Source organism: Phyllostomus discolor, chromosome 7 (genome assembly GCF_004126475.2).
Source record: "Phyllostomus discolor isolate MPI-MPIP mPhyDis1 chromosome 7, mPhyDis1.pri.v3, whole genome shotgun sequence".
Classification (NCBI taxonomy): domain Eukaryota; kingdom Metazoa; phylum Chordata; class Mammalia; order Chiroptera; family Phyllostomidae; genus Phyllostomus; species Phyllostomus discolor.
Window position 1 is genome coordinate 7,266,393 of NC_040909.2, and position 62,239 is coordinate 7,328,631.

General features: G+C 55.6%; 2 protein-coding genes across 3 annotated transcripts; one reads left to right on the top strand and one right to left on the bottom strand.

The window, feature by feature from the left end:
• The first annotated feature begins 3,575 nt into the window (after window positions 1–3,575).
• TMEM158 (transmembrane protein 158) lies at window positions 3,576–5,499 on the top strand. The gene has a single exon (XM_028518558.2). It carries the CDS (start codon window positions 3,970–3,972, stop codon window positions 4,840–4,842), a length of 873 nt encoding a protein of 290 aa, XP_028374359.1. The 5' UTR covers window positions 3,576–3,969; the 3' UTR covers window positions 4,843–5,499.
• A 10,602-nt stretch (window positions 5,500–16,101) lies between these two features.
• CDCP1 (CUB domain containing protein 1) lies at window positions 16,102–55,634 on the bottom strand. Of its 2 annotated transcripts, none has more exons than XM_036030434.1 (9): window positions 55,388–55,634; window positions 35,322–35,528; window positions 29,408–29,770; window positions 28,188–28,556; window positions 26,232–26,453; window positions 24,884–25,270; window positions 22,929–23,291; window positions 20,388–20,475; window positions 16,102–18,240 (listed from the first exon to the last, which is right to left on the bottom strand). In XM_036030434.1, the coding sequence occupies exons 1-9, from the start codon at window positions 55,467–55,469 to the stop codon at window positions 17,814–17,816; spliced, it is 2,508 nt and encodes an 835-aa protein (XP_035886327.1). In that variant the 5' UTR covers window positions 55,470–55,634; the 3' UTR covers window positions 16,102–17,813. The 2 variants fall into 2 exon arrangements, with proteins under 2 accessions (XP_035886327.1, XP_028374424.1); XM_028518623.2 differs by having other exon boundaries at window positions 16,102–18,243.
• Between the last annotated feature and the right edge of the window lie 6,605 nt (window positions 55,635–62,239).

Here is a 62,239-nt window from a genome sequence, read left to right on the forward strand (position 1 = left end):
AAAAAAAATTTTTTTAAACTCTTGCAATGTGTTTGCCCATTTCATGATGGGCGATTTACGAGCTCACCTGCCCACACCGTGCTGAGTGGTCAGCAGTTTTTGACTGGAAACTGCATGGTCCCCGTGCCCCACACTCACCCAATCTCGCTCGAGCGGCTTTTTTTTTTTGTCTCCCAAGATGATAAAAGTCCTCAAAGAGAAAGGTTTTGCCGATGCGGAAGAGATGAAACGAAAAACATCAGAAGCACTAAAAGGCACCAACATCGAGGAGTTCAAACACTGTTCTGAGCCGTGGAAAACACATCTTGGTAGGTGTGCTGCATCAGACAGAAGGGACTTTGAAGCTGACTGAAGTTTAAATGTGTGAGAATAAATACACATTTTTTTTACAAATAAATTCCGGGCTTGGGGGAATTTCCCCTCATATTTACTGAAGCCTACTATGTGCCATGGGCTGTTCTATTGAAAAAGCAGGTAAAGCCCTCCTTCTGGGAAGCAGACGTTCCGATGCAGGGAGAGACGCTGAAGAAGAAACACACACAGGGAATCAGCTGAAAGCAAGGACCCGGAAGACACAGAACAGTACACAACGGGTGGGGGGTGACGGGGTGGGAGGGGGTGGGTGCCGTGGCACAGGCGTGTGGGGAAAGGCCTCTCTGAGGAGTCAACACCCAGCACAGCTCTGACTGACAGGAGCCAGGGAGCCAGCAGAGGGGCCAGTGTCCTGGCCAGAGGAAACGGCCTGAGTGCGGCCCTCGAGCCCCGAGTTCGCCCGGTGTTCCAGGAACAGCCAGGGAGCTAGCTCTCCTGGAGCCCAGGGGGCAAGGGGAAGGGAAAGTGGTAGGGGATGGACCAGGAGCTACAACGTAGGAGCAGGTTGGCCACCACGTAAGCAGCGGGCCGGCTCAGTCAGTCAGCCCCTGCCCGTCGAGGACCTCATGCCCCCAGCCAGCGCTCCATGTCCCTGCTGGGCTGAGGGGAAGAGCACGAAGCAGTGATGGTTGTAAAAGACAGTGGCCCTTTAACTTCCTTGTCTTTTTTTCCCTCTCAAAAGTGAGCGCTGCAGATTTAAACATTACGAAATATGTGGAGACGGCTCATCATGTGGATGTAGACAAGTCAAGCTCTCAGGTAGCTGGGATGATCCACACTTCCTCCGGTTCCCCAGCCTTTGAATACTGCTGCTATAGTAGGTCTATAACACATGCATGTTTAAGAAGAAACTCAACCTAAAGCTTTGTTCCAAACAAAACAGCACTTTACCCTTTTAGCTGATGCACAGACCTTGGGACCCAACCTGAATGAGATGAGAGGCCCCTCCTTCTCCGAAAAGCACAGACTTTGCAGTCACTGGAGAGTGGACCGATGTTTTGGCTTTGTTGCTCGCTGCTGTGGGGGTTCAGGTTGGTTCCTCGCCCTCTCTGAACCTTGGTTTCCTCATCATAAAATGGGCACCACACCCATGGGACCTTTGCGAAGAGGAGAGGTGGTGCGTGGCAAACACCTGGCACGTGGCAAGCACAGAGCAAACGACGGCTCGTCAGAGCTGTTGGCTAATGGGCACATGGGTTCCATCGGCAAGTACGGAGCCTCTCCCTTGTGCTGGGTACTTCTTTCCCTCAGCTGGTAACACAGCAGGAAACAAGGCAGAAAATAACATAGTGGTTTTTTTTTTTTTATCTCCTTTCCCCAAATTCCAGTGGTCCAAAAGATAGCATCAATCTAGAAAACACAGGAGCTACGGAATGTCCCTTGGAAGGAGTGGGAGGTGTTGGGGTCCATGGCGCGTGCGAGTGTGTGTGTGTGGGGGGGAGTGGGCGGAAAGCAGGTTGCCCGGACGGACGGACGCAGGGCTACAGCCTCACCACTTTGCAGGGAACAGCGAGGCTCCCTGGGATCTGTGCCTTCTGCCTCTGCTGCCGCCCTCCCCGCTGCACAGACAAAGCCGGGGAGCCCCCTCCTCCAGCTGGAACCCTCGGAGTGGCTCACTGTGGTTACAGACGGTGACCTGACTCAGAACACACCCCTGGAAGACGGGGGCGTCTCTCGGCCCTCGGGATTAATTACTTCGAGTTCCCGGGCTGTTCAGCAGCCACACGGCTCAGACCAAAACAGTCCCGGCTGGGCAGGCGGCAGATTCTGTTCCTGACGCACAGTTTTTAATAAAAGCACGGAGTGTCACATTGTCCTCTCTGGTAGCACCACTTCCCAGCAGAAAAGTAATGAAGGTTTAAACAAAAGGGAAGTCTTATCCCCTCAGGGAAATTAACCGTTTCTGCAGAACCTAAGAGCTGTTCCAGACAGCCAGCGGGGGCTGGACGGACAGCCAGTGTACCACGGCCGCACCTCTGTGGACAGAGGGACAGACCATGGGCCGAATGCATTTACCACAGCAGTCCTGCCGGACAGGCACCACGGACCCCCCTTCGACAGGGACACCACCAAGGCCAAGTCAGAGTAACGACAGGCCGAGCTGGAAAGAGCCTAGGTAGGTTTGGCACCTATATTGGGTGCTTTCTTTTTTTTAAACATCTTCCTCAACCTGGTTTTTACTCATTATCAGAAACCATGGACTAAAGCTTCCGGAAATGTGACGGGCCGGGATACCTAGCAAGGTAGTTCTGTTCAGGAAACGTGGCTGGCTCGGAGGGAGGGCCATTTGGTGGACTGCCTGTTTCTGCCCCCTCCCCCCAGCCCCCGCCCCCCACCCCCAGACTCTGGGGCAGCTGGTGCCCTGGGGCACAACGACTCCAAACCACAGGCTCACACTTACAGTGGAATCAGGGAAATTTTTTTCCCAAGGGTAAGAAGCCAAATCCACCGGGAACATATTTTTAAAATATGAGTCTGGTTTGTGACATGTTATACCTGGCAGGCCTCCCCTCGCTTGCTGACCCAACAGGACTGAACTGTCCCCTAACGTGGATTCTATAGAAAAATCTTCCATGAGCACGTGCTTGCTCAACCTGCCGGGGGCGGGGCGGGGCGGGGGGGGGGGAGTTGTCCCTGAAGTGCCCCATCAGGAACGCCCCCCCCCCGCCCCCGCAGCCCCACTCCACCCCAAACTCCGGAGGATTCTTGGACTTTTCCTCAGGGTCTGCCTGCTGTGAGGGCAATACCAGGTGGGTCTATTGTGTTGGAGACATCAAAACCCAGCCAAACCCTCCAGATCTGAGGTCCTAAGAGACACCTTAAAAACGTAGAAAGAGCTAGTGGCCCGGGGTTCCGGTTCTGGCTCGCGTGGGGTGACCTAGGGAAGTCATTCCCTTTCTCTCGGCCTCAGTTTCCCCTTCCGTAAAGGGGGCGGGATCCAGGTGGGCACCAGGCGAGCACCAAGTAAGACGTCGCAGGCTCCCCGAGGCGTGACAAAGGAATTGTCTCTGGGCCCTCTCGCCTCCCTCCGAGCACGCGATTCTCCCCGAGCGCCTTCTCCGCTTGGAGACGAACTCGCGCGGTGTCTTCGAGCCGCCAGCGCACAGAATTCCGCGGCCCGGCCAACACCCCATCCAGACCCCCCGACGACAACCCTCCTCCGGCCTGGCCCTGGAACTGGCCTCAGAGTCCCTGCGCCGTGCCCTGTATCCCTCCCGTGGAACCCCGCCCTCCCCCAGCCCCCCAGCGGAGCGGGCGGAGGGCGGGGCGGGGCGGGGCGCGCGGGAGGCGGAGCCGAGCCAGGGAATCCTGCTCCAGGCGAGCGCCGGACCCCGCAGAGCCTCCGCGCCGTCCGAGGGCCCCCGCGCCGGGGGCGGCAGGGAACCCCAGAGCAGCCGAGCTGGGAAGGATCCCCGCGCCGAGCGAAACACTGCCGCCGCCTCCGCGCCGCCCCCGCGGGCTGGCAGGTGTCCGGCCACCCGCTCTCCGCTCGGCCGCCGGCTCCCGCGGTCCCGCCGTCAGCTCGCCCGCCCGTCTCCCGCGCGCCATGCAGCCGCCGCCGGCCCCGCGTCGCGCGTAAGGCGTCCGCCGCAGGCCATGCTGCCCCTGCTCGCCGCGCTGTTGGCCGCCGCCTGCCCGCTGCCGCCCGCCCGCGGCGGGGTCGCGGACGCGCCGGGCCTTATCGGGGCGCCCCCCAACGCCTCCGTCAACGCGTCGTCCGCGGGCGAGCCCGCCACCCCGCGGCTGCTGTCCTCCGCGGCTGCCGGGGCCCCCGAGCGCCCGGGCCCGGAGGAGGCGGCGACGCCGTGCAACATCAGCGTGCAGCGGCAGATGCTGAGCTCGCTGCTCGTGCGCTGGGGCCGCCCGCGGGGCTTCCAGTGCGACCTGCTGCTCTTCTCCACCAACGCGCACGGCCGCGCCTTCTTCGCCGCCGCCTTCCACCGCGTCGGGCCGCCGCTGCTCATCGAGCACCTGGGGCTGGCGGCCGGCGGCGCGCAGCAGGACCTGCGCCTCTGCGTGGGCTGCGGCTGGGTGCGCGGGCGTCCACCCGGCCGCCTCCGGCCCGCCGCCGCCGGGGCGCCCACCGCGCTGCCCGCTTACCCTGCGGCCGAGCCCGCGGGGCCGCTGTGGCTGCAGGGCGAGCCGCTGCACTTCTGCTGCCTGGACTTCAGCCTCGAGGAGCTGCAGGGGGAGCCGGGCTGGAGGCTGAACCGCAAGCCCATCGAGTCCACGCTGGTGGCCTGCTTCATGACCCTGGTCATCGTCGTGTGGAGCGTGGCCGCCCTCATCTGGCCGGTGCCCATCATCGCCGGCTTCCTGCCCAACGGCATGGAGCAGCGCCGAACCACAGCCAGCGCCGCCAGCGCCGCCCCCGCCGCCGTGCCCGCAGGGACCACCGCCGCCGCCGCCGCTGCTGCCGCCGCCGCCGCTGCCGCCGCCGCCGTGACCTCGGGGGCCGCGACCAAGTGACCCGCCCCGCGCCCCCCTGCGTCCGCCCGGTGTCCGCGCTCTCGGAGGCCTTTCCCGCCGGAGCTCGGCCCGTGTGCTTCGTGCTGTAGTGACCGTTAGTTCTTCGGGGGAGGGGGTCGCCAGAAAGGTTCCGGCGAGTTTGCAAAGCAAGGTGTGTGCGGTGCTCTGGCTCCGAAAAGATGCCACCGGCCCTGGCACTTGCCGAGGGGTGGGGTCCGCCGCTGGGAAGACGGAGAGCAGGGACTTGGGCCCTTTCCCCTCGATTGCATCCCCTGCCCTCCTCCCTCCCGCACCCACGTGCCCTATATTCATGGCAGAAAATGACCAAATCCTGTGTATTTGTTTTATATATTTAATAACTGTTTTAAATGAAAGTTTTAGTAAAAAAAAAATCAAATTGCTATTGCTGTAGTAAGGGAAGTTCTTTGTACCCAAACAGTATTTGAAGTTTGTTTGTTTTTTAAAAAAATTATTTGAAAGGGGGCGGGCATGGGAATGATTTCACACTGACATATTGTTACTGCTGAAAATGAACTTGATGAACCTTTTCCAAGTCGATCTATCTAGTGACGTGGCCTGGTGGGCGTTTCTTCTTGTACTTCTGTGTTTTGTTTTGGTTTGTTTTTTTGGCTTTTAATACAGACATTTTCCTCCAGAGTGGCGTATGTCGCTTTTTCTTTATTTGACTTAAGAAAAAGAAACAAGAATTGTAAGATGTTCCCCTGAAATGTGGAGGGAGGGATTTGCCAAAAAGTTGGAGAAGGGCTCGTTCCGACGCTCTTCCCCGTCTGGGGAAGGTGGGAGGTGGGGACAGGTTCTTTTCCCTGGTGGCAATTGCTTTGCCTGGCACCACACTCCGCCTCCCCCACCCCCCCGCCCTCTCAGCTCACTGCCATTTGTCATGGTGGCAAACAGGGATTTTTTTATGTGATTTATCTCTTTAGCCACTGACCCTGGCTCTGCAAAGCACCCAGTAAAGTACCAAAATGGAAAAATCAATACCTACTCTGAGCCGGGTGTCTCACGGAAATGACTCACTTTAAAAAGCATGTAGGTTCCCTTCTCGTTTGTGTAAACTGGAGCGCGTGAGCACATTTCAGCAGCAGGCCTTAACACCGGAGATATTATTTTGGCATTAAGATTTTTTTTTTTACCCTCACCCAAGGACATTTTTCTCATTGCTTTGAGAGAGAAGCACTAACTGGTTGCCTCCCACACGCACCCTGACTGGGGATCGCATGCACCTGGACCCAGGGGCCGAACCCAAAACCTAAGTAATGTGCCTGATGGGGAATCGAACCCACAGCCTCTCAGATACAGGATGACGCTCCAACCAACCGAGCCACAGGGGCCAGGGCAAGAGGAGTTTTTTAGAAGGTAGATTCTCGGGGACTAAACAGTTAATGGTCACAAGGCTTCCTTCGGTCCTGGTGTCCATGTCACAGTTACTGAGTAGTTCCCGATGTGCCCTGCTTTTCAGAAGAAAGCACCAGAAGTCCTTAAAGTGACTTAACACCAACATCGCCTCAACAGCTGCTCACCCTAGCTCCCTTTCCCCTGCTGCTGAGTGAGCCCCTTGTACTGCTCCAGAGCTGCAGTTCTCACCGTGTGGTCCCTGGAGCAGCAGCCTCAGCATCACCTGAGAGCTTCTCAGGGATGCAGAACGGGGCGGGGGGCGGGGAGGGCCACCCAGGACCTGCTGAACCAGAAGCTCTGGGGTGGAGCCCAGCAGTCTGTTTTCATAAACCCACGAATGGATTCTGACGCATTTCAAATCGGACAACCTTTCACATAGGTGGCCTCCTTTGATCTCGAGATACCGGTATTATCGCAAAGAAACACAAGGCTTTTTTTTTTTTTTCATGGGAATCTATCTGAAGGAGAGGCCGGGTCCTTGCCGGGCACCATCAGCGGCCCCTCTGGCTCTCTGGGGTCCAGGGCTATCTCGGACCGAGGTCAGCCTCCCAGGCACAGAAGAAGTTCAACCTGATGCAACTCCCCTACCCTTTGCAGTTCACTGTCAATCTTCTTCTGCCCCAGAGCACGGTGGGTCAGGAACTACCCTCGCCTCCTGCCCTGTGGTGATTAGCAGGAGAAAGTCAGTAACTGCTCAGTAACTTGGTCTCTGTTAACAGAATCATGGCATCCGTAAGCCTGGAAGACACAGTGAGTGTTTCTGGGACAACATGCACTCACTCACTCTCCCTGCTCTCTCCCCAGCTGGAAGCTGAGGTCAGAGAGTTTGAGCACCCTGCTCACAGCCACACCGCTGCATGAGGCGGCGCCGCTGAGACCAAACCTGGGTCTCCTGCCGCCCTGCCTGGCCTTCTTTCAGCACCGGGAACTGCCTTTCCTGGGAGAATCAGGAGCCAGCCACTCAGGGCCTGTTCCTCTGCTGGCCCACCCCTGTCATTGTCAGATTCCGTGAGCCACAAGCTCAAAGGGGCCAGGGAGCATTAATTTTAAATGAGGAACTCGGCGCTTAATACAACTTTATATACACATGCCCTCGTTGGGTGGGCCCTAACGAATGCTTTCTTAGGGTGGGTCTGAAATACCAGTGCCAAGTGCTGCTGCAATAGAGCTCCAGAAGGAAGGTTCTCAGAATTCTCAGAGAGGCTGTGGGGGGTGGGGTGCGTGTGTGCACGTCTGTAGAAATCTGACGGACTGGTTAGTTCTCCTTCACGCTGACTTTGGCTGCTTTCTGAGAGCTGGAGCTCCAGGCAGGGGACCACGACTGAGGATGGAGCCCGTGTCCTCTCGGTCACTTCAAGTTGGGGCCATCACCCGCAGCCTCCGCTGTGGGGTGGGCACCCCATCTCGCCGGTTCGGTTCGCAGGGTCTCCGCGGTGCAACCCTGCCAAGCATGCAGCTCGAGGAAGGGCAGTCGCTAACGACGATGTGGACGGCGGAAGAAGCGTGCCCACACCGCCTGCGTGCGCGCAGGGGCGGAACCCCCAGATCCCAGCCTGTTCTTAAAGCCTCCTGGAGACAGCTTGAGGTGCTAGTGGCACAGCTGAAAATGGAATTGTGCTGCTGTACTGACACGGTTTTTAAAACTTTGCTTCACTATGCAAGTGCTACATCATAGAAGATGAGAAACCACCCTTCATTAGGTCCATGAATTAATATCAGCAACAATCCCAGCACCCATAAGGGCCCATGGCTAATATTTAGCAAAAATGTTCACATGCACATACGATATGTATTTCGACCCAGCAGGCGCCTGCTTCTCAGGGCTCTGCGTTCCCCACACAGCGACTCCATGGTGGTCCCCTCCCTCCACAGAAGGTCACGGAGGGCCTCTCGGGGCAGGTGGTTTATGAGGGCTAACTCACGGGGATGTTGCTGATACGCAGCTCAGAGGTCGGCCGCACAGGATATTGAAATCCAGCGGAGGACCAAAGGCCTGATGGAGAAGAGGGGTGGGGGAAGGTGTGCTGTCGTCTTTCCCGTCCCCAGTTTATCGCCTCCAGACATATCGACGCCAGCCTGGATTTCCCGCCCATCTGGAGCAAGATCTCCGCTCTCCAGTTCAGGGCCCCAGATGTGGCTGATGAGGAGGAACAGAACGGAACTTCACGGGAGGAACCACGCGACTCGTCTCCTGGAGCCATCACCACAGCGCAGCCTTACGGCGTCGAGGTCTGTTGGACGTCTTCCGTGCAAAAATGAATTCTGAGATTCAAAAAGCAGGATGGGTATTGCATCTGGGAGGACATTACGATGCTGCCCGAAAAGCTGTCGCAGCCCCACAGGGCTGGGTAACGGCCAAGTTCAGACGCCTTGCTGCAGGGCTGAGCGCCGAGGACCCCGCCGCCCGGGGAGAGGAAGGAGAAGGGCAGTCAGCCGGCTGAGACAGGGCCCATCAAGGGGATCGAGGGCGCTCAGCACCCCTCACAGTGAATGGGCGGTGCTAAGGTTTTCTGTGGTGGGTCTTGTCCAGGACTGAGTTCCCTGGAAGCAGGGCCTGGCACGGAGGGACCCCCGCAAGGGGTTACTGCAGGTGTGTGGGGGGGGGCGAGCTGCTGAGCAGGAAGGACGCCTCAGCGTTGCCCCACCTGCAGGGAAAGGGCTGGCCTTTTGTCTTCCTATTGCAGTCACTGGGGAGACCTTGGTGTTGGGGGCCGCGCCGCCTCCCTGGCAGCTCCCCTTTCTCTGGGCCCAGTTCTCCAGAGAAGGAGCAGCTTGCTGCCCGCCCTCACAGCAGTAGCGGAGGAGGGTGGGGGACAGTGCACAGGCCCGCAAAGGGAGCCTGGGCAGGGTCCTGGTGCATTCACTGCAGGCCTCGCATTGCTCTTGAGACCCGTGCCCAGCGATGGCTGCTGGGGAGCGAAGTTCAGCCAGGCCACTTGAACTTGAAACTCCCTACCTGGCCTGCGTGCTGACCTCCGGGCTTTGGCCCGTCTCAGGTGAGGGCTGGCTGGCTGGCGTAGCCTCTGGGTGTCCCGCGCTTGTGCCGACCGAACTGCAGCTGGCTGTGCCACGCCAGCCCTCCCTGATAGAGCCAGGCATTTGTCTCTGTGCTCAAGGCCCCGGCTCCCCAACATTGCATTATTAGGAGGGAGGTCCCACAGTATTAGCATGAATGGTAGTATTGATATTGATATTATTTATAGTAACAGTATCTGTGCAGCTGCCGGCAGGCTGGTGATAACAGGGGACAGAACACCAGGGCACCTCCTTTGCCATTAATGAGCTGTCTGAGCGGGGGCAAAGCCCTCCCCCTCCACGCCTCAGCGGCCTCTGCTGCAGGACAAGGCTTCTGGGCAGGTGAGGCCGGGGCCCCTCCAGGCCCTCAGCTGACTTCCACTCCCCTCCCCGTCTGCCAGGTCCCTTGGGCCCAACCACAGAGAAACACCCCTCGAGGGTTTCTTCGCCTGGCAGACTGAAACCGGGGCCAGGGCCACTCATTTTCCTGGGCGGCTTCAGGGGGAAAATAGGACACAAATAAGAAAAGAGAGCTTTAAGGGTTTCTGCCCCTGGATTGTCTAAACTGGCTGTTGGTGTGGGTGTAATAATCTGCACACTCAGGAGCTTTGCATTCCTCTATTCAAATGGCCACTGCCATGTAATAATAAAGATATTTTAAGCCAATGAGGCAAATGAGAAATTGTTAAGCCCTGGCTGGCATAGCTCAGTGGATTGAGCGCGGGCTGCAAACCAAAGCATCGCAGGTTCGATTCCCAGTCAGGGCACATGCCTGGGCTGCAGGCCACAGCCCCCAGCAACCGAACATTGATGTTTCTCTCTCTCTCTCTCTCTCTCTCTCTCTTCCTCCCTTCCCTCTCTAAAAATAAATAAATAAAATCTTTTTAAAAAGAGAAGGAAATTGTTGACATTGTTGGCTTTGTCATGTGGCCTCAGGCATCGTACTTTAAGGCAGGGTCTACACGAAGTACGGACGAGGAGACAGGTCCCACGGCAAGCCGGGCACCTGGCCCTCCAAGTCCTCCCCCACAGCCGTCTCAGGAGGCAGGTCATGCCTTCTGAACCACAACCCCCACCACCGCCCCAAGGGTAGGCACCGGGTCTCTCTCAGGTGTGCCCGTGACCTTGAGCATCGGACGAGAGCCCGCCGGGTCAGCGAGCAGTGCAGGCCGACAGAGGCCGGGACGGGTGGACTGACACACACTGGCACGGCAGTCGTCACGACGACGCAGCACACTCACTCTCAGCTTCCTCCCCGGGAGTCTCCCTCAGCACCGCGAGGACGTCCTTCCCCTCGCCCCGTCATTCCAGGAATCCCCAGCACGATCTCGCGGCTCCCCAAATCCCTTCTAAACATAGATCCGTGACGAGCGTGCCTGTGGGTTCGGACGAGCCCAGGCTCATCATGACTCACATCCGCCGCCTCTGCGGGAGCCCCCGGCGCTCCCTGAGTTAGCCAGACGAGGTGGCGGAACCCCTGCAGGCTCACTCCAGCCCACCGGCTGCATTCAGAGGGAAGCCAAACACCCAGCCACGGTTGCTATTTCAGCTCCTGGAGTGATTATCTCCGCAAAATGCAGTGCGGGCCAGCCAGGTGGGGCAGAGGTGCGGATAATGGGGCCAGACTGCTCAGGTTCAAATCCTGGCCCCCCCACACACACTTTCTAGCTGCTTTCTAGGTCTCTCAGTTCCCTTATCCGAAAATAGGAATCATAACAGTACCTCCCCATGGCTATTGCTGTAAAGATTTTAAAAGAGAATGTACCAAAGAGTTCCGTTTCTCCCGACACCCTTCCAGGAACACAGATTCCAACCGGAGCCCTGGCTCTGCCCTATCCTACCATGGGTTACATGCTTAACCTCCGCTTTCCTGCCTGTAAAATGGGCAGAATGATGCCGGTCCCTGCAGGGCTGCTGGGAGGAGGAGCAAGAATGTCTGTGAAGTACCACCCCCATGCGGATGCTCAACGAGCGGCACCGGTAGTGTTTCTACCCTAAGGCAGCCATCCTGTCCCTTGGGCCAGCCGCCTCCCTCCGTGTTCCGGAAGCACTCCCTCAGGGCTACTCTGTGCCCTGTGGGCCACAGCGGGGCCCGGGTGCAGAGTGAAGATCAGACAGGCCCGGACCTTGCCTTCATGGAACACAGCCTATTCCAGCCACCTCCGAGGCCCAAAAGGTTCAATCCATGTTCATGGGTAGCTGATGGAAACCTGTGGGAGGTTTTCTTACTATTAGTCACTGTTCTCAGAAGCATCACCAGAGGGTGTCAGTGACCACCAGTGTCTTTGGTGGCCTGAGCAAGACAGGCCAGTGCTGTGAGAGTATCATATGGAAGTTGAGTGCTTTCTTTGTGTCTCTTTTAAAAATGAACAATTGGGTGGCCCTGGCTGTTGTGGCTCGGGAGACTGAGTGCCGGCCTGTGAACCAAAGGGTCGCTGGTTCGATTCCCAGTCAGGGCACGTGCCTGGCTTGCAGACCAGGTCCCCACTGCTGGGTGCATGAAAGGCAACCACACATGGATGTTTCTCAACCTCTCTTTCTCCCTCCCTTCCCCTCTCTGAAAATAAATAAATAAATAAAATCTTTTTTAAAAAGTGAACAATTGGGTGTAGATGTAAAGGAGAGGCGAACCTCCATCCACAGCCACATGAATAAATAAGACGTGGCAGAGTCTTAAAAAGGAGAGAAATTCCCACACACACTACAGCATGATGAGTCTCGAAGACACGATGCCGAGTGAAGTAAGCTAGTCACAAAAGGGCCAAGACTGTGTGATTCCACCTACGCGGGGCACGGAGAAGACTTAGCTTCAGAGAGACGGGAAGTAGAGGGCACCAGGGGCTGGGGGAGGGGCATTGGGGCTACTGCTTAACGGCTACAGGGTTTCTCTTTGGGGTAATGAAGACGTTTTGGAAACAGAGGTTGGTGATGCTGTCCAAACACTGTGAATGTAATTAAGGCCACTGAATCGTGCACTGAAAAGTCGTTAAAATGGCAACTTTTATGTTATACATACTTTACTACAAAAATGTGTTTTAAAAATAATAACGAGAAAGGAAATGCTTACCTGGCTCCAACGAAGAACTCAACTGGGGCCAGAAAAGATGGGTTTTGTCCCCTGCCCAGTAGAGTGACCCAGAAACAGCCCCAAACTGGAACTATGCTGCCCCGCCCCTTCTGTGACTGCCCCGCCCCCTCCATGTCTGCCCCGCCCACCCCACCCTCTCCCAGAGTGCTCTCCTGCTAGCACAGCGTGAACGAAGGTAGCTGGGGTTCTCTTTTCCTGGTCACCAGCACCGACACATGCGGCTGTGGCTTTTAGGAGGGAGAGCTGAGCAGACCCTCTCTTCCCGACCGTGATGCAGGCAATGGGACCCTGGGCTTCTGGCCCCTGGTGGACCGACCTGAAGTAGACCCCGCGGGCAGACAAGCTCCAGTGGTCCCTGGGGGCAGGACCGGAAATGAGCGAGAGAGGCGCGACCTTTCCCCACTTCCAACGTTCCCTTTTCTTCTCTCTCGGGTCTGGGTCTTGCGAGGAAAAATATAATTAAACATTTCCTTGCTCCCTCCTGCCACTGAGAACTCTTCCTTCTGGTACTCTCCCCAGACTCCCAAGGCATCTCGGGGTTTGGAGGCAGCCTCGGGGCTTGGATGTAGTTCATTGGGGTGCCCAGACCCAGGGCAGGACATAAAAGATGCAGCCTTGACATTTCACAGAAGGAAATAAATTTCTGCACAGTCATGGCTGGGCTCAGAGAGAGAGCACGGGCGTCTTCGTGCAGGCACAGGATGAAAACCCGTTGCAGCCCCTGCACAGGCGGGAGTACGAGCAGCAGCACCTGCCCCCTGGGAGACCAACCCAGACGTGATGGGACCCACGCCCACGACCAGGCTTGTCGCTCAAGGAGCACACGCTCTGTCACCCATGAAACGGGGGCCATCGAACACCTGCTGTACAGGGGTTGTCGCCTAGCCCTCCCCACAGCACACAGCCTGTCTGTACCCCCTTCCCGTTTATCAGCCACGTCACCCTGTGGTGCACAGGCAAGGGGTGGGTCTGATCGGAGCGCTGTTTATTGAGATGTTACTAGCGTCCGACTCCGTCCTGAGAACTTTTAAAGATGTGTACAAAAGACTGGTATTTCCCTGCCCAGAGCCGCTCTCCATGGACCATGTTGGTGCGTGTTGGCCCAACGTCCAAATGCCGTCATTTCTGAGTCTACCTGAGCCCACGATGCCCAGGCACCGAGTGAGCAGAAGTGCCGAGCAGTGAAGGCACCCCGGGGGGAATCGTTGGAGGAGTGTCCCGGCTCCAACACCCCGGGCCAGGTCACAAATAAGAGACCAAGCCTGGGCCCCCCGTGGGGGCACGTTGGCTGGATAAGTCACTTTCGCCGTCGCCTCCCCCTCAGGCCTCACATCCCCCTCCTGGAGTGGTGTCCCCTGAGATCGCCTCCCAAACAAACCACTTACCTCTGAATCTCTGAGGAGCGGCTCTGGGGGAACCCCGACTCGGAGAATGCATGATTTCATTTACTCTTTACCAAGAGCACAGGGAAGCAGGTGCTTCGAGCTCCCTTTCACAGATGAGAAACGGAGGCTTGGAGACACGTGGTGACGTGCCTGAGGTCCCACAGCCGTGAAGCTAGGGCTAGAATTCCAGCGTCTGGATCCAGGGCCCCAGCCACAGCAAGCCAGCAAGTGGGCCCGAGGCGGTGGCTTGTCAGGGAAGTCTGAGACTGCAGAGGGTAAATCTTCCCCTCTCCACCCCTCCTTAAGCCCCCTCCTCCACCATAGGCATGAACTGAGCAAGAGAGTGGGTGAGAGAGGAGGAAAGAGCTCTCCCGTCCCGCTGAGTGTCCACCACCAGGTGGCGCCCTTTCCAGGAGGCTTGAGATGAGCTCAGTAGATAACAAAGATAAAAGCAAGTTGTGTTCAAAGATCTGACCCAGCTACTCCCAAGAACCAAGGTGTCCACCTTCTGTCTTTATGCAGAGGGAAGAGTCTGAATTCAGGAATGTCTCAGAGCTCCCAGGACTTACGAGCTGCTTGAGTAACAGAACAATATCATCCTGTTAGGCAGAGACTCACAAGTACACATTTCTAAGTACTGAAAACTACTGTTCCCAAGTGCAGTGTTAGGCATTGTGAGGAACATTGGCATTTAGAGGGAGAGCTTGGTGGGCCTGGAGGGCTTCCCGGAGGAAGTGGATTTGCGATAGACTCTGAAGTGCTGGTAGGATTTTCACAGAGAGGGAGGGAGGGAGCGCAGCTTTTGAAGGGATGTTGTCCAGGGCCAGGGCATGAACACATAAGTGGTCAGGAGTGTCCTTGGTGACCCCTGAGGATTGAAGGAGTGTTGGGATGGACAGGGGTTCGGTGGAGGGAGAGGTCTGGGGAGGTCAGGAGGGCCAGGCGGTAAACGGGGGGTGCCATGCCTTGGCAGGAGACTGAGGACTTTGTTCAGAAGCCCAGATTTCAGAGCAAGGGAGTTGTGTAATGAGTGGTGTGAGGAGGGAGAGGCTGGGTCGCGGAGTGAAAGCAGTCAGGGCCAGTGACGGATGGGGATGAGCTGAAGGTGGGGTCCAGTATTGTGGGCCTGGGTGACCAGAGACATCAAAGCCTTTTGGAGATGAAAGCGAGACCTTTGAAGATTTGATCTTGTGCAGGCATTTGAAAACAAAGGGCCTAACTCAAGGTCACACAGCTAATTAGGGGCAGAGCCAGGAAATGAACTCACAGGAAAGAGGGAGAAGATTTGGGGCAAGAGATGAGAGGACGGGTTTATCTGGGGAGTAATCAGGCCGGGGTGCTCAGGGATGTGTCGGTGGGGAAACCCACCCAGCAGTGAAAATGTGCAGCTGGTGCCCGAGGAGGCGCCGGCTGGGACTGGCGGAGTTACCGTCACAGAACAAAGGACGGGGCTGGAGCCCCTGGGGCAGCGTGCTGAGTCCAAAGGCCCGAAGTCCAAAGGCAGAGGCTTGAGGTCCAAGAATAGGAACCAGAACAGGGGGCAGTCCAAGGTGGGATGTGAGTGGCCCAGAGGTGGACATGGTCAGTGTTCTCCATGGGCAGCGACACTGGGCTCTGACCTGCCCAGCCCCGCTGCACCACACAAAAGGTGCCTGCAAATTCTTTGACGCCCTCTCCCACTGAGATGTGGGGGCTTTGCTTCCTCCCCATAAACCTGGGCGGGCCCCGACTGATGCGCCCACACACAGACTGAAGACTGGCAGCCCCTGCCTCCCTGACTTTCCTGACTCGGGGCGCTCACTCTGGGACCCCAGACGCCATGTCGTGAGGAAGCCCCACAAAGCCCGAAGAGGAGCCCGAGTGACGAGGAAGCTCGGCTCCCACACCTGCTGTGCCCTGCTCGCATTAGCTTTGTGAGCAAAACAACGATCGTCCCGAAGTCACCGAGGTTTGGGGCGGTGGGCTAGGCAGCAACACCTGCTCTCCATGCCAGGTGCATGCTGGGAATCCACCTGCGGCTGCCCTCTCCCCCGCCCTCCCTTTACTTCTGTTCCGGTGGCTGGTGACCCGCACTGCCTTAGAGCTCAGTGGCGGTCAGTGTTGAGGGCGGCCCCAGGCCTCCGTGGGGGTCGGGTATTGGGAGAGGCCACCCAGAGGGGGCTGCTGTGCCCCCAACAGGAAGAGAGCAGGACAGGCTCTGGCCTCCGAGGGGCCCACTGGCAGCCCACAGCCCCATCGACACGCAGAAGGCAGCCCGTGCGGAGCCCACGGAGCGTCTGTCCCAGGGAGCCCCCGGGACATCTGGGGCCTCAGCAGAGCTGAGGACAAGTAGCCAAAGCACTTAAACAACCTGGCGCCCACTTTTTTGGTGTACATGTGTTTATTTTAAAAAGCATAGGAAATAAAATGGTACCTAAAAAAGTATCTACAACAAATAAATTATTTCCAGGGATGCACTGTAGATTCACACAAACCAGTCCGCTAACGGTGACCAAGGGTATGCCCCGGGGACCTAGGCTTTTCCCCCTCTTCTCGTCCTGGAGACCCGCCCCTCCCGTGGGCGGTGACCGTGGCATTGGAGGAGGGTCTTCTCTGAGCAGGGGTCCTCACGGCCGTGGCAGGTGGGCGCGAGGGCAGCCCCGGCAGCGGCAGCGGCAGACCCGGTGAGGGGGCTTCAACAAACACATCTGACTGGTTTCCTGGGACCCCGAAGTAGTTTATGTAAGTGGGGCCCGGGCTTTAAAGGGCCATGAGCGCGCCGGGCCGGCTCCTTCCGGGGGCTTGTCTCCAGGACACCCGAGGTCTCGGGGAGATGGCGAGGTGGCCTGTAGTTTGGGGCTCTCGGTGAAGAGACAATGGCCACCTGGCAACCCTGTCATTAAAGGTGATGTGTGTGATGACAGACAGCTACGCCAAAGACAGCCAGCCTCCCTCTGGGGCGGAAGGCAGAGCACACCGAGCCAGTGACCCTCAGAAGAGGCCAGGAGTCGGGGGCCCCTGGTCGGGGGGCCCAACCTTTGAGAACGGAAAGGTGCCACAGCCACCCTGAGGGTGTGATGAAAATAAAAACCAAAACCCAAACCGCAAACTCTTCCTTCTGGGAGGAGTTCGAGAGGCCTCAGAACACACGCCACGGAGGCGGCTGCAAAGCTCCTTCTCGGGAAGCCAGAGCAGCCCACGAACAAGTCCAGACAGTGCGTCTCCAGGGTGAGTGCACGGAGCTCGGTGCGGTGCGTTTATTTTCCAGAGGCTTTGCCATGGAAACACTGAACTTCGGACTGCACTGGCGAGCTATGACACAACCTGCCTCCTCCCGGGGGAGAGCAGGGCCTGCGGAGGCAAACAGACACCCACAGGAGCCGGGCAGGTAATTACAGTACCTGAGGGGTGTGGGCTGTGTGTAAGAGAACTTCCCGAAGCTCACACCTCGGGGCCTTGTGGCGGGGGCTGTCTTCTCGTTTGATAGGGTGACACAGGCCCCTGTGGGGGGTCAGGGAGAGGGGTGGGGACCCTAGGGAGCTGGCAGACCAGAGGCCCCAGCGGGAGGTGGCCCAACTTCTGACGCAGCCAGTTGCTGCTGGCTGACGGCAACCTGGCCAGGTCTTCTGATCTGCATGTAAACATTTTCTCATTTTAACTGTTAGGGATCTACTCTTTAAAAAGATTCTGTCGGCTAAAGAAAACACACAGGCTGGATGGTCTCGCAGTCTCTCCTCAGTGGCAGGAAGGCGCAGCAGGCACACGGATGGCCCCCCAGAGAGATCCAGATCCAAATCCAAACCAGGGCTCGTGGCACCCCGGCCTGGGTGACTGGCACCTCTCACTCCCTGCGGCCGGGTCTGCAGCCCACCCGAGTTTGCAGAGACGTGCACAGTGAGGGCCGCATCCAGACCGGCACTCACCACTTCCGGGGGCTCATCATCAGATCGAGTCCCCTTGGAAACGAGAAGCTGGGGAGTCTGGGAAAAGCTCCTGCTGCTCCTTCCACACGAGCCCTTTTCTTTAGGTTTTCTGACGGGCACCCGATAGGACCCAGCTTCATGCAAAGTCTTTGGGATGGGTCCAAGCTACTCCCCGGGCTGCTCCGCCTCGTGGGCGTGCAGCAAAGGAACGTCCGTGTTCCCGTCGCCTCCGCTGCACTTGGCGGGGTGGGAGAAGGTGTACGGCTCGCTCTCGGGCTCGGGGCTGAAGCCAGGGCACGGGTCCTCGGGGGCCAGCTTCAGAGTCGGGGCCCTGGAGCAGATGGGGGGCGGGGAGGGCGGGCAGTCCCCCACGGGGCCCTGGAAGGGCCGGTAGGTGTCCACCTCGGGCTGGACGAAGGACCCGTTGGAACCCTGCAGCAGGTGCCCGTACACCATGGTGTCCTCGATGACTGCGTACACGTGGGGGTCGATGTCCTTCGGGGCCTTCGGGAACTTGGGCTGCATCGGCATCTGCGTGTTGCCGTTCCCGTTGTAGACGCCCACGGCCAGGGCCTTGTTCCTCTTCTTCTTCCTGCTGAGAGGGAGGGAGCGCGCAGACGTCAGGAGGACAAAGAGCCCGGATGTGCACCAATGCCCAACTGCCCAACCCCACTGGACCTCCCATCCTTCGAGGCTCTGACCGCGTGTCCCCCACAAACCGCTCGGCATTCAAACCTGAAACTGCTGTCCTTGGTGAATATTTAAAGGGGACCAGCTTCGGTCTCCAGTTTTCAAGAGAGCGGTTTAGAGAAGACACTTTCAACGCTGCCTGCACTTGAATTTGCTTCAGTAGATGCACAGTACTCAACGGTGGGGACATCTGATGACCCCTCTTCCCTACTGGGAAGGGGTGCTGGCCGGCCCAGCCACGCCAGGCACGGGCACGCCTGGGCCAACCTTCTACCACGCTCAGTGCTTTCCCCACAGCTAGTGCTCCACCCCTGCCTTGGAGACCATCTGGATTCTCAACAATAACACCAGGGCCCAGGGTGGGCGGTGGTTTGTTTGCATGAAGCTGGAGGTGGGGCCAGCATTAGCAGAGGGATCCAGTCCCTTCGGCAGTGACCTCCGGCAGGGGAAAAACATCGAGAAAAGAAGAATTCAGGTTGGGGTGCCAGAGTCCTCAGTGACACCATTAACCTTTGGTTAGTAGCGTTCCCTGGTGCTTGGCTGTGGATGGGCATTAGCGCTCTCTGCTCCGGGAAGCAAAGCTTCGCCCTCCACCTGCAGGAACCACAGGCAGGAGCTGCTGGCTTTCTAGCTGACTGCTGATTCAAAGGGAGGACATTATCTCCAAGAACATAATGGGCCCTGTAATGTGCAGGCTGGTGGCTCACTAATTGTACTTTTCCGAGATAAAAATAAATCGAGTACATTTAGCTTGTCACACAGAGAGACTCTGGCCAGGATGGCGGGTTCCCAAGGCTCCGGCCTGGAGCCTGTGAGGGCTGCCCTTCCGTGTCCCCACCAAAGCTCTCTTCGCTCTGTGCTGGGACTGCCACCACCCCTGCCTGCCTCTGCAGGGCCCCTACCCCCTGGGCGGTGGGAGGGGAGCCTATTCCTGGCTCGTCATCGGGGCCCCAGCACCGAGCACGGCTCCCAGCACCCAGGAGACCCTCAGAAGTACACGCGGACACACACAAGCCAGTGTCGCTGCCTTCCCTCCTGCCCACTGCAGAACCACACCGGGCTGGGGACCGGTGAGCCTTCCTCACGCGAGGCTGCCAGCCAGTGGCCTCCCCCAGGCAAGGCCGGGCCCGGGGGATCCGCAGGCCAGGGCTGGGGCAGCTGAGAGATGCAGCTGAGCGCTGCACCCTCCTTTCTCCCAGCGCCCTCCCGAGGAGGAGCTGGGGCCCAGGGTCAATGCCGTGCTTCCGATCTGGGGGGAGCGGGCAGAGTGTGCACCCCGGGTAAGGAAGTTTCCGGCAGAAACGCTATAATGGTGCTTTGTTAAAAGTTCTCTCTCCCGGGCGACCTACGTGCAGCCCCCTGTCCCGGGGAAGAGGCCTCGCCCTGGGGCTCCCCGGTGGGCAGGTCCTTCCTCATCTGCCGCGACATTTCTACACAGTGTCCATCGGCTGATCGGGCATTCCAGTTGTTTGTTCGTGGCCCCAGTTAATTACAAAAAATTTGTTTTTTTGGAAGATCCAATCATGCTAGGGGAAAGCGGTCTCTCCCTCCCCTCATGGTTCTAATCGGAAACACGGGCAGATCAGACCCCGTCTGGCAGCGGGGTGCACCCCATCTGCAGAGGCCCCGCCCTCCTCTCCCGCGAAGCTGAACCCCTCGCGCTAAGGGGGCGGGAGGAGACACGAGTCAGTTCCCTGGGTCTGCCTTCCCCTTGCCCACCGAACCGGCTTCTTCCGGAGCCTGCACAGAGTCCAGCAAACACACATAACACGTGTTTGTTGGAGAAGCCGGAGGGAACGAGCTGGGGCCGTAGGCGCTAGAGATTTGAGGTGACGGAGGGAGCGCATTCGGAGGCTGGTCTGGCGCCACCCACAGGCCGTCACCCTGCGCCAGGACCGCCCCTGCGCTGCTCACTGTCCAATGAGCACCCACGGCGCCCGGGGCTGGTGCCGAGGCAGCTGCACAGAAGCTGCAGGCTACCGTGTCACCACACACGCGTTTTTTGCTTTTTGGGGTCTTTTCCCCACCGGGTGCGGGGTTCGCACTTACTTCTTCTTCACGAAGCAAATGATGAGTCCGAGGGCGAACAGCAGCAAGGCGCCGCCTCCCACCACGGCGATGAGGATGACGGTCAGGTCTGTGAGCGGAGACACGAGGGGCAGGGAGTGAAGTGTGTGACGGACTCGACGACGTCGCCCCCACAGCTGCCCGCCTCCCAGGCCCCCGTCCCTGCCCCCACGTGCTGCTCGCCCACTCCCACTCTGAGGAGCCCCTTTCCTCGTGAATCTGGGCTGTGCCGGCTGCAGGCCCGCCCCTGGGGAGGGAGGCAGGGCCGCTTCTCGCCCCTGCTGTCCGAGGGGGAGCCAGCCACCAGGTAAGAAGCCTGACCCTGTGCAGGCCGCCGTGCTGGGAGGAAGCCCCGGCCAGCTGCTCGGAGACTCCACGAGGAAAACAAACCGAGGAACCTGGACAAACTCGGGCATCAGGGCCCCAGACACATGTCCAGGTGAGACACCCGGCCACCGTCTCACTGGTCAGGGCGTGTGGCCGAGGCTCCAGAGAGCTCAGAGCCGAGATGAGCCGCTCTGCCGGGCCGGTCCGAATCCCTGACCGCGTACTTATGAGCAAACAAGACAGTTCCTGTCCGAGCCACTCAGTAACTACGACACTCGGGGGACCTACCAGATCTACTCAAAGGCTACTCCGGGCTACACTGGGCAAGCTCCCCCGGCCGCCACAGCCTGTGGAGGAGGAGAGGAGAGCAGAGCAGAGGGGTGCAGGGAAAAGCGGGGCGCCAGAAGCCAGAAGAGAAGGTGTTAAGGAGAGGGTGGTTTCATTCTGTGCTGCTCTTCTCCTACAGTCACACAAAGGAAAGAGAAAACGAATCAGAGAGGGAGCGCTGCGCCAGCCAGGGAGGGAGAGCTCCTTGCCTGTCCTACAGGCAAACGAAGGGGAGACTCGGAGAAAAAGGGACAGAAATACACGACAGAAGATGAGCGTCAGAGACGCGGAAGACCCAGGAGCCGGCCTGAGCCCCTCGGACAGCCTTCCCCGTGTGGCTCTGGGCTCCCCTTGGTGCTCCTGCTGCTAACTGGCTGGCGGCCGTGGGCGGACGCGCCATCTCTCTGCCCACCGCAAAGGGAAGAGGCCGGGAGGAGCTGCTGCACGGTCCCCTCCGGCTCCGGCAGCCCGGGATGCTCCGCAACTGTCTCGGAACAAAGGACACACACGGCCCCAGCAGACTGCCCCGCCATGTGTGGGTGTCCTGGCCTGGAACTCCTCAGTGGGCCCTGCCACTCTGAGCACAGAGGCACACCCTGGGGCGGCCACCAAGGGCGTCTCGTGGCCTCCCGTGTGTCTCTGGATAAATCAGCAAGCCGACGACAGGTGCCTCTGTCTCCCTTTCCAGGTCCTCACGTTTTAGTCACCAGCACTGAATGCTCAAGGGTGCCTTCTGTTTTTAATTCTCACCTGAGGATATTTTTATTGGTTTTAGAGAGAGAAACACCAGCTGGTTGTCTCCCGTACATGCCCGACTGGGGATCGAACCTGCAACCTTTAGGTGTACAGTCTAGAGCTCCAACCAACAGAGCCCCCAGCCAGGGCCCAGGGACACGTTTATCAAAGACTCCCCACAGGTGAGGAAGGTCAGACGGGAAAAGCCTTTCCCGCTGTCAGAGAGAGATTAGTAATCAATGGCGGTGGTAGATGGACTATTAGAATGCCCTCATTCTCTCTCTCTCTCCTGAGCCAGTCCTTTCCCAAGTTACTTTGTAGCTCCTCCCATCAAGAGGTGGAGTCGGTTTGTCCACCTCTAGACTCTGGGCTGGCCAAAAGACCACCACAGAAGAAATGCTGTCTGAATCCCTAACCAAAGCATCAGCAGACTTCACAGGCCTGCTCCGGCCTCTCCTGGATCTCTCTCCTCTGTCCTGAGACAGGTCTAGGCTGGAAGACAAGAGACCAAGCAGAGGGGAGCCAAGGAAGCCCCGTGATCCCAGCTGATGTTGGCTGGGCCCCAGACACATGAGAGTGCCCCTGGCCAAGACCAGCAAAGTCCCGGAGCCGGAGCCAGCCTGCAGCTGCGCACAGGAGCATGAGAGAATGAACCCTGATAAGCCCAGCTCAGACCAGAATTGCCCAGCCAACATGTGAGCAGTGACAATGGCTGGGGTTGGGTTTTTTTACATCTTATTTATTTATTTTTAGACATAGAGGAAGGGAAGGAGAAAGAGAGGGAGAGAAACATCAGTGTGTGGCTGCCTCTCATGTGCCCCCTACTGGGGACCTGGACCACAACCCAGGCATGTGCCTTGACTGGGAATCAAACTGGGGACCCTTTGGTTTGCAGGCCGGCACCCAATCCACTGAGCCACACCAGCCAGGGCTAATAATGGCTGTTTCTAAGCCACTGAGCCCTGGGGTGCTTCATTCCGCAGCATTACTGATATAATAACAGCTGACGGACACATGGACAGCCAGGACCCAAATCTATGTTTGCGACTTCCCTCCCAGGCTTGCTCCTTCCCCCCCTCCCCGCCCCCAATCTGCTCTCCGTCACCGTTCCCGAAAACCCCCGAAGGCCCTTACCCACAGTTCTCGGGCTGAGCGACACCTGGAAGAGCAGGTCCAGCTGCTTGCCGCTGGCCGGGCTGCAGTTGGAGATGTTGACCCAGAAGTTGTGGTGGTGGGCGCTGGGCTTGGGCAGCACCTCCTCCAGGCTGAAGACCTCCTCGGCCGCGGACGACTGCTCCTGCACGATCAGGAACGCGCGCCCCGTCTGGCAGACCAGGCCGGTGCGCTCCTTCACGAAGGTCAGGCAGGCCACCTGGTCGCTGGGCACGCTGATGTTCCAGGACACGGAGGCGAGGGCTGGCAGGCCCCGTTCCCAGTTAGGGGTCCTCAGGTAGACCTTGCTTTTCGTATCCGGGATCACCTCGAAAACCCCTTCCTCTGCAGGAAAGCGGAGACAAGACACACAGGCGTTTCACTCAAGGGGCAGAGAGAGTCGTGCTGCAGGGGACGGTCAGCCGCCCAGAGCAGCGCTGTCCGCTGGGGCACTCTGCTACGGCAGAGACGTTCTTGATCTGCACCGTCCTACTGAGGAGCCATGACCACACGCATCTATTAAAGACTGGACACGTGCTTGGTGTGACTACGGAGCTACACTTTAAATTTTCTTTACTATTAGCCCTGGCTGGTGCAGCTCAGTGGATTGAGCACAGGCCTGTGAACCAAAGGATTGCAGGTTCGAGTCCCAGTCAGGGCACAGGCCTGGGTTGTAGACCAGGTTCCCCAGTAGGGGGCGCACAAGAGGCAACTACACATTGATGTTTCTCTCTCTCCTTCCCTTCCCCTCACTCTAAAAATAAAATCTTTTTAAAAAATAAAACAAAATAAATTTTCATTACTATTAATTTCGACTTAAATTGCCACCCGTGACCAGTGACCACTGTACTGGCCGGCTCAGGATTGGACTCTCAGTTCAATCAGGTTCTTGGGTCTCACGCAAAACAAACAAATAAGCAAAAACAAGGCAGCTGGCCAAACCGGCAGTTAATTCAGCTTCCTTTCAGCAACGCCCTCCCTCGAGGTGGCTAACAGTCCTCTGGGCCCCACGGCAGGAGGGCTGTATACCGACTTCTGTTTCCGAGATGCAGAACACACCCGGTCCTGGGAAGAATCCCGGAACTGCGTAGCAGAAAGAGCCTTTGACATGACAAATGCTCTGCCCCGCCCCTTCGGGTGAGACAAACCCCCACGCTCCACACTGTGCGACCCCCCGGGGGGGCGTTTCTCTGATAACCCCGGAGATACCCGGCAGCCTAGACTGACCGTGATCTAATGGCCGACGATTCTCATCCCTCGAGCTCCTGCCTCCGCAAACAAAGGAACAAAGCCAGCCTCAAACCCACCCCCTGATCTGTGTGGAGATGGCCTCTCACACTAACTCGTAATGGTGACGAGGATTTTTAAAATGAGCTCTAGAGGTCACTTTTATGACCGATTTAGACCTTACTTCCTGCCTGGGACCCCGAAGGCCACTGGAGCCTCCCAGGAGAACGGGACCCTCGAGTTCTAGATCCTTCTCTCTCCCAGCATTCCTTCCCGGCGCTCTCCGCACCACATCCTGATTCCTCAAAGCAGGATCATAAACACGCCAGCATAAGGGTCCTCACGTCACCACCTTCAAAATCCAGGACGTGGGGATGTGTGGCCACTTCTAATTTATGCTCAGCCTGCGTCCCAAACAAGCGCGAATCTGATTACGTGTTTTGCTGCCGTCAACCTGTGCCACCCACCCACTGTCGGGCATTCTTATTTCCAGCTCCTGGAATTTTCCACGCTAGGTTCATGGCGGAGTCAGCATTAGGACTCACCATCCTTCAAATTTCTTGTCTGAAAACCAGCCCACTCAGCTATCTCCCCCCTTCAAATTGACAACTTGAGTGAGATGATCACCAAAGCAAAATAAGATGAATTTTCCCAAATGGGAAAGGCTGAGGGGGCTTGGAGACGGGAGAGAGTGAAAGACGCCTGCTTACCTTTGAAGTAGGGTATGAAGGACACGGTCAGGCCCTGCCTGGAGACCTCCTGTCGGAAGCTGGGGCCAAAGGTGCGCAGGGTCACCGAGATGTTCTGCTTCACCTGGATCTGCTGGATGGCACCTCCAGGGCAGAAGGAGCCGAAGTAGAGGTCCTGGCCGGGGCTGGCACCGGCGCCGGCCAGCAGGTAGCTGAAGCTGGCGTTGCAGAGCCGCTCCTGCGTGTGCTGCTGCAGCTTCTGGGCCGGCACCAGGGCCAGGCTGAGCCTGTCGTTGGGCACCAGCAGCTTCCAGGAGAAGTCGTGGAGCTGCACAGGTAGCTGGAGGATGTCCCTGGGCACCTGGAGGGGGTAGGACTTCCTGAGGCAGTACCGGTGGTCCATGCAGCCTGGAAGAGAGGGGCTCGTGGTACCCAAGCGGGGAGGAGACGGGGAAGAGCATCATCCCAGCCCTCAAGTCATCCTGAAACTTCTTGGCTTTTCCCTTTGGTCTTTCTTTCTCCACTGTCCTCCCCCCGGCTTCTGGCTTCCACTCCTGCTCTCTCATATTCTTCCTAAACTGGCAGACCAACTTCTCGTTTGTCTGGTTCTCACGTCTGTGCGCCTGTGTCCTAGATGCTAAGTGCCGTGTGGGCAGGGCACAGGTTGGCCTCCACCCAGCCGTGGCCCAGTGTCTCCATCCATGGGGGGACAGGTCTGTGCCCCGACTCCAGCAAGGAGGGACTCGGGGAGATCTCAGCTCACATTCCAGCTCTGCCACTTCCTAACGGGGTGGCCTCGGCTCCTGCCCCTGCAGGGACTCTAGGGGCGTCCACGTCAGAAATGATGGGGGCCCCGCAGGCAGGGGACTATTGGTTTGGCTGCCCCCCATTTGTCACACACTTATTAGGGGACTAGCATGTGTTCAGCACTGCTAGGGGCTTAAGGGGTAAGAGATGGAACAGGTCAAAGGTCTTGACCTCAAGACCCCAGGTCTCAAGTGAGAGAAGACAAGTGGGCAGCGAGCGTGGGAGCAGCAGGGGCCATGCAGCTGGGAGAGGACGAGGGAGTCTGAGACTAGGAGGAGACTGCAGGCTGGACAGGGGGACGCGAGTGCGGACACAGGTCATGCACGCACTGCCCTTCTGAAAGACTCGCGTTCCGGCTGAGGCTGCCGGTCCCCGAGGATGCTCATCTCCACCTCACAGCTTGCTCCGTGGTCGCCCCTGCCCACCCTGCACTACGGGGGACCTTTCTGGCGGTGCTATTTACGGCTCATGCAGTGGGCCCCACCCAGAAGACCGGGCGGGATGGGGAGAGGGGCCCACGGGCCGGGAGGAGCGCGCCCACCGGGGCGGGAGGGGCACGTACTGAAGATTTTCTCGGCGTTCATCCACAGGCGCGTCAGGTCGTCACAGAGGAAGGAGATCCTGTGTCTGGAGCCCGCCGTCAGGGTGAGGTTGGTGCTGCACGTGCGAGACTCCAGGCACACGAAGCAGCCAGGGACGAACCGGCGGCTCTGCCTGCCGGGCCTCGGCTCGATGCTGAGCGACATGGCTCGCTCGTGACTCAGGTCAACCACGTAGCTGACATCTGGAAGCACAGAGCGAGAGCGGGCGTGAGACCCGAGTCCGCAGCAGCCCCGTGGCACGGGGTGCGTCGGGGACATCTTCCCATGATCAGGGCGGCATCACAAGAACGTCAAAAGAAATTTAAAGGAAAAAGAACGGACCGAGTTTCTACCACCCTTACTGGCCCTCTTTCCTGCCTTCAGGTTCATTTCTGCCCTTGCTCACTGGCATGCGTGTTTTTTCTCACTTATTTGAAATATAGTGTTTATTAGAGGATAAATTATAGTATGTGAGGTTTCATCCTGTTTATGAATCCTCTCTTCCTGCCCTAATACCGCACTGTTCTTCATCACCACTCATAGCAGGAGACTATTCATATAAGTGATGATAAATCTCACTGGGTTGACTATCATGCAGCGGCCGCTAAGATGAATGAACATTTTAAAAGACTAGTGCATATGATCAATAGCTAGGTGCTGGAAGCAACCTAGATGCCCATCAGTAAATGAGTGGATCAAAAAACTATGGTATATTTACACAGTGGAATTCTATGCAGCAGAAAGAAAGAAGGAGCTCCTACCCTTTGTAACAGCATGGATGGAGCTGGAAAGCATTATGCTAAGTGAAACAAGCCAGGCAGTGAAAGACAAATACCGCATGATATCACCTTTAACAGGAACCTAAACAACAAAACAAAAAAACTAGCAAAATATAACCAAAGACACTGAAATAGGGGACAGTCTGACAGTGACCAGAGGGGAGAGAAGAGGGAATTTCAGGGGGGAATGGGTAGGGTTTACAGGAACAAATTTGGAGGACACATGGACAAAAACTAGGGGTGGGGGGTAATGAGGGGACGGGGGGAGGGTTGGGTGGGTGAGCTGGAATGGGAGTAGGGGGGAGAAAACTGTACTTGAACAATGATTAAAATAAAAAAAAATAAATAAAAGACTAGTGCATACGAAAACTAGGCGAGGCCAGAAGAACTGCCTTTCCTGCTAGTAAAAGGACACAATGAGCCCAGCACCTCAAAGCAGTCACCACAATAAAAACAAAGAGACTATCTTGTGAATGTACTGTAGAGCAAATGCAAATTATAAAGGCAAAAAAATTATAAATATTGTTCTGATAATAGGCACCACAAATAATGTTAAGGGGCAAGGGACACAAGGGGAGAACATATGTGTGACACGGGATGACTGAGCAGGTGACAGAGGAGGAAACACAAATGTCCAAGTACACAAAATATGACGCGTTCTTGTGTAACGTGTCATTTCACTTGCAATGAGGGAAAAGCAAGTTAGAACAAAGTGTTACCATCTCCCCCTAGTCAGATGGGGGGACATACAGAAGCCTGATGATCCTGGGTGCTGGGGAGGGAATGGGGGGACGGCCCCTCACACTTTGGTGGGAACACGGATAGTCCCGTCACAATAACTTTCTCCATGTCCTTCCCGGCCATCCTGGATGTGACTTTGACCTTGGCTCTCCCCCTAGAGCCGTCCTGGTCCGGACTTAATCCCACCACAGCAGCTTCTTACTGTGTGGAGATGAATGTACCCGCCATTCATTCATTCACCCATAAGCCTGTCTCGCTGCCTGGCAACGCACTTCCCGTACCTCTCCCAGGACCCAGGGTCCGCGCGGCCCAGAAGCCACCGATGAGACACGGGACGGGAGCCTCACCCCAAACAGACTCCCCAGGAAGGAGAGGGAGTGCTGGAGCAGGAGGGGAAGGGAAGGCGGGCTCACTTACTGCTTTCATGTTGTGGATATTGAACCAAAACCTCAAACTTCAGCCGGAGGATCCCTGGATTCTGGGCGTCTTGGTCACAGCCCTGCAGGGAGAGGTTGAAATTCCCGGCCATGTTCCCGGGCTGCTTGTCCGCCAGCTTGAACACCTCGGGGTTGGTGGTGGAGCCCGGGATGTAGTACTCCACCCGCTCCTCCTTCCTCTCGCAGTTGGAGACGTTGAATCGGAGGAAGGAGACGCTGGCCCGCAGGGGCGGGGGGATGACGAACTGCCACGTCATGAGCTCATCCTCGGGGAAGCCGAGGGGGTAGTTGGCGGACATCAGGGTTGCGGAGCCCTCGCCCTCAAACACAGACTCGATGATGCACAGTCCTGTTGGGAGGGGAACCCAAGCCGGGCGATCAGACCCTGCCCCGGTTGTCCCGGGTGGAGGGGCAGCAGGCTGAGGTCAGGGGAAGGCGGTTCTCAGAGAAGACACCGGTGGCGTGCGAGTCGGTGTTTAATAACTGACTCAACCAGGGCGGGGGCAGGGAGTCCTAATGTGTAGCTGATTTCAAGCTACCAACATGGGATGACTGAACGTGGCCTTGGGAAGAGACGGGCAGCAACTCATCGTCACACAGGATTGCCGCCTCCAGATGCAATCGGCATAAGCAACCTCGGGAGCACAGACAAGAGGAAACTGTAGTGAAATCGTTAGGAGGCAGTGAGTTCTGAGTGTTCGTGACCTTCATTTCTAAACTCATTTTTTTTATTTTTAAGTTTATATAATTTTATGTGCAGGAGCAGCTCTGTGGAACACCAGCTCACAAACTTCCTGCACGAGGAGCTATCAGCTCTTGGGAGCCAGGGGGAGCCAGCGCTACCTGCCACTGACGTCATCAGAGAAGACGTGAACTAGAGAGAAGACAGGAGAAAGGAGTTAGAAGAAGGAGGGATCGCAGTAGGTCTGTAGAGCCAATCCCATTTCGTTCCTGAGAAGAAAACCTCGCATGCACCAAGGACAGAGAAGAAAGAGCCACCACCCGGTTAGCAGAGGAGGGTGGGTCCGCCTCGGGCGTCAGCGGCCTGTGTCGCTTACAGAAGAGCAGCAGCTCCCTGTGAGGCACTCAGGTCGAACCACATAGAATTGCCGACACCCGGCCCTTTCCGATCTACAGAAAGTGGTGATTTTTGTGTGTCTCAACCTCAGCAAAAGACAGGAGGGCGTGGCGTGTGCTCACGTTTGATGGATGACCGGTTCGCGATGCTGAAGCCGGAGACGTTCCTGGGGTGGAACCACGGCAGGTGTAAGGCCATTTGGACGCCCTCTTGCATCTTGATCCGGGACACGGTGCCGTTGCTACAGAAGGTTCCGATCTTGACGTTGGTGGAGTCGACGCGGCCGCTGATGGAGTGAGTGACCCCATCCGGGCAGCTGTCCCCTGGCTCGATCTGCCGCAGGCGTGGCAGGGAGAACTGCAGCTCCAGGCCGATTCTCTTGTGAGCCTGCACGTTCCAGATGAAAGTCCGGTTGAGGGTGGGCAACTGTGACGTCGGGGGCTGCAGCTGGACCTCCCCGAAAAAACACGGGCCTGCCATGCAGTCTGAAACACAGTCACACAACAACCTTGGTCACAAAAGCTGCTGGCCGCTCACTGACCCTCCCTACCTCCTTAGTAGGCTCTCCGGGAGCACCCCTAGGCGAGCACACCCACCTCCAGGTCGCCTGAGTGTGGATGGCCACTGGCACACCGATGCCCCCTTCTCTGGTGAAGTGCCTCGGCTGGCAGTGCCTCCCGGGGCCCGAAAAACCTGAGGGGTTCTGCCGCCCACCCCAGCAGGGAGCAGCCGCCCACAGCCCATCATGGCTCACGTCTGCGGGGTGGAAAAGCCTGACCTCCCGGCTTCCAGTGCATCGGCCTGAGGCTACGAGTTAGCTAAACCCACATCCTTGTTTGCTTCTCCCCTTGCTCTCTCCTGCTTTCTCCACTCCTTCACAGGGTGCCTCTGAGGGCACTCTCCTGACAAGGGCCTTGAACGAAAGTCCCCACGCGGGCTCTGTTCCAGGCAGCCACACCCAAGACGCCTCCTAACTCCGGCGTCTTCAGATTAAGTCAGCGCAGTCCTGGAAGGTGGGCCTTCCCAGAAGGCTGAGGACAGCCCTTGGCTCTGCTGCAGAGCCCGCGCTGCGCTCCTGCAGCCACCACTCCACAACTTCCAGGGGGTGGTGCCTTTAAAACCCGGCGTTCCCATCAGCACGCTCATCAGCACACCGAGTCCACTCCGACTGGACAAGCCCCTTAACGGCTGGACCCTGGAGGCACCGTTTCTTCCTGCCTCGTGGCTTTCGTGCTCCTGTTTTATGACCACGCCGGATGTTTTTTTACAGGCTAACAGCTAATGACGCCCTCTGATGTGCCTTGTGTTCTAGGCCTTTAAAACAAAGGGAGAAACGCTGCTGCCAGGGAGGAGCAAGAGAAGAGCGCGCAGCAGGAGGGGCAGAAGGCGGCCAAGGCAGCAGTTAAGGCTTTTGTTGTCACAGGCGAGGGCAGTGTGCAAGGGGGGTGGGTTCTGGCCACTGTGATAACAACCTGCGAGTCTGCCCTGCGCTCCAGTGGGGTGTTTAAAGGTACCCAGTGGGGTGTTTGAAGGTACAGCCAGCCCTGGCCGGGTAGCTCGGTTGGTCAGAGTGTCAATCAATGCACCACGGTTGCTGGTTCAATCTTCAGTCAGGGCATATGGAAGAGCCAACCAAAGAATGCATCAATAAGTAGGACGACAAATGGATGTTTCTCTCTCTCCCTCAAATCAATAATAATAATAAAAAAGCTACTGTCAACTTAAAATGGAACTATGGGAGAATTTCAGAACTGGACGTCTGAGGTCATCCATGCCACATGTCGGCTTCTCAAAAGGCAGCCCCAGGGCCCAGGGGGGTAAGCACAGCGCTTCCAGTTCACCAGGACCCAGGACAGAGGCCCAGGTTGTGTTTGCTCATCCCGCGACCTTGCCAACGCGCCGTGTCCTTGCCAACGCACCGCGTCCTTGCCAACGCACCGCGACTTTGCCAGCGCGCCGCATCACCTCACCCATAAAATAGGGTTAGATAACACGGTGACGAATGTGGCTAAAATTAGATTTTGTGTGTCAACACGGATAGCACCTATTTTTAGGAGCTCTTGCAAACTTCATTGTTTACATCGAGCCACGTCTTTCCTTCTGAAAACTGGCTTTGTAACTTCCCATCTCCGGCTCCGGCATGCCCAGGGCCGCGTGGAGCGGCTCCGGCTGGGTTCTGCACTCTGGTGGAGTCGCTTACCCCCCGCGCGGAGGCGGTCGGTGGTTCTCAGCCCTGGTTCCGCATCAGACTCACTTGGAAACCTTTCAAAAATGCACATGCCTGGGCCACCTGAGAGATAATGATTTAATTCTATACTAAGAACCCGGAGTCACGAGTCCCCGCCCCTCAACCACGGCTCTGCTCCAGCCCTGGACCCCGGGGGAGTCAGGGTGCGTGCGCACTCTTTAATCTGCTTCTGAGCGCTTCAGTGTTGAGGACGGACACGCAGCAAAGAGCAGTCACAATGACTGGCCTGCCTCCAAGTCTCGGTTCTCCGTCTGGTGCCCAAATGTGAAGTAAGGAAAGTTTCCCGTGTGGAGGACGGAGAAGTGTGCGTTCAGAGGTGGTTCACAGCTCACGTGCCCCCAGGCAGACCTCCGCTTTCGTTCATGTGAACAGTGTCATTCGAGAAAGGGGAACAGGAGAGTTCTCAAACTTTGACACTTTCAGAATGCTTCCTCAGGACAGGTTTTTTAAAAAAAAAAAAAAATGAGGGGCAGGCAGGACCTGGGATTGGACTCTGGAGTCTAGATTTATTATTTTATTTTATTTTTTAAAAGATTTTATTTATTTATTTATTTTCAGAAAGGGAAGGGAGGGGGAAAAAGAGAGAGAGAGAAACATCAATGTGCGGTTGCTGGGGGTCATGGCCTGCAACACTTTGGTTTGCAGCCCTTGCTCAACCCACTGAGCTACGCCAGCCAGGGCTCTAGATTTATTATTTTAGAAATTAGTAGCTTCCTATGGTTTTCAAACATTGCGAGCATGGGTTTTCACTTCGAACTGCGTGGCACATCCCGGGGCTGAGAGCCTGGTGCGGTCATTCGAACGCTTGGCCTGTGGGGTGATCGTCTATTAAGGCGATCGATCGCGTGCAGTTTCTTCCTCTCTCACTGAGTAGTGCAAAGCATGATGTGAACCCATTTCCTTTTCCAGGAGGGCAGTCACTTTATTGGTTGACATGATTATAAAGTAATGCATGCTTGTAAAAAAAAAAAAAAACCAAACAAACAATACTATGGAGGAACAGAAAGAAGGAAATGACTGTCACTGTTCCCCTCCCCCACCCACTACAGAAACAAGATAAGGTTAACATTCTGGCCTTGGGCCCTCCAGACTTTGGACCCCGGATGACCACCTGTGCCTATGTGTGTATTTAATAAAGTGGGGTTGAGCTGTTTTCCTACTATAAGCTGCGCTGTTTCCAATAAAGCAAAACTATCTTTCCATATCAGATGCGGGGATTGGCGTCGGTCTTTCAAGAGCAACACACCATTCCACTGAGTTTTCTTTAGTGCCTCCACGGTCTCCTCAGCTCTGTAAAAGCGTCGCTGAGATGTTAATTGCAATCAACGCAAACTGATTAATTAATTGGGCCGGGGGGAGAACTGACATTTAAAACGTACTGAGATTTTCATCAAGGAACCCAGCACCTCTCTCCATGTATTTATATCTTCTCTTTCGTCCTTCAGTAAAATGTTATATTTTACTGTATGTGCATCCTCTGCATATATTCAGATGACCCCTAAACGTTTAACCAGAACTTGTGAACGATGGTGGGCAAGAGCAGGCACGGTGGGAACCCTTACGCCATTCCCCTGTTACTGGTAACACGACCTGACCGCTGGGTATGACATTGGCCATCAGGTTTTGGTAGATCCACTCGATTGGATTGAAAAAACAGCTTTCTGCTTCTGCTTTACCGAGAACGTTGTATTAAAGACATGTCAAAGAACCTATTAAGCTGATCCCAGGTAGTCTCCTCTCCCAGAAGGACCCTTCCAGTCTCCCAGTCTCCCTGCTCTTTGTTCTCTTCGTGCATTTTTTAGACATGGCATATGTATACTTAGGATTTGTTTTTTTGCATGGATAGTCATGACAGGCTGGTCTATGGATTCGTTGTTGCTGTTTATTGTTTAACCTTTGGCAGATTTTGACATCAGGGCTGTAAGAACCACATAAAATGAGCTACGAAACTTCTCTTCCTAGCCCTGGCTGGCGTAGCTCAGTGGATTGAGCGCAGGCTGCGAACCAAAGTGTCGCAGGTTCGATTCCCAGTCAGGGTACATGCCTGGGTTGCAGGCCATGACCCCCAGCAACCGCATATTGATGTTTCTCTCTCTCTCTCTCTATCTCCCTCCCTTCCCTCTCTAAAAATAAATAAATAAAATATTTAAAAAAAAAAAAGAAACTTCCCTTTCTGTGCTCAGAACGGAAGTCAGCAAACTACAGCTCATGAGGTGCATCCAGCCAAACACCTGTTATTGTAAATAGAGTTTCTGGAACTTTCATTGCCTGTTTGTTTACCTGTTCTCTATGGCTGAGCTTGTGCTGTGGGCGCACAGCGGCGGCAGCGTCACAGCGACCATCCGGCCTCAGACACTTGCTAGCTGGACTTGCACAGAGAAAGCCGGCCAACCCTCCGCTAGAAGGGTGTAGATATCATGGGAATTATTTGCTCCTTCAGGTTTTACAGGATCCTCCACGAAACCATCTCTCACTGACCCAATCCCTGCTCTCCTCCATCTGGGACATTTTCCGAATCTCCTCCGTTATTACTTATTCATTCAGGTTTCCTCCCTCTTTAAAAGAGTCCGCCTGGCCCATTCGGTCTTTCCTGAAAATCACCGTGTCGTTCAGATTTTCATATGGAATATCATCATGTTGTAGTCTCCTACAGTTTTAGAAAAATCGCTTTGGTACATGCCATTACATCCACACTTACACTGTCAATGCTGCCTACTTGTAATTTCTCTCTCTTTTCCCAGAGACTAGCCAGAGATCTGTCTACGCAGTTGCTCTTTATCAAAAACCAGGCCTTGGTTTTAGGTATGGAACATAGTTTTAAAACTGCTTCTAAGGACTTACAATCTCTCCTTTTAGTTTTCCAAATTCCTTCTTCCTAAGGTTTCTTTCACCCTTTTTTCGTCCTTCATGATCTATTACCTGATTCATTTATTTTCAGCTAAAGGCAAAGAAGTTTTCTGAGTGTGGCTTTGTTCAGATCACAACAGTACCCTCACTGTCAGTTACCACCCCCACGGGTGGCTGGTTAGCAAGCCCCCCTTCAAACGACTGGGCAATCATCTATTGTTTTTTTCTGCCTGATTATCATTTCGTGTGTCAGTCTCCTACCCTGCGCTCAAGTTCTGAGTAATAATAATACCAATCATCCATAGTTTGTTGAATTCTTGTATATCATACACTCTCGACCCATTATTTTATTTCACCCTCATAAGAGCCCTATTGGTTGGTATAATGGCTCTTATTTTATAGACTAGAAAACACTAAGTCACAAAGGAGTTGAGTCGTTTGCCTGGAGTCACAGGATCAGGTCACATGATCAGCATTGCCCTGGAGCGGGAAGCCACACCCAGCTCCCTCAGCCTCTGAAGCCGCTGTGTTTTGCCTTGTGTTTCGTCCGCCCATTTCTCTGCTCTCACCTCCTCACCTTTCACTTCTTTTGGGTCCTCCAGCCCCCTGACTTTCCCCTGTCACCAGCCAGGTGTTTTTAGCACTTCGGACTGGGCGTCACAGACCTGAAGACCCACAGCTCTGTTCAGAGACGCTGTGGCTCAGGGGCCACAGGACCAGACTCTGGAGCCCAAGAACCTGGGTTCGAGTCCCACTGGCTGTGCCATCTCGGGTGAGTCACTTTCCTTGCGAACCCCTCCTAGGGCCGTTTGGGGGAGTTGACAACTGAACCTACTCCATAAAACGCTGAGAGAGCTGCATGGCGTGCAGAGTTCTGAAGCAGACCCCACCTCCCTGGCCTCGGAGGCGGACTCCCAAACCATCCAAGAGCACGTACTTACCAATATTCCTCAGGATCTCAATGACAAAGTAGTTCTCTGGATTCAGGCAGCTGAAGGAAAAGCCCTTTGTTTCTCCAGATTTGATGACCAACGAGGTTGCCATTTTTCTACTAAAGATGTAACAGGGCTTCCCTGGAGGCAGAGGTGAGGCCCCGGGACTTATCGAGACAGTGATGCCACTTCCGTAGGGCAGGCCGATCTCGAAAGCTTCGGGAAGAAGGAAGAGAAACGCAGTGAGCAGGGCGATTTGGGTCTGCAGACCTGCTGTCCTCCCCCCAGTGGCTCCCGGGAGGGTGCCCGCTCCTCTCTGACAACGTTGTTCCTCCCCCCGGCCAGAGAAGGGGACGGTGGGAAATGACAGCGGCGTCCCTATGGGTAGGGAAGAATGGGGCCGTGTGGGTGGGCCCTGACACGGGTCTCTTGTTTGGTTGGTTTGTTTTTCTGCAAATGAAAACTGCTCTATACCACATCCTACCTGCCTTAAGCCATACGTTTTCAGATACCCTGTCTGTATTAAGTTGCAAGTAAATAGCCATCAGAGAAACTGCCACATTTCTCCCCGATCTGGCTGCAGACCAAAGTGCACATGCAGGAACCGTCTGTGGAGGGACTCGTTTCTCAGCGAAGAGCGGCTGTCTCCTGCCGTGGGTGCTTCCCATGCCAGTGCATGCGTCTATACATATATGTAAACACACACACACATTCCCACACAGGCATACAGTCTCGGAGGGTAGGAAAACGTTTACAGAAGTTAGATATACACATATTACGTCCACAAACTGGGAAAGTTTGAGCAAAACAGTGCTCATACCTCAGGCTGGGGTTCAGCCAAACGATCTGAACAAACGAGACGGAGCGAGTGAGAGGGAGGTTGGCTGTTAAACAGCGGCGTGCGCTCCGGCCAGGAAGGGTCCCCGGCTGGTGAACAAGCACGATCTCCCTCCATTCCCTTGGCTTTCTCGACCTCTATGTCCTCTCAGACTAACAGGGAAGAGCCCCTCTCCTCCTTGGCAGCGGCCGCCCCTTCCCCCGCGAGTCCTAAGAGTAGAGCTCAGTAGCTGATGGCCTGGGAGCAGCGTGGGAAGGGACGATCGTCCGCAGGTGGGTCCCTTGGGGGGAACCCAGGGACCCCCGAGACCCGCAGGGCTGCTGCCTATGCCCCAACGAGTTCTGGAGCAGAGAGATGGTCAGCAGTGGGGACGGCGCCTGCCCACGGAGGCCACTCAGGAAACCTCCAGCCACCAAACAGCCGCCCACCAGAAAGCTTTTCTTGGTTTTCCAGCTGTGCTTTCCCTGCCTTTTAAAAGTTTCTGTTTTTAATCAACTTTATGGAGGGGCAAGGGAGAGAACCCCAGGATTAGAGAACCCTTCTGTGTCTTGACCATGGTGGTGGGTGTGCCTTGCACACACACGCCACAATTCATCAGACTGTATGCTAAACATTGGTGCAGTTTATTACAGACGAGTTATGTCTTAATAAACAGAGAAGGGGAGGGGAAGGACGTGTGTTAGAAACACTGTGTTTCTACACGAAGTAGGCACTTCATGAATGAAAAAAAGAAGCATCATGCCCACAGGTAAAATGTGGCTTAATAATATTTGGGGGGGGTGGGCATAGTTTCTCTCAAGGTGTGTGCAATATTTGCGTCTATCTTTGAATTAGATTCCGAGGAGAGCAAGGCTGTTCTCACGCCCATCCCTCCTGCTTTCAGGGAGGCAGCGCCCCCCCGGTCATTTCGGGTATATGACAACTTATTCAGTTATTAATGACAGCCAGAGGAAAATGCATAATCTCTTTTGGAAATTATTTTTTAGAATCCTTGAAATCATGTTTTCATTCAACAAACATCTTCTGGGCTCATAAATATGTTCTGGAGGCTGTAGCTGGTGCGAAGGGTTGAGGGACGAGAACAGCTGGCGCCCCTGTGCCCGGGAGCAAACAGTCTGTCCAGGGGCTTCCGAATGCTGTGGGGAGGGCTGTAACGTGAGGAGGCTCCAAGTCCCAGCAGGCCACCATGGGACCTGGGGATCTGTGTCGGAAACAGTCCCTTTGGTCTATGGTGGGAGGCAGGGACCCATTTTCCCCCGTATGGAAAGCCAAGTGTCCCAACTAGAATTCTTGAATATGTCAGTCCTTCCGTTTTGAATCCCTGATACTGTCTCTGTGACTTATGACCCAGGCTTTCATTTTGCAAACAAAGATCAAGCCTCAAAAGAGTTAAATGACTCACTCTGGGTGTACTTTTTTTTTCATTAAAGAATTTATTTACTTACCTTTAGAGAAAGGGGAGGGGAGGGAGAAAGAGAGGGAGAGAAACATTGACGGCTACCTCTCATAGGCACCCTGGCCTAGGGTTGAAGCTGCAGCCCAGGAACGCGCCCTGACCGGGAATCGAACGCCCAACCCGCTGAGCCACACCGGTCAGGGCTCTGGGTGTACCTCCAACACCTCACCGTGTTTCTTTGTTCTGACTTTGAGATGACCGACCCGGCATGTTGCACCGCCCGGACACGGCTTGTATCTCCCGCAGTCCCCAAGGCCAGAGAACCTGGTGGCATATTAACCCGTAACCGGCTTCCAGCTCACACCCCAGAGGAAGCAGGAAGCTAAAGACACAGACACCAGCAGCCGAGTCCGACCACCTCTGCAGCAGGAGGAGGTGACGGATGTGGCGGCCTGTTTCCTAGGGCTCCCGACAAGGCCACGTCACCCGGGGCTGTCACTTCCAACGGTGCCCCGAGCGTGAGAAAAGACAACAACTCAACCACGTACAGACCTGAAATCTGGGCTCCCCGAACCCACCCCCCACCACCTGCACCACCTGCCAGATGCATTCACATCCCTGTAACAAAGATAGCAGAGACACCCCAGCTGTGGGGTACAATAACGAACTCATTTGACCACAAATGCTTGGATTTGAGCACGACACTTGCTCGTGCAGCGTTCATTTCCTCTTCTCATCACCATTCACTGTACCTCGAAACTGGAAACCTCCGGCGCTGTGGAATAAACCTCAGCCCCTCCCCCCACACATGCCACCCCCAGCTGGGCCAGCACACATGAGTGCTCAAGAAGTGCCCAGGGCTCAGTGGCTTAAAAACAGCCACTATTGCCCTGGCTGGCGTAGCTCAGTGGATTGAGCGCGGGCTGCGAACCAAAGCATTGCAGGTTCGATTCCCAGTCAGGGTACATGCCTGGGTTGCAGGCCACGGCCCCCGGCAACTGCACATTGATGTTTCTCTCTCTCTCTCTTTCTCCCTCCCTTCCCTCTCTAAAAATAAGCAAATAAATCTTAAAAAAAAACCCCAGCCATTATTAACCCTCGCTGGTATGGCTCAGTGGATTGACCGCCAGCCTGAGAACCAAAAGGTCGCTGGTTCAATTCCCACTCAGGGCACATGCCTGGGTTATGGGCCAGGTACCCATAGGGGGCATGTGAAAGGCAACCACACATTGACATTTCCCTCTCTTCCTCCCTTCCCCTTTCTAAAAAGAAATAAAATATTTTTTTTAAAAAAAGTATGCTGCCATTTAAAGAAACTGGGTGGGAGTTTTCTTCTTCGCCATCTCTTGCTTGGTTTCTCCAGGAACTTGGTATGTCACTGCCGAACGATTTCGGCGGTAGATTGACGGCCCAAGTTCACAGAGAGCCACACGGAGCTCCACATTCTGTGGCGGGGGCCGTGGCCCCACCGGCTGGCAGAGTCTCAGAGCTGCCCGGGCGCGTGCGGGCGCCACACTGGGGCGTGAGTCACGGCCCTTCCTCTCTCCCCTGCCTCCCGATCTCTCCTTATTAGGACACCTTGGCCGGCTTCTGCCTCACCAGCAGCCTTTCTGGGGGGAATTTCCAATCATTTTAATCACCGTTCATTAATCACCATTCATTAATCCCTGTATCACAGGATACGGCACAAAAGCCGGGTTCTTCCTCCTCCCTGCCGTTCCATTTTCTTTGCAAGGGAAGCAGCTGCGAGCAAGGGGATTTCACCAGATGAACACCAGGGAAGTTCGTGGCTCGCAGATTCGTTAAGTACAGCTTCAAAGACTGACAAATGTGACCTCACTTTTCTGGGACGGGGCGCAATCAGCTGCTTCGAATCTGGGTGGGGCTCCCTGGGAGGCGCGGGTCCCATTCGCTCTGTCCCGTGGAGGTGAATGGAGCGGCCCTCCGCCCGGCACGGGGCACGGCCTGGGCAGCAGGAGACGGACACGGAAAGACAAACGGTGCCCCGGAGGTGTCCCCGGGACGCGGAGGGAGACGGATGCAGGCGCCGGCAGCACGGTGTGATTCGGCACACTCATCCGCACGGCCTGCGTGGGAGTCAGCTTCCAGAGCGAGCCCACGAGGGGCAGCCACTGGGGCCCGCACAGCCCCCTCCCCTCTCAGAAAGACGACGCGTCTCAGACCCACATCCCTCTCTCAACAAGTTCACCGGTGCCGGCTGGGTGTGCTCCTCCGTGGGGCGGGTTCCTGCGTCTCCAGCTGAGCACCGGATAAAATAAATAAACTGTGGCTGTTCCCTTTGGGCATGGGATGCGCACTTCACCGGAGCCCGAGGAAGTGACGCGGGCAGAAGGGGCGGCGACCCACCCTTCCCCCACCTCGCCTCCGCCCAGTGGGGACACTCATGCCATTGACACGATTGCTCCAGGGTTGGCTCTTAACACTCTGGGGGCAGTGGTCAAGGAAGGCTTCATGGAGGAGGCGTGACTTCAGGCGGGTCTTGGAACATGAATAGGAGTTTGTCTGCCAGGGGTCATGAGACGGGTGCCAGAGAGGGTAGGTGGAGGGAACGGCAGAGGCAAAGACACAGGGGTATGAAGAGCATGGCTCCCCTGGAGCCCATCCGGGGGAGTCTGTTTTGGCAGGGGGCCAAGGGAAATTCAGGTGGAGGAGGCTGGAGACGGAGGCGGGGGGGGGGGGGGGGGGGGGGCAGGCTGGGGGGGAGGGGCTTGGCGGTTGGCCCCAGAGCTCTGGCTTCACCCAGTGGGACCAGCGTATCTTAGCAGCTGTGTGTGGGGGCCAGGAGCCCGGGTCCTGGCACCTGGCTGCCTGGGCTGACTCCTGGCTCTACCGCTTGCCAGCTGTGTCCCCTTGGACAGATTCCTCAGCTTCTCCGCCCTCCATTTATTCGTCTGCAAAGGGGAATAAAAATGCCCTTGTTGCAAGAACTATAGGAGTTAATAGCCCTCGAGTGCTTAGGACCCTACCAGGAGCCAGTCCACGTTCATTGCCATTGTCATTGACATTACGGAGGACAGCAGCTCACCATTACTAGTACTAGGGAAGGGCACCATTCCCAGGGATGAGGCGGGGAAGCATGGGGAGCAGCGGCTTCGGTCCGAGGCCCCGAGTCCCGGCTGGCTGGACCGGGACGACAGTGAGCCGGGCGAGGCCCCGAGGGGACAGGGAGCCAGGGACAGTGAGTCGGGCTTGTGCCCATGTGGTGCTTCCTTAAATTTCCCACACCTCCCCTGCCCCGGTCGCTGGCCAGGAAGGCCCTTCTTCTCTACACAGTGACTCATGTGACTTGAGCACCCCTCTGGGGCTCACAGCAGGGACCTCACGTCCCATCCCAGAGCTCGGGAGGCAGCTGGGATAGTCTGGTCCAACCTCAGCACCCCTGCCCTCTCCACTCCCAGGGATCCGCACTCGTGGAAGCTGCCGAGGCCGGTCAAATCGACCAACCAGCCAAGTGGAGGGAGCACGTGGAGCTGGGGGCCGACCCCAGGGCCTGGCGGCACCACCAACAGATCAATCCATTGAATGGAGGGGGAGGGGTGCCAGGCCATCACACCACCTGAGACTCGGAGTCTTGTCCATGCTGTGGACCTGGGGCCGAGAGACCTGCAGGCAGCAGAGGGACAACCGGTGCAGCCACCTCACAGAACCCACCTGGCAGTGACTGGCCAGGTCTGTTCACAGACCGGTGAATGGAAGCGAAGGTCTTCCCGATGGCGGGAGGCCCACCTGCCTGCCCACCTGGAAGCGATTTGTTTCCCATGCCCACATGAAAGAGAACCCCAGCTCAGGTTGCTGTGTCGGGACTCACGGGCCTCTCTTGTCCCTTGGGGGAGGAGCCCTTGAAATCTAGACACCATTGTGCTTCGTGCATGCACACCTTTGACCAGTATTTATGAATCCCCACCCCCACAGATACGAATGCGAATATCTAACGTTCACCCCCACTCACAGATGAGGGCACCGAGGCTCGCAGCGGCTGAGTCACCGGTCCAGGCCTCCGTGGTGAGTCGGAGGCCGGGCAGCCTTTGCACCCGGGCAGTCTGACCCTGGAGCCCAGCGCCTGATAAACGATTACTCAGCAGAGCTGGCCCTGCCCAAGGAGCTGCACCCACGGCCAGGAACTCCCTGAGCAGAATGGTTCGTTCCCACCAGCAAAGCAGTCACGGCGGGATAAAACATTTCCCAGCGGCGGGCTGGCGCTCTGGGGGGCCTCCCGGACGGCGAAAGGGACAGACAGTTGTTTGAAATCGCTCCCAGGGCACGCCGCATTAACACGGATCCTTCATGTCGAAATAACCGGAACGTGTAGTTCGAATTGAAACGTCGAGTTCCCTGGCATTTAAAATGATTAGGGTGTGGTTGTGCTTCTGTGCCTATTTTTGGCGGTGTCCCAGTGCAGGGACCTGAGAAGGAGACACCGGCAGGTTTGCAGGGGGTGGGGCCAGGGGAGGCAGGGAGGTGGCCGAGTTGGTGGCACAAGAAAAACAGCCGTGATTCGGGAGCAAAGGGCTCCTGCCGGGTCTTGGCAGAGTGACATCCTGCAGGAGCCCCGACCCGCAGGGCTCGCTTCTCCGGGCTACAGCCAGGGGGACGCGTGGGCGAAATCGGACCTAGGTTTCGGAGAATTTCCTCCTCCTTCAGTTGGGGTGAGAGACCCTCAGTTCCCTTTAAAATAGTTTGTCCCTTACATAGTTCTTAGAGGATCAGAGAGAACGTATAAAATAAAGTTCAAAGCCCTGGCTGGCGTAGCTCAGTGGATTGAGTGCAGGTTCGATTCCCAGTCAGGGTACATGCCTGGGTTGCAGGCCATGACCCCCAGCAACTGCACATTGATGTTTCTCTCTCTCTCTCTCTTTCCCCCTCCCTTCCCTTTCTAAAAAATAAATAAATAAAATCTTTTAAAAAATTAAGTTCAAAGTGCACTGTTCAAAGTGACTCCTAGCCAACCTGACTTCTTGGGACAGGGGGCTGTTAGGTGCACCATTCACTCCTCACCCTTGCTCCCCAAACTACTCAGGAACGAAATTTATAGGCAACGATGCAAGTTCTTTACTTTCTAAAGTAACCATTGGCCCTGCACAGGGGGTGGACTGGCGATCGCTGTCCACAGGGCCTGGGCTGAGAGCTGCTTTTCTGAAGCAGTGACAGGTTTGCTGGGAGCCACCCAAACCCTTCCAGGGTGTCTTCCCTGCTATGATCACAGACACGAGCCATGTCAGAGACCCACAGCTGGGCGGGGGGCCCTGCTGGGCCACGGTCTACAGCAGAAGGACACCCTCACCTGCATAACGTGTTAATATATGGGTAGGTCCCTTTGGGACAGCGGCCAACCCAACACACGGGCTTCAACTCCAAACTGCGCTGGTTGGAGGGATGGTTTCCGAGAGGCCCAGAGAGGTAAGGAAAGCTGCGTAAGGACAGACTGGGAAGGTGGGGAAAATGTAAGTCAGTTTATGGCCCCTGTAAATGATTCATGATGATATGCTACAATGCCACGGGGCCCATTTAAATCACATGGACATTTTAGGAAGCGTTAGGAAGGTTCATTTTTTTCAGAGCTGGGAGTGCGAGTCACGAGGACCGTGAGCATCCTGGAGGACACAGGACTGACAGGGAGGAATCGCGGGCGGGATAGAAATCCTGTCAGAATGGGCGCCAGGGATGTGCCCAGAGCAGTGGGCCGTGGCCCCCCTCCCCCTCCTGCTAAACGTGGTTACAGAATTTCCCACGTCTTTAGGGCAGCCCTAGGGCACTTCGGTTTGATGGCCTCCTCTTGCCAGCAGAGATTAGTGGTTCAAGGACTTCTGATAAAAAGCAGGGAGATGATGAAAAGGAAAAACCTACATGTTGTATGATTCCATTACGTCAAGATCCAGGAGATAAAACCCCTCTAAACTGGTGTCAGTGACCCTGTGGGGGCGGGTGTTAATGCAGAAGGGGTAAGAAGAAAACTTCGGGGGCGCTGCAACGAGATGCACGAGTGTATTTGTGACATTTATCACGTGGTACACTTTAGATCTGTGTACTTACTGTGTGCCTCAATAAAACACATTTTTAAATATATTTTATTGATTATGCTATTGCAGCTGTCCCGTTTTCCCCCTTTCACTCCCCTCTACCCTATACACCTTCTCCCACCCACATTCTCCCCCTTTAGTTCATGTCCATGTGTCATACTTAGAGTTCTTTAGCTTCTACATTTCCCACACTATTCTTACCCTCCCCTGTCTATTTTCTACCTACAATCTATGCTACTTATTCTCTGTACCTTTTCCCCCTCTTTCCTCCTCCCACCCCCCTGCTGCTAACCCTCCATTTCTGTGGTTCTATTCCTGTTCTAGTTGTTTGCTTAGTTTCTTTTGGTTTTGCTTTAGGTGTGGTTGTTCATAATTGTGAGTTTGCTGTCCTTTTACTATACATGTTTTTTCTTTATCTTCTTTTCTTAGATAAGTCCCTTTAGCATTTCATAAAATAAGGGCTTGGTAATGATGAACTCCTTTAACTTGACCTTATCTGAGAAGCACTTTATCTGCCCTTCCATTTAAATGATAGCTTTGCTGGATAGAGCAATCTTGGATATAGGTCCTTGTTTTTCATGACTTGGAATACTTCTTTCTAGCAAAGAGAAAGAGACCTTCCCGTAAGGTCTCTTTTGAGAAATCAGCTGACGGTCTGATGGGAACTCCTTTGTAGGTTACTCTTCCCTTATCTCTTGCTGCTTCTAGGATTTTCTCCTTCATTTTTACCTTGGCTAATGTAATTATGATGTGCCTTGGTGTGTTTCTTCTTGGGTCCAACTTCTTTGGGGCTCTCTGAGCTTCCTGGATTTCCTGGAAGTCTGTTTCCTTTGCCAGAATAGGGAAGTTCTCCTTTATTATTTGTCCAAATACGTGTTCAATCTGTTGCTTTTCCTCTTCCCCTTCTGGTACCCCTATAATTCGGATGTTGGAACGCTTAAAGATGTCCTGGAGGTTCCTAAGCTTCTCCTCGTTTTTTTGAATTCTTATTTATTCATTATTTCCTGTTTCATTGTATTTTTCTTCCTTCTGGTCCACTCCATTGACTTGAGTCCCAGTTTCCTTCCCATCACTATTGGTTCTCCATGCATCTTCCTTCATCTCTTTTATGGTAACCTGCATTTTTTCATGTAATTTGCGCCCAAAATGAACCAATTCTGTGAGCTTCCTGATCACCAGTGTTTTGAACTGTGCATCTGATAGATTGGCTATCTCTTGGTCGCTCAAAAGAATGAGCCCTGGGGCATCACTCTGTTTTTCTATTTGAGACATGTCTCTCTCTCTCTCTTTTTTTTTTTTTTTTTTGGCTGCTCGCTCCTGTTACGGTGAGGGGCGGAGCCTTAAGTGTTCACCAGGGCTGGGCACCCCAGTTGCTAGATTGTGACGTTGTATGTAGGGGCGGGGGTGGGAGGGAACAATGGCGGTATCTCCACTCTCCTGGCACCTCAGTACCCCTCCTGGGATCCTGGGTTGCACGCTCTGCCCTGGTGCACAATCGCTGCCACACTGGGTCCACCAGCCGCCGCTTGTGTACTCAGGGTCTACCCACTGTGATCCTGCGCGCCCCAGATGGCTAACGCGCTCCCAGTTGCCCTAGGCGCCCCATTCTCCCTGCTCTCTGTTTGCGCCGCACCACACCCCACGCCCAGCTCCTCCTCTCCGCCCTTCCTACCAGTCTGGATGAACAGGTCTACTTCAACTTCTTGGCTGTCCGACTTCCATTCAGATAAATTCTCCGTCAGTTCTGGGTGTTATTCTGCCTCTAAATTGTTGTTGTTCTAATCTTGGTTGTGCGTGGAGATACGTCGCATCCACCTATGCCTCCATCTTGCCAGAAGTCCCAATAAAACACATTTTAAAACTCAGGAAGACTGTTGCCAACTATCTGGTGAGACGCTCAACCCTCTGGGCCCTAAGGGCAGGCGCCAAGCCCTCCAGAGTCCCAGGGTCTCCTGACAAAGGATTCAAAGTCTCTGCCCTTAGGGAACGAGGTTCTGGCAAAGCCTCACACTTCTCGCTACACCAACCTGTTGTTTGCCCAGCTCTGAAGAGGGAGGACAGAAGCTTGTTGGCTTCTGATTAAATAAACGGAGCTTAGCTGTGGCCTGAACCCTGGGTGGGCGTGACCTCCCGGGGGCTGTGGGCAAGGACGGGCCCTGGGTGTGTCCAGCCCTCCTCTGAGCTCAGGGGTCCAGTCCGCTGCACTCGCACATTTACAGAGCAAGCCCCGAAACCCTAGGGCGTGCTTCGCTTTTGTGTGCAAGGAGACAGAGAGGGGAAGGCAAAAAAAAATAAATAAAAAATGGAAAAAGAGCACCCATCTTTCTACTACTCATGCATAAGCCCTGCAAACATTTTTTCCTTTTTTTTTACCATGATAAAGTATATAAAACACAACCTGTACCATGGTAACCATTTTTTAGCATGCAGTTCATCAAGTACATTCACAACGTTGTGCAACCTGCACCACCATCCCTCTCCAGAACTTTCTCACTCCCCCAAATGGAAGCTCGGTCCCCACGGAACCCCAGTTCCCCATTCCCTGTGTCCCCTGCACCTCCCACCCCTGTCCCTGGCCACCACTGTTCTTCTGCTTTCTGACTCCTCGGAGCCTCACATAAGTGGGATCCTTCTGTGTCCTCCCTTTTGTGTCTTGATCATTTCACGCAGCAGAATGTAGGAACGCTTCGCTTTCAAACCTGAGAATTAATTGCTAATCGTGCATTCAAATAACAACCAGAAATAAAGCTAAGCCACACACAGACTCAAAGTCATACCTGCACAAAATCATCCCTTTGCAAGAGGGGCAGGAATTTTTCTTTAAACCAACAGTGATGGCAGTAACTAGAAAACTCAAAAGACAGCAAAAGGCATTGAGAAATAAGCAGGAGCATGTCTCTGCAAAGTGGAAATGTGGTCCAGTGGTCACGCCCCCCGGCCACTGCTGCCCAGGGACACTGACTTCCAGGCTGATGATGGATTCCGGCTTGGGGGCAGGCACGCACAGCCACCCGGAGAATCGCCCCAACAGGACTGCATTCCTTGGCGATTAGGAGCGATAGAAAAGAAAACTCTCTTACTTGTCTGAACATCAGCCGTGAGCTGGCTAAACTAAATACAGGTTTAGTTTAAAACGGGCCTTTCCAGAAGCTGACACGGGCCCATTTCTTCCTGATTATTCACCGTCCCTCAAAGCACAGTGCGGGAGTGGAAAGGTCAGGAGGTGGTGGGAAAAACGTTCGTTACTAAAACCCCCAGCCTGGATTCGAGTTCAGCGGCAGCTCTGAAAACCCTCCACGAGGGAGCGGGGAGGGGGAGCGGGAGAGAAGGCTCTGTTAAGACATACCTGTTCCGGGGCCACCAGAGCCCTGGCCCGCATCACTAAACCCAAGGTGGTGGCACGCCCCGTGTCACAAGCAGAGGCACTTTGGTCACTTGCTGGGCCACTAGGACAAGCCACCTGGCCTTTCTACACCGCGGGTGTCTCCACTGTAGTATCTGGCCAAACGGATGAAGCGTGCGGGGCTTCGATGAGTACTGAGATGAGACCACAGGTGCCCAGCGCAGAGAATGGGACTGTGATGGCCCCTGTCACCACCACCCCCGCAGGCGGGACAAAGCCACGGCCGAGTCTCTGAACTCCAACGGCCCGCGCCCTGGTGTACGGCCGTCCCCTTGGGTGTGGGAGGGACGGTGAACAAGATGGAGCCACCCGTGTGGCCCAGGTGGCTTTATCCTGAAGGGCTGGGCCAGCTGAGCCCTTAAGAGACGAGGCTTTTCCTGGAGAAAGAGATTCAACGTGAGGAGGGTCCTCAGAGGCCGATTTTGAAGGCAGAAGGGGCCCCAGGGCCGGGAACGTGAGCAGCCTGTAACTGCTGGCAGCAGCCCTGGCTCTCGGCCGGCCGTAGGGAAAGGGGACCTCGGACTTGCAGCCACGGGGAGCTACGTTCTGCTGCAGCCATGTGAGCTCAGAAAGGGACTCCAGCTCCAGATAAGACTGAGCAGAGAGCCCATCCCTGACTTTGGACCTACAGAACTATGACCTAGTTTAATGGGTGTTGTTTTAAGTCACCAAGTCTGTTGACAATTCGGTATGTAGCAATAGAAACATAATCTAGAACTTGGAGCCAGATGGGACCCCAGGCAGGGCCTGCGAAACTGCCCAAGGAGAGGGGTTTGGGGAAGTGTGAGGTACTGCGTAGCACCCCTGCCCCCCCTTCGGAGCTGAGTCACCCCTGTGGGCGGGGTCATGCCGAGTGGACAGCCTTATAGCAGGGCACACCAATGAGGAGGGCTAAGAACACTGTATTTACTATACGGCTCCAGTGTCCAGGTGCTGGAAGGTGGCGGGGAGGGAGGTGGAGGAGTGGGTCCAGGAGAAGGTGACGCCGTGGCCAAAAGGGCTCATGGCTGGTCACCTCACCTAGACTTGCGGGCAGCTTGGGTGACGAGCAGGAAACAGGCAAGATTCCGTGGGAGCCTGGCCTCAAACCCAGAGTACGGAAGTGTCAGGGGGCAGAGGGGCTCGCCGAGGCTCAGGGTTGCGGGGAGGTGACTAACATCTAGGAGCAATGGCAACAACTGGCCCTCCTCCATTGGTTCAGCATCTGCCACATGCTGGGTACTTTCTATACGTTTATTTTCTTCAGGAAAACTGTTCACAGTCACGGCTGGGAAGACACACAGCGGAGCTTCACACCCAGGACTGCCTGACCCCCAAGCCCACACACCCGATGCTATGCCAAGATATCCGCCCTCAAGGCCACAGGCTGGGGAGGGGCAGATGTCAAAGACACTTGTTTTGGCCTCAGGAATGACAGGTCCTGGGCAGCCAGGGGTGGCATATGGTCACCCTCACTGATGTCTTCACTGCCTCCTTCACTACCTTTACTCCTGGCACGCTGGCAGCCATCGTCACACTGCCTTTGCCTGGTCCGGAGGAGGGCCATTGGCTGACCCGGCCCGTGCTCCATCCTTGGGGCCACTGGACAGGCAGACTGCAGCCTCTGCCCACTGCAGCTGGGGCATGAGAGGCGGTGACCATCGGGGACCTCCGCCTTCACCCGAGGCAGCTGAGAGACGGGTGAAACTGGTCTTTTGGGAGGGGTGGGGGCCTGGGTCTACTCGTTTCTTCACTGCCCAGAGCCACGGTGGCCAACTGGGAGTGCGTCCTTCTGCACAGACCTCCTGTTTTAGGGACTAGGGATTAGGACCTTTTATTGGTATCACTGTTGCCAGCGATCTTAGAGGGGTGTCAACCCACGTGGCATGGAGAAGAACCCTTTTTGTAAAAGTCCTCACCTGAGTGGGGTCCTGTGGCATAACGGTTACTACAGTGGGCTCTCAACCAAGTGGCTAGAGTGAAATCTTCACCTGAGGGCATTTTTTTTTCATTGATTTAGAGAGAAAAGGAGAGAAACATCGAATTGATGTGAGAGAGATGCATTGATTAGTTGCCTCCCCCTACATGCCCAGACCGGGGATCATTTGACTGGAGATCAGCACCCAGAATGGGGATTAGCACCTGGACCTGGGGATCAGCACCCAAACCCGTGGATCAGCACCCAGACCAGGGATCAGCACCTGGACCCAGGATGTATGTGTCTGGACCAGGATTTACACGCGCCTGCACCTGGTCTGGGGACAGAACCCACAGCCTAGGCATGTGCCCTGCACGGAATTGAACCCTCAGCCTTTCCGTTATAGGACGACGCTCCAACCAGCTGAGCCACACACTGCCCAGGGCAGAGAGTACGTAAGTCTCCGAATGAAGCTCTCTCAGTGACCTAGGGCCGGTCGATAAAGGGATCCCTCTGGCCATCCAGGCAGCCCGGGGGAAACCAGGTCAGCAAAGGACGGCTACCCACCCCAGGAGATCTTTGGGCCAGGCGGACACACGTTTTCCTCGCCCGGGGGGACCAGGACAGCCCCCAGGAGGCGTTATGTCAACGAGGAGGGCCACTGTGGAATATGTGGCATCAGAGGATGGTTCTCACGGAAGGCGCCACGTCCCTGAGATCGAGCACCTCGGCACACAAAGAAGCTGTACCCCATTCTTTTAAATGTCTGCGCAGTGTCCCAGGGTTTGGTGGCACCGTCCTTCATCCACCCAGACTTCTAACAACATTGGGTTGCTGCCACTCTCCGGCTTCCAGGGCAAGGAGCGGAAGAAGTTTATCTGGAGTTTCAACGTGCCAGTGGGACATGCCTCTACCCGCCCCAACCCTGAGCCCCAGGACACTGCCTGGAACTTGGACTGTACTCCCAAAGGCGGTGGTGACCAAGGAGGCTGGGAGACGTCACTTCCAGGGTCCGTTGGGTTGTGGTGGGCTTCTGCAAGACGACACAAGCACTGTCTACATTTGAAAGATGCCTTCTGTCTGCTGACACGCTGAGGACTTTCGCCTGACAGGGCGAGCCTGGGGCCCGAGTGCCTGATAAGACTGTCAGCAACTTCCAGGCCAGCCTGGCCGTCTTTCTCCACCTCTCCCTGAGGATTAAAGGCCGGCACCCTGCCAGGCTCCGCAGAAGACCCAGCTCCGGCTGCACGGTCTGGCCCTCGCCAGCCCCGCCCTGCGGACACGGGCTCCGAACCCAGCTGTCCTCCTCAGAAGCCCCTGGGGCGTTTTCACGCAGTTCTCACACGTACGTCCTACAAAACTGGTCTGGTCGGGTCCTCCGTAGCAGGAAGTGTGTGTGTGTGTGTGTGTGTAGAAGCTCGTTCAAAACAATGTATGATTTTTTTTTTATTTTCTGATTACAGTTGACATACAAAATTAGCTGAGTTTCAGGGACACAATGTAGACTTACAAACAATTTTTAAAAGCTTGCTCTAGGCTGAGAACACTTCTTGCCGTTTTTACTTTAGCAGTTTCAGTTCTAGAAACTTCCCCCCAGATGTCCTCAGAAGGGCCTGACATCACCTGCAGTGGGACAGTCACTAGGGCTCCAGGGAGAGCGGCAGAGACCTGAAAACAACGCTCCCCAGGGCGGCCTGGTCACCCTGGCGGACTGGTCCAGGTGTCTGCTGTGGGAATAACTCGAATACGCAAAGTAGCCCCAAGCCCCACTAACCGAGGAATCTGTCCGAGGCCAGATGCCGGGCGGAGTGATTTGCACATCTTACTCTTTTCAGACCTCCAGCCCCCACCAGGTGCTGGCACCCCAGTTTGGTAACTAAGGACATCGAGTCTGGGGGCGGCGAAGTCCTTTGCCCACGTGACTAGTCAGTAAGTGGTGAGGTCAGGATCTGAACCAGGCTTCGTCCACCTCTGAGGCTTGTCAGAACGCAGTTATTTCCATAAAGTTAGAAGGGAACTGGCACCCCAGGGAGATCTCTGCCCTTCTCCCTCTGCCGGTGTGCAGTCGGGGGTCTGAGCCTCCTGGGATGTGTGGCCTGGGGAAGGGGAAAGTGCGGCGGCGAGCACGAATCCAGAGGCTGAGTGTGACTGAGAGGCGCTGGGTCTGAGCCCCGGAGATGCTCCAAGGCCCAGCTGCAATGAGACTTGTCGGTGGTGGTCCTCCCGTGACAATGTCCATCCATCCGTCTGTCTGTGCGTCTGTCCGGGGCTGGCTGGAGCCTCCAGCAGGAACAGCAGTACTAATCACCCCTCCCTCCAGGCTGCTGGCTCATGGCCTCCTCTCCGCAGCTGGAGCGCCACCACACAAGGGCAGAGGGTCTGTCTGGGTCCAGGAGATGCCCTGAGTCCTTCAGACTCAGGCGCTGCGTCTCACCACGGCTGCACCCTCTGTGACGTCCTGGAACCCCTCGCCAAAGGTGTGTGAGTTGTTCTCGGGTCACAGGTGGCTTTAGCCAAACATCCTCGTTTGAAAGAGCACGACCTTCCCGCCTTGGGCTCAGCCACGGAGACAAGGTTTCTGTCTGGAGGAACCCGGCAGGTGCCTGGACCTGCAGCATCACAGCCCAGCTCGCTGCCGGACCACACGGTGTCAGGCGCCACAGCAGTCTCTCCGGGGCTCCCAGGGCTGCGTGATGTCGCACAAGGCCCCGCGGGCGGGCCCCAAAGCAAAGACGACAGCCCGACTTCTAAGCTCCGTAACCACTGGGTGTGGAGAGCTGGTGAGCTTCTGGAGACGGTCTTTTCACCATCCCTGACGAAGGCGGCAGACTGACACCTCCTGCCTTTCTGCGGAAATGGCCCACGTCACCCAGACGTGGCCCACCACTAGCGTGGCTGCCGTGGGACCGCATGCCGGACAGTACAGAGTCCCCGTCTCAGTCGTGAGTGCTCCTGACCACTGTCCTCACACGGGGAGGCCAGACACATCCAGTGTAACCCACTCCTTCCAGCCATTTCCCCTAAGCTCACACAAGATCTCGCCAAGAAGACAGCAACACAACAGGACGAGCCTCGCGTGGCACATACGCACACTTCACACCGGCTTCTTTCACTGTTTCACGGCCCGTGCACCACCGTTTTCTGGTGATTCCCTTGAAACCTGCCGGCCGTGGGGCTGCGTTCCTGCAAACACACCCCACCCCCTCCACTGCCCCCTGGACACACATGAAGGGCCCAGCAGCAGAGACATGCAGGCGCGGTCTGCTCAGGGAGGACCCCAGGCTCTGGGTGAGGCAGAGATGAATGAATGAATGAATGAGAATGAATGGGATGCTGGGGAACAGGGAAGCCGCCTGTTGGGGATGGAGAGACGGAAAGCGGAAGGAGCCCAGACCCCTGCCTGGAGGCGCACCCCTGCCTGCCGCCTTGTGTGAGCAAGAAACGAACAAACAGCTGTGTGTGTCTCAGCCGCCACACACATCTGGGCGTGCGTGTTACAGCCGCTTACAGTGCGTTGCACCTTAACGCAGACTCATCGATGTGAAAAGTCGGGAAGAACGGATTACTCATCAGTGTAAACATGAGGAGCTACAGAGCCCACGCCTGTCTCCAGTCTCCTTGACACACAGCGCTCAGGGCGTTCTGACCACTTAACTGAAAGTAAATATTTGAGAGGAAATTCAGCACGTTTCCCTCACCGAAAGCCATCCATTAGTTGCCACTGGACAGAATACAGGCACCAGTGACCCGCAGTTGGGGGGGAGTGGAGGGGTGAAGAGCCCGCGTGCCAAAACAAGCGTGCCCAGATTCACAATGACTCCTGGGACAGTCCCTGGAAGATCTCGGGGTGGGGCAGGGAACAGTCACCTCAGACAGGACAGCCCTGCAAATGCGTGGGGTGGGGGGAGGGCCGCTCCTCAGTCCTCCCAGGCACGCCTGGCAGATACCAGCTGGCAGCTCCTCATTGGAACGTGGAGAGTGATGAACACACGCCCAGGGCAAGGGCATACGCCATCTGGTGTCTGCCCACATCTCTGGCCAGGAACAATGGCGGCAAGAATGGGGTCACCGAGCCCGACTCTGGTATCTGGGTGGTGCTTGCAAAGATGCTAAGTTGAGGCTTTAACAGCTGAATTCCAATGGAACCAGTCCTTCTCTCCTGCAAGCAGGGGAGCTGGCCTGATACCAAACTCACACAAACACACCACACCAAGGAGCGAACTTCCCTTTACCCTTCCACTCTCCGCAGTGAGGCCAAGTTCATTTTCACTCTGCCAAATCTAGGTGAAGAGTGCCAGGACTCTCTCTGGCTCATCTCTTCCTTTCAGGACCAGCCCCAGCAACCTCTCCAAGGCCCCAGTGGGTTACACCGACCCCAAGACTTCGGGCAAAGCACAGGTACTAGGCAACCCCTCCAACCACAAAGGCACGGCTCTGTCACCTGGCCTCACGGGGTCAGTTCCGGACACCGCAGAAAAGATTTAAGAACGTGAAACGAAAGTGCTTCGGCTTCCTCCTACTTACTCACTGAACCGTGAGACCCAGTTCCCGAGCTGAGAACTTCCTGGAGGGAGGGGCTCCGCTGCAGCCGCACCGCAGAGACCAAAGGGCAGCCCCTGAGGCCCACAGAGGGAGGGAGGGCAGGTGGGAGCAGAGGCCAGCTCGGACGGAACTGGCTGCAATTGTTCCGTCGTCATCAGTAACGCCTTGATTAACACCACGGTCTTAATGCGGAAGTTCTCAGCTGTCATCACGGACCACCAGGGACATTCCAAACAATTCCCTGAGCTCCAATACAGCTCCCAGGTGTGGTGGGCGTACATTTCTTTTTAATCTGTTTTTTTTTTTTTCATTTTAACCATTGTTCAAGTACAGTTGAGGCATACATTTTTCTCACACACACAATCACTCACATTCTCATTTGCTAAATTACTCTTTATTCTTTTTTTTTTTTTTTGCTTTGTAATCAGTACCGTATTTTGCCATGTATTATGTGCACTTCTTGCCTAAATGTTTGAGGGGAAAATAAGGATGCACAGGACACAGGGGAATCAACGCCGAAACATGGGTGGGCATTACACACGGGAGCACATTATACACGGTAAAATATGGTACATTAAGGAGACATTCATACATTTAAATTACTCTTTATTCTTATTTTAAATGGTTTTATTGATTGATTTGAGAGAGAGAGAGGGAGACAAGGAAAGAGAGGTAGAGAGAAACCTAGATTTGCTGTTCCGCCTCTTCAGGCACTCACCGGTTGATTCCTGTGTGTGCTTGACCCCCCGTGGAACCCGAAACCCTGGAGGGCATGGGGAACAGCGCTCCAGTCAACCGAGCCACCCCAGCCAGAGCACAGCCTTTATTCTTAAATTGTTTCTTTCCCTTCAACGGAAATCTTGAAAACTCAGTCTTAAATGACAGTAGCTACGACCACTGTGTTTTAAATGGCGTCTCTAAACGTTCTGGAAGGAACCGGGAAGCTTTCCTCTCTTGGATCTATAATGACGGCAGTTACCCAAGCGCCCAGGTTCACCTGGCCGGCTCAGTGGTACCCCTCAGTGTATGATGTACCCTAACGGGCCCACCTGCCGCATACAAACACCCCTCTCAGCGACAGCTAAAGGGCAGCCGAAGGCCCCAATCGTCCCCGGACAGCTTTCCAAAACCCGAAACCTGTGCCAGTCTCGGGAAACGCCTCACACCGAGTTCTTTACAAGAAACCAGGTGATTGACTGTCTCCATAGTCCTAGCGCACGAACGGCTGGGGTGTGGCGGTCCCACCCCCAACCGGAACCGCTCGAAATTCAGAGACGTCGGGACGCCCGGCTCCGCAGACCCCTTCAGCGGTCAAGGTCCACTACACCAGGCGGCGGCCGGGGGAACCCGGAGCCTCCGCGGCCTTCCACCTGGTGCTGTCACTTTCTGTTAATGTTCCTGAACTTCAGGGGAGCGAGAATGGAGCGAGAATGGAGCGCACGGAGAGGGGGAAAGATGAATCCCTGGGTTATCCCAACACCATAGCCTATTTCCTTGCACCTCTCCCTGGTCCGGGCGAAAAGTTGGGGGCCAAAAAGAAAGTCCCTTCCCCAGGCCCTGTCTCCCCGAGCGCCGCCAATAATCCAGGTAAAGCCCCCCCGCGCGCGGCGCGCCACGGGGGCAGATGCGGGGCTCGGCTTCCAGGCGCTCCTTTCCTTTCCCGATTGGCGCCGGGCTTATGCCCCAAACTGCCCCAAACTGTCCTCCGGGCTCGAGGACACTCCCACGTGCCGCGGCCTCCGCCCAGGGCGAGGTCGCTCGAAATCCAGGAGGGCACAGCCACTGCGCCCGACGCAGCGCGCCCCGGAATCGGGCGGTGCGGGGGACCCCGCGCCGTCCCCGCACCGGGACTGCTCTTCCCCTTGCCCCAACCCTGTGCTCTCCACCCCCGACCCACGTCCGTCCGCTCACCGGCCACTTTCGCCCCTCCGCGCCGCGCGCACTCGCAGCTCCCCACTCACCCGCTCCGCGCGTCAGGCGCACGGCTCCCAGCAGCAGGACCCCCAGCAGTGGGAGTGTGACCCCGCAGTTCAGGCCGGCCATGGCTCCGGGCTCCTCGGCCTCGGCGGGGAAAGCGACGGTGGCCCGTGGTCCGGAGCGGCGGCCTCGGGCACGGGAGCCTGGCACCGGCTGCGCTCCGCCCCGCCCGGGCTCTCTCACCTGCGCGCGGGCGGGCCGGCCGGGGTTCCGCCCTGCGCCGCAGGAGCTCTGGCTGGCGGGACCTGTCCCTGCTCCTCTCCCCTCCTCCCCTTCCTGCTTCAGCACCCGCCTCTTCCGAGCCCAGGGTGCTGGGACTTGTCTTCACCTTCGGTGTCTAGTGCTCACTCGAGGTTGAGAGTGACCCGTTTGTTGGTGGCGGTGTTTGCTAGTTTGTTTGTTTGTTTTTCCCGTTTGGTCTAAAGCCGTGGTGGTCGCCCTTGACGGATGCCAGTCCGCCTTCCCTTCTCTGTCCAGAAGAAGGAGGCCACTGCGCTCCTCACTTTGCGCCGGAATGTGTGTGGATCCCCCAAGCCCTGGCTTCCTCCTCTGCGCTCTGTCCTCCTCCGCCACCTGACTTGGCGGAGCGCATTGGCCTCCAAAGCCCGCGCCACCGCTGCGAGCCTGCCGCCCACTCCCCGGACTTCAGCCTGGAATGTTCCTAACGCTCGCGGCGACCCTCCCGCATCACCGATGAATCAGACCTGCTTCGAGTTTCGCAACCTCCCAGGGCTCTCTCGGCCAGTGAGTAATTTAGGGGCAGGAGCTGACGGCGCTGGATGGGCTTTCCGCAAACGAAGGCGCTTTGTTCAATTTTCCAAGAAGATTGAGTGACTTAATGAATGAATGCCTGAGGCCGGAAACGGCCAAGAGAAGAAAACTTAACTGGTCCAGGGGGCCCCTCTTATCCGTTGTGCGCGGAGTAGTCCCTGTGGTCCGGTGGCCGGCAGGCAGGCCAATTGCTGGGTTGTAAAAATTAAAGGTGCTGGGCTCCTTTCCCTCCTCCCAGCGGCCGGTGTGCCTTCGGTCTCTGGGTTCTCTTTCTATTCTGTGGGCCACACACCAAGTTCAGGGTTACAGGGCCACAGGGAGAGGTGGTGGATGGTTTATGGACTCTGAGCTGGCAAACCAGGGTTTGGCCAAAATGCCTCCATGGCCCCCCTAGGGCCTGCCCACCCGTGCCCAGGGCAGGCAGAACCACCTGGGAGGGCTGGGCTGGGACCCGGAGCTGGTGCAGAGCATCCGTCCACAGTCCAGCCCCAATGCCAGTTTCATTCTTCCGGAAACAGAACATTGTCAGGCTGCTCCAACTCTCACTGTGAACCGGGTGAGACGTCATGTCTTAGGAGCGTCTCCCCCTTCCTGCTCTGTGTCTCCCGTGGTGAGAATTTAGCAAACTCTGTGCTCAGGGAGCACACAGTCCGGGACGGAGTAGGGGATGTCTACACCGGGGACATGAGCCAACCCAGGCTCCGGGCCTGGGCTGTGAGCCGGAGGGGCCCTCCGCCTGTCTCTTCTGGTCCGCGGTCCCCATCAGGCAGACGGATGAGGAGACCGAGTCCTAGAGAGAAGGGGAAGGGTGAGAAAAGGAGGGAGGCTCTTGGTTCTCCACCCCCACCCCGGAATTGAGGGCAAATTCATCAAGAAAAAGAAATCTAACTTTCTTTTTAAATGGTGATGCAGACCGGGAGCGTAAAAGCAAATTTTGTCTGTTTTTCTCATTCTAAGCAGGCATCTGTGCCCCAGCCTCTTTCCCTGGCATCCAGGACACCATGCTTTCCCAATAATAACAACAACAATAATAATGACGAGTGGCAGTATGTTGAGTTGAAAATATTGGGAATATTGCTTAACAAGTCTAACCTCAAGGAACAAGTTATTTCATTTCTCCAGAGTTTGCTTAACTGGCCTCCCCGAGACAGTGAAACTAACTTCCTGTAAATAACACAAGAGCCAATGATTCTCAGGTGTGAAGATAGATGGTCCCAAACAACGGGGGCAAAGAGAAAGAGATGAAAAAGTAGGGAGGCGTCTCGGTAATTCCACACGTTAAGAAACATTCAGCCCCAGCTGGTGTAGCTCAGTGGACTGAGTGCGGGCCTGTGAACCAAAGGGTCACCGTGTTGATTCCCAGGGCATGTGCCTGGATTGGGGGCCAAGTCCTTGGCAAAGGTCATGTGAGAGGCGACCACACATTGATGTTTCTCTCCCTCTCTTTCCCCTTCCCTTCCCCTTTCTCTAAAATTAAATAAATAAAATCTTTTTAAAAATAAACTATGTTAGAAAAAAAGAAATATTCAAATAGTGGGCATTGAACTATCTGTGTATGCCCATCACAGCATGTCTAATAATGTTTAAAAAGCCCTCAATGTGTTGCAATAGGGAGTGGTTAAAGAAATTGCAAGCCAAAAAAATAAAAGGCAGGGAGGCATCTGAGCATCCTTCGCACGACAACCCAGCTGCATGGTCGAAGTCAGGATACCTTCAGGTAACATCTTGGTTCGTGGGAAGGAGTGTGAGCAACGATTGCTAAGGTGTGGGAGTATTTTGTCTTTACAAATATGGCTCAATGGAAGGAGTCCATTTGAAGATTATTTCTGAACTGGAAAAAAAATCCAGGCAGGTATAGTCTGTTGCTAAAGCAAAATGACAGATTGAAGAGTAAGTTTCAAAACAGACAGTCCCAGCTAGTATTGACCCCTCTGGGAGCCCTACAGAGCTACAAAACAGAGATTTTTTTTTTTTTTTAAGGCATGAGCCCACAGATATGGGGAGAACAGAGAGAAGACAGCAGCGAAATCCTCCAGGAAGCTGGAAAGCAGATGGACAAACGGCAGCAGCCTTAGGAGCATGGAGACAGCGGAACCCTAAGCCAGAAATGGGGGACACTGAGAAACAGCATTACATATATAGTGGAATTCTTCAATAACAAGACAGCTCAGCAACTGGTAGCACAGGGTGTTCTGGGTAGCACAGGGACAGGAGGGGCTAAAACAAGGAAGCTGGCGAGAAGCTGTTTTAGAAACTCAGTGGTAAGAGATCCCTGGAGACTGTCCTTCACGCCTCCAGGTGGGCAACCGTCCTCCTCCACCCCAGCGGAAATCGGGAGTGCTGTTTTCTAGGAAGGTTAAAACTGAGGGATCTGGCCCCGTCTGGTGGGGCTCAGTTGGTTGGGCGTCATCCTGCAAAGTGAAGGGCTGCTGGTTCGATTCCCAGTCAGAGCACATGCCTGGGTTGCGGGTTCGGTCCTCAGTTGGCGCAGTTTGAGAGGCAACCAGTCAATGTCTCTCTCTCTCTCACACACATTGATGTTTCTCTCCATCTCTTTCTCCATCCCTTCTCCTCTCCCATCTCTCCAAAAATAAATAAATAAAATCCTTTTTAAAAATTCTGAAAGAGAATAACTTCTGGCTTAAAATTTTATACCCAGCCAATCTACCAATTAAGTGAAAGAGTTAAAAGGGGGTGCACTTTTAGACACCCAAGATCTAAAACAAACAAAAACAAAACCACCTCAAACAACAAACTCTCACACACCTTCTCTCAGGAAAATACTGGGGGGGAGGTGTTCCAGGAAAACAAGAAACAAGAAACATCGATGCGTGAAACAGGAGTAGGTGCAGGTTGATGGGGCTGAACTTAATCACCCAGGGAAAAGAATGCAGTTACAAATAGAAAACCAGGTGTGGAAAATGATTATGTATTTAGAATGAGAAAGGAAATCACAACAAACGACAAATCTGAAAAAGGTGAAGATGGTCACGGATGCCACAAAGTCCAGGAGAACTAACAGTCTTTTTACTATCAGCTCGCCAGTGCAGCGCTGTAGCGTCCATTTCTCCGGGTTGCGTTGCCTTATCCACGCAGGTGCTGCTTCTCCGGGAACCGCCGGACTTCCTCGGGAGAAGATGTATCGGACACGCCGAGGTGCAACCTTGGTTTATGTAGGCGCATAAAACGTGAGTGCACACAAGAGGAATGCTCATCGTTCACAGAAATGAAGATCAATGCAGAAATTCATCTGCAAATGCAGAGGTTCTTACAAATTCTATGTGGGTGGTTCCTATTATATGGAAAGAACAGTATGGTACGTGTGTAGTTTTATAAGCTGCATTATTCATTTATTTCTGACCAAAAAAAAAAACCCTTCATTTTGGATAAGGTTTATGCATTGTTAGCCTTTTGTAGAGAACTGCATGTTCTGCTTAGGTTTTGAGTTTTCATCACTGGAGGAATTTCCCACAGACTAGCTTCTGGGCCGTGGCTCACGTCGAAGTTGATTCCTCCTCCCCCACTACCCACCTGCCGCTGGTGTTAGGCACTGCACAGCAGGCTTGGAATGTGACACCACGTGTGGGTGACACCACGTCTGGCCTCACGCCTTTCGGTCACCTCACCAGTGAGTCAGCCCAGCAGTTGGGAGGGGCATTCCTGGAAGCCACCACTACACACCTGGGCAGGCAATGACCTAACCGCACATGAAAGCGACTGTGAATTACACAAATACATCCCACCGCACCCCAGTTAAATGTATCCCCAGTTCCGCCTTCTGGGCCGCATCCCAAAATGCCCTCAGCACTGCATAAGGGAGTGTGTTGGAGGGGTGCGGGGGGAAGGGGAGAACTTTTTGGCAGTTCGAATACCTGCCTTTGCAGATTTTACAGGAAACATTGACCAGGTGAGCAGATGCCCTTGGCAGGGTGACACTGGAGCTTTCTTCGCTCCATCGTTTATTTGCCTCTGGACCCAGGAAGCACGAGATCCAGCCCGCGGGAGAAGCGAGGATCTCCCAGGGTGCCATGCACCCGACTTACAGCACCTGGAGTCCAGACTGAGTCAGGTTGCATAGAGCGTGGCCAGGGATCCCTCCCACGGGAGCAGACGAACAGAGGAAAAATGAACGAAGCCGCTACTTTTCATCGATGCGATCCTGAAAAAGTAACGGTGTTGGGTGGAGGTACGCACACCTCCAGATGCACCTGAGCCCCACGCAGCCGAGCGACCAAAGACAAGGAGCCTGCGCCGTGGAGGGGCACGTCAGTCCTGGGCACCTGCCTGGACTGGTACGCAAGAGAGAAATAAAGTTTGCCTTTGGAAGCTTCTGTGATTTGGACTTCCAGTCACTCGTAACTCACCAAGGCAAGCATAGGAGGGGTTTTTGGTGCTGAGAAAAGTTGAAGGGACAGCAGACCCAACTGATTCAGTGCAGAAAAGAACTTGACCTCAGCCCTGGCTGGCATAGCTCAGTGGATTGAGCGTGGGCTGCGAACCAAAGTGTCGCAGGTTCCATTCCCAGTCAGGGCACATGCCTGGGTTGCAGACCACAGCCCCCAGCAACCGCACATTGATGTTTCTCTCTCTCTCTTTCTCCCTCCCTTCCCTCTCTAAAAATAAATAAATAAAATCTTAAAAAAAAAAAAGAAAAGAACTTGACCTTGGTGGGCCAGCAAGGTGGAACGGCTCAGCGACTACCAATTCTGTGGTCAGCTGTCCTGGGTTCAAATACAGGCCCCACGACTCACCGGCTCGGGCCACTCCTTTCATCGCTGTGTGTCTCAGTGTCCTCATCATAGGCTGGGGTTATGGAAGGTGTCCTATGTCAGGTGTTGGAAGGATTAATGAGACGGTCCACATAACGCATTTAGCACATAGTACCCAGGAGGATGGCTGAGACGGCCATCGCCACGGGAGCAGGCGTGAAAGGAGTGGGTATCGGGTTGGGGGGGTGGAAGCCTGGGAGGGGAGGGCTCTGGAAAGAGGAGACTGGAGACAAACTTCTTCACGGCCTCATTTGAGCATGAGGGTGTCAGCTCCCAAGGCAGGAAGTTGCCTCCGCTTTACTCATCTCGATGTTCCCGGTGCTGGGTACGTGCTCGGGGCTCGGCTCCGGGGCACTGAGTGGATGTGCTAGTCAATGAATGCACAGATTTCCTGCCAGCCCAGCCAGCTGCTCCCAGGGAGCCTCTCCAAACTGGGGGCCCTGAGAGAAAGAATGCACAGTTCATTTTTTAAAGGAGTGAGGGCGGGGGTAGTGGGGATCCATGATAATGGAAAAAATACAGTAATGTTTTTTTTATTAAAAACAGTTAAAAGGAAGCCCTGGCTGGCATAGCTCAGTGGATTGAGCACGGGCTGCGGACCAAAGTGTCACAGGTTCGATTCCCAGTCAGGGCACATACCTGGGTTGCAGGCCATGGCTCCCAGCAACCGCACATTGATGTTTCTCTCTCTCTCTCTCTCCCTCCCTTCCCTCTCTAAAAATAAATAAATAAAATCTTTAAAAAAAACACAGTTAAAAGGGATGGGGCCCCTGGCTTCCAGAATGAGGCCACTGTGCCCCTGGTCAGATGTCTGGCAGCCGTCCTGGCCCTGGGGGCCTGGCCAGTGTCCAGCGGGCCAGGACACCATCTGGTTTGAACAAAGGGTGGGAGGATCATCTGCCTGAATCAGGCAGCTTCTCTGAGACCTTGCTTTGCAGGAGGTTGAGCAAGTTCAAGTGGAGACGCTCTTGGTGCCTGAACGGCCCTCGTCACTGCAGTGCCAGCTGCTGCCTGAGGGAGGACAGGGCTCCGTCACGGATTGGCCGGAGCGGCCCCTCTGTGAGCCTGGAAACGGCGGCGTTTGCTGGGGTCTGGGGCTGGGATGCATGTTCCTGGGGCTGAGTTCCTTTGCCAAGCACTTTGCCCCAGGGGCAGCCACGGGGTGCGATTCCAGTCCTAGGGTGAATAACATGAATCAGGGGAGTCCACAAGGAGCCGCCGTGGATGGGGCCGAGTGGACGCAACTCCTCGGGTCTCAGGGCCTCTCTGGGAGGCAGTGAACACCTCCTGTCGTCG

Excerpts from the sequence above, each read along its gene's own strand:
- TMEM158 (XM_028518558.2), top strand. The coding sequence starts at position 3,970 with ATGCTGCCCCTGCTCGCCGCGCTGTTGGCCGCCGCCTGCCCGCTGCCG.
- CDCP1 (XM_028518623.2), bottom strand. The coding sequence starts at position 55,469 with ATGGCCGGCCTGAACTGCGGGGTCACACTCCCACTGCTGGGGGTCCTG. Across the intron at positions 35,529-55,387 it reads GCGCCTGACGCGCGGAGCGG|CTTTCGAGATCGGCCTGCCC; the intron begins GTGAGTGGGGAG and ends TTCTTCCCGAAG. Across the intron at positions 28,557-29,407 it reads GAACCGGTCATCCATCAAAC|GACTGTGCATCATCGAGTCT; the intron begins GTGAGCACACGC and ends CCCTCCCAACAG.